Here is a 66,312-nt window from a genome sequence, read left to right on the forward strand (position 1 = left end):
AAAAATATTTTTGTTTTTGTTGGTTGATTTTAAGTTCAAAAATTGGAATTTTTAGAATGAGGAAAAGAGGCCTCAAAGGCATGAGATTGTGAAAATGTGAGGTGGAATTAGTTATTTGCAAAAGAGGTCAAGTATGATTAATTTTCATTGAAATTTGGTTAAGAAAATGAAAAGAGAAAATACAATGGGATTTTGAATCCCAAGGTTTATTTAGAAAATGATTTGGGTGATTTTGTTCATATTTTTTTGGAAAATTGATTTTTCTAAGTATAAAGCCTAAACATTCATCTAAACATACAATCCTAAACATACATCTAAACATGCATATTCTAACTATATACCTAAAGTGAGGTGTGTGCATGTGTCGGTGCTTGTGTCGGTGTACATCATTAGAGTCCATTGTCCTTATTACATCATTGGCCTAGATACATTCTATGGTCTTGCAAGAAATTTAAAAAGCATAAGAAAAATATTACAAAATTCCTAAGTATTACATACTAAGTCTTTAAAGCTATAGAAATGAAATGAGATGAGGAATGCTTATGAATGAATGAAACATGAAATGAAATGGTTAGTAGGATAAGGTACAATGGCATGAAAATTATAGGCAAAAGGAATATTAAACAAAGTGGCAAAAAAAAACTAAAAAAGGTGACTAAACTCTTAGCAAAGTATGCCTAAAATTTACCATGATAGCAAGACAAGTGTATGACCCATAATTCCCATGTCATGACAATGTTCAAAGATTCTTATCACAATCAACAAGATGAGAATTACAAGAACACATTCAAGTCAAAGAATCATGCTATATTTTAGGCATATTTGACATTTGATTTTTTTACAAACAATATTCACATAACTTGTAAGGCAAGTAAATTCACACAACATATTCATATGTATTAAAACACTTCAAACAGCAAGAAAATCCATTGCAAATTCATACTCCACAAATCAAACATCATTTATCATGATTGGGGGTCAAGAACATGTACTTTTCACAAATTTTTTTAACACAAAACAACACAAAATTATCAAGAAAATCAACACATTATTTTTACCAATTTTCAAAGTGTAAAAATTATCACAAAATACTACAAAACTATCAAGAAGCCTATATGAATTTTTTTAGAATTTTTAATGGACTTTTAGACCTAGAATGTGCAAGAAATCACTAATTTTAACAAGGATGGTAAAAAACTACACATATATTTTTATATCAATTTTCACGTGCAAAAATGTTACAAAAATATCACAAAACCACCAAGAAACGTGTATGAGTTATTTTTAGATTTTTCACAAAAGTTTTAGACACAACGGAGGTGCAAACAGCAAGGTGCAGTATAGAAAATAGCAACAAACACTAAAAAACGAATACAGGAAGAAATCTAGGCCCAAGCCCAGGGTTAATGGTGGATCTTGGACTATCCAGATGCCTCAGAGGCGTTGGATCGACCCAAGTCCATCACAAACCTAGATCTAAGGGCTGGGAATGCATGGCGCATGATAAGCTCAAAGAGACACACGAAAGGAACGAATCAGGACCACACATCTAATCAAACAGCAAGATCAACGGTTGACACAAGATCCAGGAGTGAACCAGACCGGTTCGCATGAACCAATCCGGTTCACACCTATATAAAAACAAGAATGACCGGTCCAATTCATTTCAAACCCTAATTCCTCTTTCTCTCCTCAGACTCTCTCGTTTCTCTCATGGCTTCTCTCATGGTTTTCACTCACTACGGACATGGATTCAAGCCATAAATCACAAATAAACCATGAATCAGCATAGCTTGTACACGAAACGTTTCGATTTGGATGTTTGTTGAAGGAAATCGTTCAAAACGTTTTGTTCTTGATATTTTTTCGAAGAAAATTGTTCGAAACGTTTCGATCTGGATGTTTGTTGAAGGAAATCGTTCAAAACGTTTTGTTCTACGCTGATTCGAATAGGTTTGGTTTTGAAACTTTACGGTCTTTAGGGTTTTCAACTCTTTTCCTAATTTTTTTTGAGACCAAACCCTAATTCGTCCTATTTTCTTCACTGATGATGATTCTAAACTCTGATTACGAAAATAAACGGTGAATCTTCATGTTTTTTCAATTTAGGGTTTCGTTTTGAACTTTCATCGCATCTTTTCGAAGCTTTCACTTCGATTCACCGTTTATTTCCAATTCTGAGCCTTCGATGATGATTTACAGTGAAGAGTGAGAAGGTTCTTGGAATATACCTGAAGGTTCGAGTGAGAAGACGAAGGAATCCTTCGTAGATCCTCTCTGAGCTTTCTGGTAAATGCTACGTTGTGGTTGAACTGGTGAAATTTCTCTTCCTCTTCTCTGATTCGAATCTTTCGATCTTTCTTCTTCTCACTTTCTCGTCTCTGTGATCGCTTGAGCTCGTCCTTTTGGTGTCGAATTCAAGCTTGAATTGCAGGGATATTGATTCGATGATGACGATTTCTCAAGAAATCTCTGAGAATCAACATTAATTTGTTGAATTTTTGTTCAATTGGTGCGGTTAGGGTTTGTATGTTCTTGAGTTTCTGGAGAATTCTGAATTTTGATCTATGGTTTTTGGAGAGAGAATGTGAAATGGTGTTTGTGATGTGGCGTTTATTCTGTGGCCAATTCTGACACTGCACTATTTATAATCTGCCATGTGTACTGGAGACCCACTGAGATGGTGACATGTGTCCTGGGCCTGTAACTAACTCGTCCCTTGCTGGATTTTGGACTTGAGGGCTCTTGTGCAATTTCGAAACTTTTGAGGGTAGACCTGCAATTTCTAAAAGGACCAGACTGCAAAATTTTGGACAAAAAAGGACTTAATTGCAAATTTAAAAAATGTTTAAAGGACTGAAGAAGAAAAAATGGACCAAAAAATGCAATTATTAAAAATTAAAGGACTAGAAAAAAAAGGAGTAACAAAAGGACTAGTGTGCAAATTTTAGAAATTAAAGGGCTAAAGTGCAAAAAATAATAAAAAAAAATAAAATTGAATTAAAAATTGGTAAAATTGACTAAACGTAAAGTGAAACGATTAAAATTGACAAAACGGACTAAAATGAACCAATGGCTTAAATGAGGTACTTTAAAGTAACCTCTCTCTGCCAAAATTTCGTGTGAAATGACCAAAATGCCCCTGGGGCTAAAACGACTAAAAACGACTCAGATGCAAATTTTAAAATGGTTTTTTAACAGGGAATTGAAGCAAGAACTTATACAAACAAAAAAAGACTCAGAGACAATTTTTAGAATTTAAACAGGGTTTTAACACATGAAAAGACTAAAATGCCCCTAGGGGCTAAGCTGACTCAAAATGGCTTCAAATGCAATTTTGAAATGGGTTTTGACATAGAATCGAAATGAAGACTTATTCAAACTATTTGAAAGGACTCAAACAAATTTTTAAAAGACTGAAAGAAAATTTGACATAGGAAATGACTAAAATGCCCTTTTATGTGAATTTTGCAAATAACACTGAAATAAAATGCAGAGGAAGATGTAATTGATCAGAGACAGTTCAATTGGCTTGAAATGCAAGAAAAGAAGAATTGAATTAGTATTTTTAGGTCCAAAATTAGGGTATGACAGCTGGTTATGAAACTTCCGCTATCACTCACATTGCTGGTAACCCCTTTTTACTCTCAGATCTCTTTCTTAAAGTACAAAGTTTAAGTTTTTCATTCGAATTTGTTCACCCTTTTGGTTTAATTTCACTATTATGTACTTTAAATTCTTTAATTTTTGGAAATGGTGTTGTTTCATTTTCAATTTTGCTTTAAATTTTTTTTTTTGTAACCAGATTATTTGAAACAATAGATTATTTTGACTAGTTAGATATAAGAATATTCAATTTTACATTTTTTTATTGTATTGTGAAATTTTACATTTTTATGTGTTTTTTTTATTGTTTTGAATATTACTTGTAATGCAAAGATCTGGAGATTAATGAGTTAAATACATATATATTATATGATAGAACATTATGGGATTGTTTGATTCATGTAACCATTGGTTGTTGCTACTGTTGTTTATTCTCTATATACAAATAAATCAGAAGAAACTAATGATAATTTAATTAGAAGCATAAAAAGGGAATTCTTTTAATTTATAATCCTCATGGAGAACATTTTCCATATGGTAGTTTGTTAACACAATATTATGTTTGATTAATGAATTTGTTTAGGTGCCGAGGTTATGCTGGAATGCAAGCAAAGGAACAACAACGAAGTTGTTTTCTCAAAACCAGAGAATATAAAATCTATGTGGATCAGGATCGCGCAGATGAAGTGTGTGATGTGAAGCTAATAAACAGTCCTGAGCGTAGTTGTAGCGAAAGAGCACCTGGGCGTGACCAAGCACGCGTTATTCTCGTCCGTTACAACAGCATTGCCTCCAATGACAGGTTTGCCAATGCTATGTTGTACATGGAAGAGGAGGTTGCTTCTGGCTGTGCTGAGGTCCTCAAGCAAATGCAGGAATTGGATGAAGAGAATTAATTAATTAATTCCTAGTTTATTTACTTTGGATTTGGGTTTCCTATTGTCTATTTGATTCAATCTTGATGATGGAGTGTTAACTCAACTGTTAGTTTATATATATGCTTATATATTTTTATATATATGCTTATATATGTTATTGGACCATATGCTTAATTATATTGTTTATTGAGGATCATGTGTCTTGGAGTAGAAGATTAGTCTCAGTTCTGTTGCTGTGGTATTAGTACTATGTTTTTATATCAATGAATTAGCCTAAAACGAAATTATTTACATATGGGAAATATAAACTAGCCAAATATATGGTCTGTATGACCACATTTTTACAAATACGTGACCACTATTTTTTCATAAATTAGAATTTGTCCGTCCTTAGGCGTGATAAACTTGCCGATTGTAAAACAGGTTATTTATGGTTGGAAATGCTTTTAGTGCAGTGATCAAATGAAATTATGCGTTTGATTCGCCTAAAACGAAATTATTTACATCTGCGAAATATAAACTAGCCAAATATATGGTCTGTATGACCACATTTTTACAAATACGTGACCATTATTTATTCATAAATTAGAACCTGTCCGTCCTTAGGCGTGATAAACTTGCCGATTGTAAAACAGGTTATTTATGGTTGGAAATGCTTTTAGTGCAGTGATCAAATGAAATTATGCGTTCGATTCGCCTAAAACGAAATTATTTACTTCTGGGAAATATAAACTAGCCAAATATATGGTCTGTATGACCACATTTTTACAAATACGTGACCACTATTTTTTCATAAATTAGAACTTGTCCGTCCTTAGGCGTGATAAACTTGCCGATTGTAAAACATGTTATTTATGGTTGGAAATGCTTTTAGTGCAGTGATCAAATGAGATCATGCGTTCGATTCGCCTAAAACGATATTATTTACACCTGGGAAAGAAAAACTAGCCAAATATATGGTCTGTATGACCACATTTTTACATATGCGTGACCACTATTTTTTCGTAAATTAGAATGTCTCACTGACAATTGGCTTGAATTGCTTTTTTTTTTTTTTTTTGCACGTGTAAGTTACAGATAACCAAATAAACGAACAATATAACCATAATTTGTCAAAGGCGTAACCATTTTTTCGTAAATTAGAATGTCTCACGACTAGTTTTAAACACATGAAAGAAAAAAAACATGGTTACGCCTTTGTAAAATTGTGGTTACACACTTCAAATATTTGGTTATACATAATTTTCCTGTGAAAACAATATTATTTTAAGGCGAGTTATCACTGAAATATCAAAAGTGATAAAATGTAGTGAAAACAATATCATTTTAAGGCATTTTAAAGCGATATATGTATTCGAGTTTAAACTATTTACTCATATCATTTACATGGTGGAATAAGTGCTTCAAATAATAAAACTAAATAAGTTAGCCATATCATATACATGGCCGAATTAGTACATCACATAATAAAATAAAATTCAAAAAATATTTGACACTTACATTAATGTTGGTGATATGTTTATGGAGCATTCAACAAATATTTGACACTTACATTAACTAAAACAAAGAATTACATGTCAAAGAATATTTTGAGCCTAGTATCAAAGCTTTGGTCTGAAATACAGTCCCAGAACTCCCTAAACTGGATCTTGTTAATCGAACCTCCTTGAATTCCTCTTTGCCGAGCAAGAGTATCAAAAAGCATCTCAGCATAGGCCTTTGACTCTTCATTCAATCCTACAATTGAATCCAAAGAAACACTTAGAAATTACTACAATTATAATCAAAGTTTCAATTATTAACATTATTCAATGTAATTTTTCAAAACCATTTTCAAAACACAAAATCCCTAAATTACAACCCTCAAACCCACAAATTGAAGGAAAAATTTGAGATAAGAGCTAGGGAGAGACCACATTTAGCACAAGAGATGGAGCCAAATTGTACATGCAAATAAGCCGAGACCAATCACATTTGAGACAGAAGTAAGGGTTGTAACTACAGCTTAGATAGGAGAAGCCAAACTACATCTACCGCAACTGGGACAAAATGCATCAAAGATCAGGGTCAAAACCCAACAGAGGCTATAAAAGCTAAGCAGATGACCAAAAGGAGGACAGAATAGACAGTCAGACAAATTGATCTAAAGATCAGAGACAAATTGAGGAAGCAGTCCATAGAAAAAAATCCACTAATGAAGAGAGAACTTGGGAGAAACAGTGCAACTGATTCTGACAGCCCTTACTCTAAAAACCTCAGACATACTCCAAACCAAAAATATAGTCATAAATAAATTTGCAGAACAGTGCCTTGTATGTGCTTTCATCAGAAAAAATAAATGCATGCAAATGTCGGTAGAAGTTTGTTATACCCTAATTTTGGACCTAAAAATACTAGCCCAATTCCATTTCTCTTGTATTTCAAGTCATTTGAATGTGTCTCTGATCAATTGCATATTTCTCTGCATATTATTTCAATGTTATTTGCAAAATTCATGAAAAAGGGTATTTTAGTCATTTCCTGCATTCAAACTCATTTTAGTCCTTTAAAAATTGTTTGAGTCTTTTCAATTGGTTTGAGTAAGTCTCTATTTCAATTCTATGTCAAAATCCATTTTAAGAATCACAGTTGAAGTCATTTTGAGTCAGTTCAGCCTCTAGGGGCATTTTAGTCTTTTCATATGTTAAAACCCTGTTTAAATTCTAAAATTTGTCTCTGAGTCTTTTAATTTGCTTGTATAAAGCTCTTGCTTCAATTCCCTGTTAAAAATCCATTTTTAAATTGCATCTGAGTCATTTTGAGTCGTTTTGGTCCCCAGGGGCATTTTGGTCATTTCACACGAAATTTTGGCAGAGAGAGGTTACTTTAAAGTACCTCATTTAGGTAATTGGTTCGTTTTAGTCCGTTTTGTTGCTTTTAATCGTTTCACTTTACGTTATTTTCCATTTATCCATTTTAATTCAATTTTATTTTTAAATTTTTATTGCACTTTAATCCTTCAATTTCTAACACTTGCATTTTAGTCCTTTTTGTTATTTTTCTTTTTAGTCTTTTAATTTTTAATAATTGCAGAATGGTCCCTATTTCGTACCTAGTTTGTTTTTGTCCTTTCTTATTAAGTTTTTGCAGGTCAGTCCTTTAAATTCCAGAAATTGCAAAGAGGCCCATGTCCAAGTTTCAGTCCAAGGCATCAGTCCAAGGATACGTGGCAGTCCCACATTGGTCCAGAATATCACACTTGGCCTATAAATAGAGGCCAACTCATCAATGCACAGGACAATCACCATTCAATCACTGACACATCATCAAAAGGACCTAACAAACTTTCTCTCTCTCCTCAAAACCCTAGCCACCGTAACAAACTCTCAACCACCACAAAAATCACCGTAACAGAATCAGAAACCACTCTAACCACCTCAATTCATCACAAATTCATACCAATTTCATCACAAAAAACTCAATTCAACAATTACTGCATAAGATTGATTCAAATTCATGGAAGATTCTCAGAAAAATTTTCATCACTGAATCTTCACCTTCGCAATTCAAGCAAAGCATCGTCAAAGACGAGTTTACGATCACGAAGGATTTGGTGAAGGAAGAGAAGAAGAGGATCGAAGCAAAAAACGAAGAAGATCAAACACCAGAAAAGTTCGAAAAGACGAAAAGTGAGAAGACGAAGGAGCTTCGATTTATTTTCGAAGATTGAATCAAAATATACATCAGAGACGAAGAAGAGGCTTAAAACATCTTTCTCACCTTTCTCTTGGTTCGAATCTCCAGTTTTCAACAGGTATATTCAAGAACCTTCTCGTTTTTCACTTATAATCTTCATCGAAGGCTCGAATTTGAAAATAAACGGTGAATCGAAGCTAAAACTTCGAAAAGATTCAAAAAGGTTTGAAACGAAACCCTAGGAACACCAATCCTCAAAGATCCACCGTTTATTTTCGAAAACAGAGTTTATAATCATCATCAGCGAAGAAAATATGTTAGATTAGGGTTTAGTTTCAAGAAGATTAGAAAAAAATTGAAAACCCTAGAAACCGTAAGTTCAAGGTCCGATCTACTTCGTTTTCATCACAGTTTCACAAAAATAATCGTAGATCCGTAAACTAGGGAGGAAGACGAACATTTCTGGGTAATTAATTCAAAAGTTAGCATCAGTTCGTTGGATAAGATGAAGATTCCGATGAATCTTCATCTTCCTCCGCCGTCCTCCGTCGTCCTCCCCAGTTTCAGGCGAAGTTAGGTTTCAGAGAGAAGTGGAGAGAAGAATGAGTGAAGAGAGAGAAAGTAGGGTTAAAAATGAATTGGACCGGCCTTCTCTTGTTTATAAAGGGGAGTGAACCAGACCGGTTCAGTTGAACCAGTCTGGTTCGTCCCTGAACCATGTATCTTGACCGTCTGATCTAGGGTTCAGGATCCTGGATCAATCCAACGTCCTTGATGTGTTTGGATGATCCAGGATCCATGCAGGTCTGGGTTGGGCCTAGGCTTCCTTTCTTTTTTCGTTTTTTTGTTGTTTTTTGCTATATACACTTGCTTGCTTGCTAGTTACACCCCCTGCCTTGCTTAAAACTATTGCAAAAATTCCATAAAATTTTTCAGATGTTCTTGAAATTTTTTTTGACCTTTTCGTGATATCTTTATGTGTTAAAACTTGAGGGAAATATATGTAGTATTTTTTGGTATTTTGTTTACTTCTTTTGTTAAAATTTGTGAATTTCTTGTATTTTTGAGTCTAAAAGCCCTTTAAAAATTCCTAAAACATTCCTATGTGTTCTTGATCATTTTCTTGATATTTTTGTGATGTTATTATGTGTTAAATCTTGATTAAAAAAAATATGTGACATTTTCTAGTTAATTGTTTACTATGTTTGTTAAAACTTGTGAAGTTTTATATGTTCTTGTGTCTAAAAATTCTTTAAAAATCCTAAAAATTTTCATACACATTTCTTGATAGTTTTGTGGTATTTTTGTGATGATTTTTGCATATTAAAACTTGGAAATAATAATGTGATGATTTCCTTGCTATTTTGAGATGTTTGGTATTAAAAAATTTGTGAAAATTTGCTTGATTCTAGTTCCAATTTCTTGATGAATGTTTGTGACCTATACCATATGATTTTGTGAGGATTTAGCTACTGTTTGTATGTGTTTCTTGCTGCATGTGAATATGTGTAATTAGTTTCTTGTTTTACAAGTCATGTAAATGTGTGTATGTGAAAATAAAGTGCTAAGTGTGCCTAAAAACATGTCATGATCCTTGACTTGAATATGCCCTATAATTCTCACACTTACAATACAATGAAGTCTTTGAAAATTGCTTATGATAGGAGAATTATAGGTCATGTACTTATTGAGAGGTTAGGTGAATTTTTACTACATTTTGGCACTTTATTCTTGTCATTTTTACTATTCTTTGTTTAGTATTTCCTTGCCTATCTTTCTATTATTTTATGCCTTATTTTCACTAACCACTCTACTACATGTTTCATACATCATGAGCATTTCATCCTCCATCTCACATTCTCATCCTTTTATTTCTTACACCTTAAAATTCATGCAAAAATTAGAATGTAACATTTAGGAATTCTTGTACTTTACTTTTATTCAATTTTGATTTCTTGCAAGACCATAGAATGTATCTAGGCCAATGATGTAAAGGACAATGGACTCTAATGATGTACACCGACACAAGCACCGACACATGCACACACTTCACTTTAGATGTATGGCTAGGATATGCATGTTTAGATGTATGTTTAGGATTGAATGTTTAGATGAATGCTTAGGCTTTATACTTAGAAAAATCATTTTCCAAAAAAATATGAACAATATCACTCAAATCATTTTCTAAATAAACTTTGGGATCAAAATCCCATTGATTTTCCTTTTATTTTCTTAAACAAAAAACTTTAATGAATTTTAATCATACTTTGACTTCCTTTTGCAAAATAACTAATCAAACCTCACAATTTCACAATCTCATGCCCTTGAGGCCTCTCTCTCTCTCATTCTTAAAAATTCCAATTTTCAAGCTTAAAATCAATCAACAAAAACAAAAACATTTTTTGGAAGAGAACTACGGTGGATTTGATCCCTTAAAAGGGTACGTAGGCAAGGAATCAAAATTCCTTCAATTCAAATAAAATAAAATTTCAAACGCTTTCTTCTCCCTCCAATTCTTCACTTAGAAAACTCTTAGGTGTAAATATCACTTTTCAAATAGCATTTAAAAATAAAGCGCGCGCGTAGAAAGTAAAGACGGTTCCTATAGGATACTATAGTCGTTATGGGTGCCTAACACCTTCCCGTAGCGAAAACAACTCCCGGACCTCGATTCTCAAGGGTTTTGCTTATTTTTTCCCTTCCCAAGAAAAAATGAGATATCAAAGGTTAAAAAGGTTCAAACGTAATCCATGTTTGACACCCGAAAAACCAAGATAAAACAAAGTTGAGAATCCAAATTGATGCAACGATGACACAATAATTTTACATGCAAGAATTACATATATCAACACTTAAGTTAAAAACTTTTGTTACCTGGTAGCATAATGTAGGAGCAACCATGAAGTATGCTAAACTCTTGAAGTTCACATTGTGTGGGTACTCCATATTCAAAGTATCAGGCACTGTTTCTCCCTATACCACTGGTAACATGATTGAATAAGGGGAAAAAGCATAACTTTTATCACACACTCATTTGAACAGATTATAGCATAATATCACCATCCAGCAAGAAGCCAAGAACAGAGGATTGGAAGTGGAAGCAGAATGGATTTTACTATAACAATTAGAATACTAGAACCACATACTACAGTGTAATCACGCAGGAATTTGTTGTTCAAAAACTAAAAACCACATAGAACATATAGCATAACCTCTTATATTTATCGAAATACTAATCACTACCTTGTCATTTGAAACAGCAAGCGCTCTCATATCATAGGTTGTATGTGCATATGACACCAATTTTAACCACACTATGCAAGTCAATAGCATCAACGTGGAACCAGATAAAAAAGCAGAATCGCACCTGCACAGTAAGGCCACGGATCCATAAGATATCTTCACAATACCAATGCCCATGAAATGACCAAGAAGAACCTTTTATTATAGATATTATTCATATCCATCATAAGCCAAATCAATGTTTAAAATAAATGCCACAGATGTGCTCAACTTTTATGCTCAAGAAACACAGGGATTTACTTTGATCAAATAGTCAGTTAAGAGCTTGCAAGTGTTACATGAATGTCTGTCAAAGGCCTTTATCACATGACATGAATATCTATGAAGAAGCCACAAAGTTGTTCCCAATTGTTTGTTCCCTTGAAATTACCTTCTGTGTTTCTAATTATATTAATTTTAAATATAATTTAACTTCTACTTTATACGAACCAAACACTAAAATGAGGTTCCTCAAACAGCTTTGAAACTTTTTTAATATGATGCAAAAATAATGTTCAAACATCCCTTCCTAGATATTGACATAATTTCATGACTATAACACATTCATCAAATGAAGCTTATATATTTAAATCTTCAAAATTGATATATGATACATGAATGATAACAATTGTCTGAATTAGTTTAGATAGAAGTCGAGGAGTCAACTTTTAAGTCTATACTGACCTGAGGATGACTAAAACTGGATAGATAATTGCAACAGTTGTAATTACAATATGAAGTAGAACAACAACCTGCAACATTCAAATCAACTTTTAAGTCTATTCTTAAAGAGGATCATCAAACCCATTACCAACACATGAAGAGGGGCCAATCTCTCAGCGATTTTGAACTAAACCAAAAGCCGGATCGAATCAACCATCCATACTGCAAAACATATAATTACATATAAAAATGAAAATTTTAGAAAATTAAAATTGATTAAACAGATAAAAAGCATTTTTTTTACAAGTTGGAAATTCAAATTTCGCGGATAGATAGACAAACCTTCATCAAATTTTCAATAATAAGCCTACTATTCACCGCAACAAGCACCACAATACAGAGATTGAACAGTCCTGCATGACTCTGACGGCCGACGACTGTGAGAGTGGGAGGAGAAGGCCAGGTTGAGTTTTCACTGTTTAAGGGAGAGAGTGGGAACGACTGGAAGTGAGTGAGAGGCAGAGTGAGAGGGAGAAGAAAGGGAGATCTAAGAGAGAGAAGAGGGTGAGAAAGAGAAAGTTGTGTGAAATTTCAAAAATACCCATGCCACATAAGGGGTGTATGGAAGAGTGGTATGGAGAAGGGTGTTCACCAATCTTTTTCCTTATTTTATTGGTTCATATTCAATTGTCATCATTGTATTATTTTAATACAATGGCCATTTTGAACAATGTTTCTTTAATATGCTTCATAGAATATAGTACTGTTGACATAACTTTATCAAGTCAGAAAGTTACCATATGCATGCATGTCGAAATAAACAATTAGATCAACATTAATTTACCCCCACATTGGAATGCATTTCATACAGGTCGAAGCAATTTACCTATCATCAGAAACTATACTTAAAGAATTTAAACTTTAGAAGGCATAACTCAATTCTATATGTTTAACTCAATTCATTGCATTTATGTAGCAAAGAAAATTAGCAAGTACATATACACAGATTTTAAAGTATCTCATATTTACAAATGTGACTATTGATCATGAACATTTTAATCACCTTCCCACTATTAATTCATAACAGAACTTGTACAGATACTTGTATTCAACTTACAGAGGCATACAAATGTTTCATACAAGCTGTTGTAGTTCAGCCTATTAGCATACACATAATTTTTAACTTAGATGGCATAACTCACTCCTAAACACTTACCTAAATTCATTACATTCATCAAAGAGAATTTACATGTACTTATACAATTTTTAAAGTCATTTTTCCATATCTGGTTTACATATGTATATAGTAAGCATAAAATTTTGATCACTTTAACCACTAATTAAATATAGGTATACTGAGATGTAAAAACATATTATATAGACCAGAACAGAATTTTCTATACCACATGTATACATTAATTACTGAGATAATATTTCATGATGTTCAATCATAACATACAGGATGACACAATTTCGTTTTCAGCTACACAGGGATATATCGAAAACATCATTTTTTTTTTCAGTAGCATTGATCATAAGGGATACTCATCTCACTTTTCAAAATACAAACTTCATAAGAAGCTTTTCAAAACAATATTCTTGTGTAGTGTATTATACTATCACACATCCTTATGATCTTAGACCACAAATCAAACTTGATTGTCTTATACCTTACACATTAATATAAAGGTCTTCTTCTTATGTAAATAAAAAAAAATTAGCTTCATAAGAGATATTCAAGCAAGCTGAAGACATACCTCATCTCCTTGCTCAACTAAGTAAAGGCTGCTTGCCTTTCCATGCCCACTAAATAGTATAGTAAATCTTCATCACAGTATACAAACTTCACACCATAAAGAAATAGTTATGCAGTGCATTATCTTCCAAATTAATATACTCCTATGCAAGAGAATTCATTATGTTCAGCCGTCAAAATCATTCCACCATGTGATCCTGTAAAATTCTTTGGATGTGCATTCGATAAGTGCATCTAATTTGATGCATATCCATTTTGACAATGCTAAAAGTTGAATTGTTAGAAGAATGTACCAACCTTCATAATAAAATCCATAACTTTTCCAATGTCTATCAATTTAATATATTTGAATTCAAGATGAATCAAAATAGACATTATATATTGCTTTAAGGTGCTCTTTTAATTTCTCAAATTTATTTCCAATTATAAAAAAACATCTACCCAAGTTTTCAAAATAAGAACACGCCTAAACAATTTTATAAACATTGAGTAAATTTCAATAAGATGTATTCAAATTTCTAGTAAGCTAAATTGAATACTCACTTAAAGGTTTTAATAGGCTAGATCACAAATCATATTCGCTTGAGGCAGATTAGTTAAGGAGACTTACCTGAATCTTTAGCATACAAATAGTATGTAAACCCCCACATTTGTACATACCGGTAACAGCAAAGCCTGAGCGCCCATAACTGCGGAAGAAGTGAAATCATCATACTTGTTACCATTGTCATAATCGTCTCCAGCGATAATTCCTTAGATTGTTGTATGCGGATGACCGAAGGATCACAACCTGCAAAACAAGAAAATAAAACGTAAAACCTGAGGCGTGACTATGTCACTGAACTAAGGAATTATCCGCAGAATTGCGCAACTCCCCCAGAGTACAACAGGTTCATCTCGGCGATAATCATACCGAGGCTATCAGAACACGAGAAAAATACACAGACTTAATGACTCAGGCTCTTAGTATTTTGTAACACTGAAAGAAGTAGCTTTTAAGAAAATGGTTTGTAGTAGTGTATCTTAAGTAAAAGTTGTTTTATTTATACAGTACCATATTGAGAAAACCTTAAGCACGTTTTTGTTTCACTCAAATGCAATTGGGTGCTATTATTTAGGTAAGTGGAGATTGACCAAAAGCAGTTGCTAAAATGATGGGAAGACTCTTAGTAATATCTCAGTAGCTAGTAAATAGGTAACAACAAATTTTTTTGACTGTTAAACAAATTTAATTTAAATGTGAGAAATTGTGGTCAACATGGTAACTTACCTTGAGATAAAATAGGAGTAAAAATTCAACAGTACAATCACGTTTCTTTTCCTTCTCTTTAATAGCTAATCATAATAATAATAATTATAAAAATAATAATAATAACTTTTGAAATAATTTCATATATACAACAGTCCCTAAGAATTCGGAGGCTCAGCTCTGGGAATGAAAAGAGGTCAGTGATAAAATCAAAACGTATTTTTTTTAAAAGAGCAATGTTCTATTTATATTTTTTAAAAGATAAATACAAGGTGTCGTATATATGCGGTACACCCAAAGGTGAAAATGACTACCGTATACATGAAGAACCCCCACCTAACACCAAAAGCAAGAGTACCTAATTTTAATAGACCTAAAAGGCTAAAACAAGAGGATAGAAAATGGTCGGGGGTATTAAAAAAAAATTGGAGGGCAGTAGTACTAGTGGGTATTAAAATAAAATTTGAGGCCCATGGCTGAGGGAGGCCAAGCTCTGTTGAGCTGTTTGCACCCCCTCAGGGCCGGGCCTGCCTCCGGTCGCAAATCTAAGAAACTTTTCACCTTTTAGATTCATTTAATAAATGATGTATGTGGTCTATAATACATACATCATTTATTGAATGAATCTAAAAAGTGAAAAGTTTCTTACATTTGAGACCGGATGGAGTATATTGTTAATTATTATTTTTATGGGTAGTGTTAACTTGTGCCCTTAGGGCACATGTTAAGAAATCCAAAAAAAAAAAAATATTCTCTTAAACTTTTTGCATTCAATTCATTAAAGATTAAATTTAATACATGCATTCCAATACATTATTTCTACATTTGGTTTCTAAACTTGTGCCTTAAGTGCACAAGTTAACATTTCCCTATTTTTATTTTTATTTTTATTTGTATATTGTTAATTTGTTAGTGAATGTTGCTTTTAGAATCATACATAATCGATTCATATTCTGCATGTCTTGATTGAACAGAGGCGTTCTGATTGTTGCTCTGAATTTTGAATTGGTCAATAATAACATGTTTTGGTGCATGTTAGATTTTTATCAGTTTATTGAGATATTTTTCTTTTTAGGAAACACCATTTCATTATGAGCAATGATCCTTTAATATTTACTATTCATTGTATATAATATTTATTTTTTCTTCTAGTTTTTTAGTATCACAATTCACAAGTGCAATTTCCCAACAGTTTTTCAGACTCGATCTCATCAATCAAAGGTAATTCTTCTGATACATGAGACTATGTGCTGTACAACATGGTTGGTATCTTTTTCAAAACTTTCTATCATATTATGTTAGTGAGTTCTTTCTATCATATAAGCTTTAAGAAAATCAAGCTCCCATGCCTTAAACACAATGGCCATAACATTGATTAGGTTTTGTCTTACCTTCAAAGGTTCTTCAACCATCATGGCTAAAACTCTCACAATATCCTTATAAAAGCTTACTTGAGTCCATTATTTATTTCCAAGTTGGAAAACAGAGAATAAGTCATCATCATATTTACTAAAAATAATACAAACAAAACTTACAAAAGGTTTTGCTATCGATGTGTCCAAGAATATGTTGTGTCCAAGAAATGCAGCAATCTCAATCATCTGCAAAGGATTCCGAGTAGTACCAAAACCAATGGCTCAAAAAATGATGCGGCGATTATAGAAGAATAAGAATTCCAAAAAACAAAGACATGAGCTATCAGTGAGTTTCGCTTCAAAAAAGATTCTCTAATTGATATGTTTGAAAATAACCAGTTATCGTTAAATTACAACGAAAAATAAACCAAACCTTTACATTCCCAACCTTTTTCACAATACTTCTTTTCGTGTTTGTACTTCAATACTATCTTTTTGTTTGATATGTCGCATTTCACGGTGCTTGTTACAATGCAAACACCATGAAATGTGATAAATCAAAGATGACATTACAACCATCATGAATGTCTCTTCCTCGATGTAACAAGTATCGTAAAATGCAATGAATCAAACACAAAGACAGTAGTGAAGTGAAAGTACATACACATAAAGAAGTATTGTTAGCAAGGTTGAGAATTTAAAGGTTGGTAGATTTATTGTTTAAATTTAAGGCTTAATTGCACTTTTGACCCCCTATCTTTCCAAAACTTGCGGTTACAACCCCCTAACTAATTTAAATACAAAACAGTCCCCTAAGTATTGAATCTTTGGCAGTTTTGACCCCCAACGCTAACGTGGCACCCTAAATGAGATGCCACGTGTCATTTTTTTTATTTTTTTTTGGCCTTCGGGGGCCAAAACTGCCAAAGATTCAATACTTAGGGGGCTGTTTTGTATTTAAATTAGTTAGGGGGCTGTAACCGCAAGTTTTGGAAAGATAGGGGGCCAAAAGTGCAATTAAGCCTAAATTTAATGATAACTGATTATTTTCAAACCTATCAATTCGAGAATCTGTTTTCGAAGCAAAACTCGTTGATAGCTCATGTTGGTTTTTGGGATTATCATTCTATTATAACCTCCACATCACTTTTCAATCCATTGGGTTTTGATACTACTGTGAATAATAGTTTGTAGATGATGGAGATTGCTGCATTTCATGGACACGTTAATAGCATAACCTCTTGCGTTTTCTGTATAATACAGCAAACTGATCAAATTAAATAAGAGAATAGAACCAATGTTGATATAAAATTGACATGAATTCCGCCTATGACTACCGTATCAATAATCAAATATAAGACTACATTAATAAAAGATGCTTTGAAGCAAATTGACACTACATTAATAAAAGATGTCTTTTAACATAAACAGTCTTACAACGGTTTGCTGCCAGCGGTGGTTTAAGCTCGGCGTTTCGGAGGCACTGCCGGAGATAAGGGAACTTTTTCATTGTTAAACTCATGAGAATGAGATGAAATTACTTTCAACATCAGCATCTGCTTTTGACATATTTATATGAATCTTATACTATTATATTTTACACTTGCTGTTCTGCTTATTTATTGCCTGATGCAACTCTAATTGGTAGCCGGTGAGTTTTTTCTTCTCCTTGTAATGGTTTGATGTGTTAGTATAATAACATGTTTTGTTTACGACGATCAAGAAAGCGAGTGAGGCTTCTAATTTGTTGGCAGAATGGGGCTATTTTGAGCTATTGTCTTTTTCATTATTTAATGCTTGCATTGCATTGAATTGCATACTTAGTACATTGTCTTATGTATGTATTCTTCATCTTCTGTATGTTCACCACTTAGAATAGGCTTGTTTTCTGCATAAGTTATTCAATAACCGATATTATGAAACTAAATTTCCTATGTTTTGTCTACTAACATAAGGCTTGATAATTTCCTCTTCTACTATACATTTCTGTTTTACACAATTTTCATTCGGTTTTAAATATCTATGGACAGTTATAATTAGTTTAACAATTTGCATAAGTTGTTTAAATAAATTGGTTTAACAAATATAATTGGCCCTCAAAAGAGGAACTAAGACTCATAAATCTCTTTTCCCTTTTTCAGTGTGATTATGTTGCCTAATTGGAATATATGCTTAACTGTTTTGTTTCTTGATTTCTTGTTGCATCAGTTGATCAATTATTTTCATTAAGTAATCAAAATATAAGTAGAGCTTCATATTTGATACTTATTCTTGCATGATTGTTTTGAGTGAATTAGTGTTTATGACAAACTTCCAAATGTAGTAAATTTTACAGCTAATCATTACTCTCCCTCAATTTTATCTCAGTTGTTTGGTAATTTGTCATTCAGACTGTGTTGGTGCCAGCGGAATTTTTGGCTTCTAATAATGATATGAAATATGCACTAAGCTAGAACAAGAAACTTGTATGAGGAAATAAAATATCTAAGAAGAAAGATGAACATTAAATTAATAAAACTCACTTTGTTACACTCTATTTGTTTTTGTTGTGATATCTAAAATACAAAACTTATGAACATTTTATAGTAACGTACATGCTAAAAATTGAGTGAACAATACTTCAAACAATTATAAACCTCTCATGTACTCTCCTTCCTATTATTACTCTTATTCCAGAGTAAACATTCCTTTACATTATTCTTTGCACTTTCCATCTTTAGATTATTCCATTTCTCTCAAAAAAAAAAAAAAAATCTTTAGATTATTCCATATTTAGTAAACACTAAATATTTCACTTATTCTCACACCCTCAACAAATTTAACACAACAAGCGAATTGTAAAATAAAAGAATAGAGATTTCAGTTACATTGTAGCCATTCTTACAAGTATGGATTTTTTTTTCCTATGCTTGCTGAATATTCAGTTACAGAGCATCAAATTTTATTCCATACGTGCCAACCAGAACTCAAAAGATAACTTAGACCAAAATTCTAGAGCAATAATCAAAACATAACAGTATACTTTCAAGCCAGTCAATAGTTAAATACAATAAATAGTAGCATCAGCATTAACAAAATCCTATATAGTTGCTTTCTATCAATCTTACAACAATATGAGTATAATATATCACTTTAATAGTGCCGACATGGTGCACAAGTATAAAGGTGTGTTTGATGAAAAGTTAAAAATCTGCATGACCCATTTCATCGTTCTTCTTCAACAAACATAAGAATACAGTATAACCTATTAGGGTGTGTTTGATGGACAAGATAAAAAAGCAGGATATGATTAATATATCATATCCTATTTTAATCTTTGGTTTGATGCACCAAATAGATATGATAAATTATTCCTTTTACATATCCTATCTTATCACTCCTTTGTAATTTCTATCCTAAGTTTATGTTGGGTTATAATTATCCTGTCACGATAAAGAAATCCTAATTTTACCCTCACCCTTGTCTTCTTAATAATTTGTCCATACTTTCATCTCATCTTCTTCCTCTTGTTCATGCCATCATGTATGCTATATTGATAATTTTTTTTCTTAATTCCTCTCTCTTATTATAGATTTTAATTCTTTTTTCTACAGACTGCTTTTGTTCTTGTTCTTATTCCATTTTTTCTTTATTGAATTCAATTTCTCTTCTATCGATTTTTCCTCCTTGTTTTATTGAATTCCTTTTTTTGTCTGATTTCTCTTATTTTTATGTTATTTCGATTTCTCATCCTTTTTCAGTTCTTTTTGTGTTAAATTCCTCTTTCTTGATTTCAATTGATTTCCTCTGTTTCTATCTCTCTTCCTTTGTGTGTAGATTTTTTCACAGATTTTTTCCGCATCAAACAAGATAAATGTTATCATGTCCATATCATGTCTTTATCCTATCCTAACCATCAAACGGACCCTTAAAATATAAAAAATAAAAAATAAAAATACACACAAAAACACAATGATGATGAAGTAGAAGTACCAAGTACGATGTTTGTTTTCTTCAATCAAGCACTCTGACTGAAAAGGAATAGGAAATCGATTTGGTGAAACCCTTTTCTCTGCACAAGTTGTGATAGAAGAGGAAGAGGAAATCAATTTGGGGGTTGTGAGCAGCGATCAATTATGAGAAAACAGATTGAAGGGGATTCGATTCTGAGAAAAAAGTATTTGGGGGTTGAGCAATTGAATTGATTTTAGGGAAGGAGGGATCGATTGAAGGAACTGGAGTGATTGATAGAGGATCCATTGAACGATTGCAGGTTGGGATTTTGGAAGGAAGGATGGAGTTCTGTAGTTTGGTGAGAGGAAGGAGGTGGAGTGATTTTTTATTTTATCTTTGAGCTTTTTTTGTTGTGCGAGAGAAAGAAAAAGGTGAAAAAAATTGAAAGAGACTGAAAATTTGAGTGCGTTGTTTTGGAGGCATGTGAATATTTCATGAAAATTTGTGCGCCTTTTTTTCTCTTATACCCTATAGCAACGCCAGAATGGAATTTCAGTTGCTATATTTAATCTATACCAACGCTATTTTTCTGCAGTCACTAAAGATGTTTGTTGCTATATGGCAAATTTCTTATAGTGACCTCTCGTTTTGTTACATCTCAGTAGGGTTTATACTATTGCATTCATTGGAATAATAATAATAATAATAATAATAATAATAATAATAACAACAACAACAACAACAACAACTAGATTTTTGACCCATGCTCCGCACGGGTTTATTGTAAAGGGATTGACATACGAATCATAAAATGCAATATATAATTGGTAACGTTGAAAAAAATAAGACGTGATAATTCATAGTAGACAAAATAAAACACTTCATAAAATGTATGAAATCTGAAAATATTATAAAAGAAAATTCGGTAATCCTGTCAATAATTCGGGAAAAGAAATATGAAATTTTTAGTACATTACCATGTAGTTTCATCACACATTGTGAAATACTTCCTCATATACGACGTTAGACGTTACATTGGTATCTTCACCATCTTCATCAATGATCAATATCTTTAGTCCTTATTTGTATGTGACTCTTGAAACAGCAACATACAACTGTCCGTGAGAAAATACTGGTGTTGGTAGATATACACCAACAAGTTTAAGCGACTACCCTTGACTTTTGTTAATTGTCATTGCAAATGATACAGTCAAAAGAAATTGTCTTCGTTAGGTTAAATTACTGCTAACCTAATACATCAAATGAGAGGGAAAATATTAGTTTAAGTTGTTGCAGATCTAACAAAATTAATAAATAAGGATAAGTGTAGAAAATATTATCAAAAAAAAAAGGAAAAATGATAGGAATGAAATTGGTGCGATGCATTTTTTTAGATGAAATTTGTTAGGTTAAATTACTGCTAACATAATAAAGCAAATGGAAGGAAAAATATTAGGTAAAGTTGCTGCAGACCTAACAAAATTAATAAATAAGGATGATAATAATAATAATACATCTAGAAGCAAACATGACTCTCTTATGACTGAGTTATGACTAGGTTATTCAAAAAGAAACATGTATTAATTGAGAAGATATTTTTATTGAAAATTATGACTCAATTATGATTCAGCAAGCATGACTCGGCTAGTCTTAGAAGAAACATTAAGTTATAACTATTCCGTAGGTATGAAAAATGTCTATACTAAACACTTTCGTACATGTCGTGCGACAATTATATTGCGACATATTGTCATGACATTGAGAGTTGAAAAACACAATTTTCTCAAACAATCATTTTTACGCACTATTTTGGGTCAAATGATTTGGTCATTTAAGAGGAGCATAATCCATCAATGCATACCTTCTTATTCAGAATGCTAAGAAACTTTGCAAGTCTCTTGTATGTATTTTCATGTCTACAAGGAAAAATGTGGGGACAAAAATAGGACTAATTATCCTTGTGTATTTTTACAAGATTATTATTCAAACTTCACGTATATTACAAGGTTAATTTGAACAATTGACCTTTAACTTTAAATTTTAAAAATAATAATTTTGAATGTTAAATAAATCACGCACAATTGATTTTCTCTCATCTTCATGAACTAAACATAATTTTGGAGTAATGTATTTCAATCACAAACTACATTCATGAACGACCAATATATCTTGCAAAGAATTATAGGTGTCACATTCTTCATGTATTAAATATAACTTTTGTAGTTATGGATTTCAATCACAAACAACAACACCACCACCAATTACATGCATGAGCCACCAATATATCTTTCAAAGAGTACATGTTTTATTCATTCTTCATGTATTAAATAAGACTTTCGAGTCATGCATATCTTATGAGAATAAATATTATATATGTTAGAAACATGGGCGTAACTATGTGTAAGAGAGGGGTAGCTTTGGCTACCCAAAAACTATTTTTTTTTATTATTTGTATTAGTAAGTGTATTTTATGTTTAGCTACTCAAAAAAAAAATTAGGTACCCCAAATAAGTTTATATGTGGAAAGTTAAGAGAATAAATTACTCAAAAGATTACAACTTGTTTAATAGACTTATTTTCTCTTATTTTAACATTTTCGGTATCTTAAGTAATTAAAAAGAGGGCATTGTTAGCGATGAAAATTGTAAAGATAAAACTAATAAGTAAAATTGCATAGTTGTTTGCATATATTATAATTATAGACAAATTATATTATAGATGAATTGGACCTTTTGAAGTGTTGTTGAACTCAATTTTTTTTTATTAAATTGCTATATTTATTTATTTTAGTGTTACTTTAATTTACAATTTATATAAGTAAAATTATTGTGATTTTTTTTTATTAAAAAAAATCTTCTTTTATTTGGCCACCGAGTACAAAACTGACTAGCTTCGCTGCTGGTTAGAAATACAAATAGATTATCAATTCTAACCCTTATTACATTTATGTATTATTTTTCTATCTTCTGTTCAATAACTGAACTAACTTTTTTTTTTTAAATAACCACATAAGATTTAGTAACATTTTATTATTTTATGAAAAAAATTATAAATTAAATTATTTACCACTTTGAAATTAGATGGGGAATATCAACAAAATTATTTGTAACCGTTTGATTATTTACCTCATAAATTATTCTTTTATGTTTATTTTTTTCTTGTTTTTCCACACATATGTAAGGTAAAAGACACTATTTTGAAAAAAATAAAAAGCATAAAAAATTGTTACCTTCTAATTATTTGGCATATAATATTAAAAATAATTAGTGCATATCAATTTTTTAAAGGAGGAAGTGTATATCAAAATATTTATATTATATGTATGCATTATTTAAAATTAAAAAAAAAAAATCACACCCTTTATGGATGGGTTTGGGCGGTCCCCAATTCCAACCATGATCAAGGCAACCACTAGCTATTCTTATGAATATTTACTTAAAAAAACCAACATAATTTAAAATAATATACGACGTCGAATATATATTTGCTATCAAATTTGAATAAATTACAACTTATAAATTTGAGAGCCTTTTTCTGTATGATATTATAGTAACCAGTAACAATACTTTCATATTTGCTATTAAATATTGAATTTTCTTCAAACTCTCATAAACATTTAATGGCTTTACATGCAAAAGTTGTAGTCTGGTAGTCTTGCCCTCCATTTTCTTGTACAACTTTAGACACTGTTCAATCGAACGGTTACAAATTCTCTTGAACATGTCCACGTATGAGGTAGTAAGTGCATCAGTCACTACTTTAGCAGAAATACAGTCTCTTTCATTGCATAGAGTTCTATTTCTTCTGACAGGGGTCTGTCCATCCAATCAGCTTTCTACGATAAACAGAATGTCCATAGCTAGGTTTTTAAACATATTTTACATTCTTTTCAGATTATCATGCAATAAAATATGCTATAAAGTACTAATTGTGGCCAAACCTGAAAATCCTTATTTGTTTATGTAATTTAAGACATGCATAGTAAGTATCGAACATGTTTGCTATGTAATACCAAAATCCTTTTGGATCTATTCAATGTCATTAGAATTTTCTTAAAAACCGATTTCATCTCATGTATTTTATCGTGTAATTTAAGTGTAGCCACAATATAATCTTGTGTGTTGGTGGATATATGCATCAGGAAGATTATGAATATATATATATATATATATATATATATATATATATATATATATATATATATATTCTGTTGTCGTTGCATTCCAAGTCAACTGTAAAAAATGTGACACCATAAATCCCACAATAATCTGTTTAGTATTTATAAACTTTTAAGTCACATTGGACCGTTAAAATTATAGATTTTCAAAAACTTTTTGAGACAAGGACGTTACAACTTATACATATAATTCATACTTAATTTTTGAAAAATTAATAATGAGAAAATTTGCCTTTACGGCTAACATTTGAAAATTACAAATGTTTTACAAATTTGATTAAAAAGTTTGAGCTTAAATTGAATGAATTAATCCCAACCAGATGTCACCTATCAGAGCGGACCATATTCCTAAAATGACAGACTAATACAAAACAAGTCTTCCTAAAAGACATGTATTTCACTCCAGGACTCATACCACATAGAATTATGATTAAGCAAACGCATGGTCAAGTCGGCAAACACAAACAACGAATGGGTGAGTTTCGAACACATGTTATAATATAAAACAAATGAGAAGAGCACACAAGAAATAAAATTGGAACCGTATTAGAACACAACCATAATATTCAAAACCTTGATGTAACAGCTCAATCTACATTAGTCACTAAATCACTAAAACATAACTTTCTAAATCTTCACGAATATAACGTCCATTAAGTTTATTATTGGTGTGTTTTTCACAACGAATTCAAGGACATTCAATATTTCCATGCAATTTGTTTGTTCTTCAAATTATGACTCTTAGAGATGAAATGTTATTCAAGGAAATCCAGCAATTAATTGATTGTTTTCAAAGATTTTGGGATGCTCCCTTTCAAATATATCTAAAACATGGTATTTGAGAATGTATCTAAAACATGTCCATTGAGATGGTCTCCACCGAGATTTAATAGCCTAAGAGTGCTACTCATTTTTGTCAAATGGAGCCATTGAAGATATTATGAGAAAGAAGAAGTGCTCCAAGACTTGAAGTGCTGCAAAAGGATTCATGGATTCTTCCATTAAAATCGTTGTTTGAAAGATAAAAAATATAGAAAAAGGATGCGACCACTAATTTTTGTTAAGTTAATAGAGATGAATCTATTGCTTGAGCTGTCCAAATAGATGGCATTTTTAAAAGAAGTTGGAGTATGCCCTTGTTGTTAATTTGTTGGAACGAAGGTCCAGTTCAAGCAAATTTGAGCTAAGATTCAGAAGAGGCCCTTCAAAATTTGTTAGAAAACTGTATGAAACATTTAGGATGACCATAGAATAAAAACTCCAAATCCAGTTTGGTATTGGTCCTGAATCTTGGTTTAATTAATAAGTCTAGGAATTGCAATTTCAGAAATTCAGGGAATTCTCTCAAATAGCATGAATACAACCAAAGACATTTCAAATTCGGAAAAGATGAGGATGCCTCATAGTCATGCCTAATACTTGTTGCATCAATAAACAATGTTATTCACAAGATCAAGTGTACTCAAATTTTGGAGCCTTCCAATCACATCAAGTTGTATAGTGCCATTGAACTTGTTTTTGGGAAGTTGAAGTAAAAGGAGTCTTATGAGTTTGAAGATAGAAATAAGAATAGGCCCTTCAAATTTGTTGCCACTTAAATCAACCACCTCTAATAATGACAAAGAAGCATTTGCATTTGGAATCCCTTAATGAGTAGTCACAAGAGTCTTTTAATGTATTAAAATTTTAAAGTAGTTTTTGATTATGCACTCTATTAGTTAAAATAGTCGATCATGCTAAAATAATCTCTCAATACTCACAATAACTCTTTTCATTTAGAGACTGGAGTGATAAATAGTATCTATAAGTATTGATATGACAATATTAATGAAACATTTTAATATCACAGATTATTTTGACTAATGAAGTGTACAATAAAAGACTATTTTGAAATATCGATACATTAAAGGACTATTGTGATTAGTCGTTATGTTGGAACAAAATAAGTTTAAACAATGCCTCTTATGTTTTGATAAAAACAAGGTATTAAAAGATCAATTGAATATGCTAATATTTGTTCAAGTGTGCATGACCATAGACAAAAAATTATACAAAGTCTTATTAAAGTCTTGGTTCTGAAAGAACAAATTTAGAGCAAATAATTTTCAAGAGAAGCTAAGTTGCAAGTCAGAATATGAAGAAGTCTGACTCTGATGACTACCCAGACTCTAGAAGCAATTAGACTCTGATGATTAACCAGAAGCTGGACCTCAGACTCTGGAAGCCAGACTCTGAATAGCTGAAGAACAAAGAAGAAGAAGCATTGGATGTGAAGCTATGATAGTTCTGGAGATCAAGCACACTGGTTCTGAAAGTGTCAGAAGGTCAATGGATGTCACTTTCATTGAAGGACAAAACGGGGAATTAGGTGAAATTTAGAGATTTAGGAATTTGGGGATTAAACTCGGGATTTAGGGATTTGAGATTCGATTTGGGGACATTGATTTTCAGTTCAGGACCAAAGTGACCTTTTTCTACTTTCACTTTAGTCTCTGTGACACCTCATGCACGCCACCTCATCAGTTAACAAAAGTTTTTAACATCAGGGACTGAACTGATAACAGAAGTGCACATTCAGTGACTACTTTGTATTTGATCATGAGTCATGGACCTTTGTAACAACGAGTTGCAGAGTCAGGGATTAAATTGACCATTTACTCATTTTTTTATGAAAAGATTATTTTTTCATAAATCCGCTAATTAAAAAGTTTGACTTTATTGACAAATCACTACCTTGTAAATAGTTATAATTAATTATATGTGGTGTGATCAAAGAGGTGATCTGTCGAATAGCAATCCGTCCAAATGTAAATACCTTCTTAAAAGGATACATGTTATCCGTCCAGAGGTGTTGAAATGATAAAAATTGTGTACCTTAGCTTTTTTTTTTTTTTTTTTGAGGGAGTGTACCTTAGCTTTTAAAAAACAAAAGTTATATACCTTACTATGATGGTTACTATGATGGTGGAAGGTGCCTTTTATAGGCATTTGGTAAAATGAAGGATTCCTACACCGTTTAGGTGCCATTAAAACGTTATGAGAAAATTTAGTTGTTAGCAGTTAAAACTCGACGAGATGAATGGGATTTGAGATTGCTTCTTGTGTTCGGACCAGAGTGTTGTTTGAGCCTAATATACAAAGAATTATTATCTTTTGACCGGTCAAAAACAATTAATATCAAATATTTTCAATTATTTGACGATTATATTAATTTACAATGTTAAAAAATGTAGAAAACATTTACACTTAAATTGATATATACATATAGTACTCATATCGTTTAAATTTCAATACTCTAACTAGGTTTTGTCAAAAAAAAAAAAAAAAATACTCTAACTAGGTCTAAGGCTAGTAGTATATAAATAAGAGATCAATGTCATGTTACTATCATCACGTTCACAAATGACTGCATCTAAGAACCACTATAAGAAATTTGCCATTTAACAATGGCTAAAACCGTTGGTATAGGCCTTGAAACCTATACCAACGAACACATGCTGCCTATACCATAAAATTTTGCCTAAAAATGATATTTTTTAATAATAATATTTTGACAATACTTCTTGACCAAAAAAAAAAAATATTTGGACATCCACCAATTTTATGAATTGCGCCACATCAAAGGATACAAAACGATGGCGGAGACAACACAACAGCCCCAAATCATCATCCCTGCACAAAACCTATCTAGAAAAAGCAATAAAACTACAACCAGATGCAGAAAAATATAGGCAGCCACTACAATAGTCTCAAAATGACAAAGATACAATAGCTAACAACAAAAGGACGAGAACCTGCTGAATCACTGTCCCAAAAATTGGATCATTCTGTGACTCTACAACAAAATAACCTTACATGCATCTATCCCTCTGTTGGTGCCGCAACGGAATTTTGGCTTCTAATAATGATATGAAATAAGCACTCACTAGAGTTTAACATGAAATAACGTAGCTAGAACAATAAACTTGTATGAAAAATGTCTAAGAAGAAAGATGAACTTCTAATTAATAAAACTCACTTTGTTACACTCTATTTGTTTTTGTTGTGATATCTAAAATACAAAACTTTTGAACATTTTATAGTAACATGCTAAAAATTGAGTGAACAATACTTCAAACAATTATAAACTTCTCATGTACTCTCCTTCCTATTATTACTCTTAGAGCAATGCTATATCTCTAGAAAAATAACATCAAGAATTCTTCAAGAATAAAGAGTAGCCAATCACAATGCACTATTTGCCACAATTCAAGAAGGTGTGGCTGAAAAATAGGAAGTGGACAAATAAATCATCCAATTAAAATTTGCCAACTGTGTCTTGAAAAATTCTTGAAGCTATTTTTCTTGAGAAGTAGCATTTTCCTTACCCTTATTCCATAGTAAACATTCCTTTACATTATTCTGTGCACTTTCCATCTTTAGATTATTCCATATTTAGTAAACACTAAGAGCCTGTTTGAAACACTTTCCAAAAACTCTTTTTTAGTTTTTAAAAACTTGAAAATTAAAAACTTGTTTGCTAAACTATTTTTAAAACTACAGTTTTGGAAACTGTCTTGAATTTTTTAGTTTTGGGGACTAAAAAACTAAAACATGTAAAAGGATAACCATTGTAAAAAGAAGACTTGTATATTTCAAAAACTGAAAACAAAAACTATTTCAAACAGACCCTAAATATTTCACTTATTCTCACATACTGTATATTCAACTCAATTGTAAAATGATTTAGTCTTATGTTGAGATTTTGCTCAAAATGAATCTGGGTGAGATAAGAAGCATATGTGTAACATCCTATGAAGCACCGATACAGATAAGGACACCGAACACTGACACTGCTAGTAATTTGAGAAAATCACATAATTCGTTGTAATTATATGTGGTTCGGTTTTCGGTTTTCAATTTGAAAATGATAATTTATTTTTCCAGCATTTTCTCTTCTCATTCACGGATTATAAAATCCGAAAAAATGGAAGGTTTTTTAAGGTATTTTGACGTGTTTTGGAGGGCGTTTAATGCTCTCAGATTATAAAATTAGAAACCGGTAGGACACATGAGAAAGTAGAAGGGTGAAAAAAGAAACAATATTTAAAAAGTCAATGAACTGAACTCGTAGGTTTATTAAGTTTACTAAGCCCACTTTGACTTTGCCAAAATCCAACATTTTACAACACCCTCATACCAAAATAACAAACAAACAAGTTTATCAAGTTTCTAAGATTATGTTTTTCGCATTTTTCAAGTTTATTAAGTTAACTTGTTTGTTTTTAATATATTTTTATGCTTTTGTCAAGTAAATATTTGTTTAAACAATTTTCGTAATTCTATGTAAGTCAAAAATCTAAAGGATTTCTAATGTAGTAATTATGAATTGGTTCAATCCTTAATAATATGTTGGTAAGATTGAGCGAACATTATTTTTTTTAATTGCATTTTTAGGTGAATCGATCAATGAAATTGAACCAAACCGAATTTATCAGTTTATTTTTGGTTCGATTCCACTTATGAAAAATGCCAAAAATCAATGTAGATTTAATCATTTGAATATTTCTTTTATTAGAAATCGAACCAAACCGAACCATTTCATCCATACTTGCGGCATTTGCCTGCAAAATTTCCCAGAAATATTACTTGTAGAGTTTGATGGCAAATATCCAGATAAACTTACTTAAGGGTTTCAAAATCCGCTAAAAATAATTATCTACGAAAGGAAATGAGTTTCTTGCATAATTTATACCCAAATATGCATATGATATTGCACATGAAATTAACTAACTCCCAAAAGATGTTGGTACAACAATTTTGGGATTGTATAAATGGCCGGTAGAGACCTTACTATCATAACTCACTCTCAAAAGATAAGTAAGATAGAAAAAAGAAGAAATAAAAATGAAGAAGAATTCAATGCTATTTATAGCTACAAAAACATCATAGATTATAACTACGATCAAAGAAAACATTTTAAATGACTAAAAATGCATTAAACACACATTGCTTGTAACACCACCATCCACATTTTGGATTGGTTCATATTATATAATTTAAAATCATTCCTAAATTGGTTTGAATTTCATATTTTAATCAATAGAACCGTTGTTAGATGAACTCAATCAATCAATTAATATTGAGATATAATTAGTGGAACCACTCTTGAAGTTTAATTAGAAACAAAACAGCTACCAAAATTGAAAGCAGTATCCAGCAAATATTACTTAAGGAATAAAAGTAAGTGGCAAACCTTCTACAAACGGAACTCAACTTTGTCCTTTTGTCCCATACCTTTGCTGTTATTGTCCCTTTCCTTAGCTGGCCATACCCTGTCCCCGCGTATCTTATTAACAAGTCATGCCCTATAATAATGACCACACCACACAAAAAAACTAATGAATTTGGTCAAAATTTGGCACCTAGCACCACACAACAAACCCATGAATTTAGTTATTGTAGGGAGCCAAAAATCATGATTTGAAATAACACAATACAAACGCGTAATCTAGCTGGCACCTCTCCCATAATTTGACTTCACCAGTACTCACTCCACCTCTTGTGACCTCTCTTTCTATCCACCTTCCTTTCCACTACATTCCTACTATTTAAACCAAAAACCTCTCTTACATTTGCATCAAACATTTCCCACAACATCTTATTTCTAGTTCTTTGTTCTATCTCAAAACAAAACTCAAATGGCATCTTTTAACAATAGTGCAATCTTCATTCTTTTTCTCACAATTGCAATAGTTCAATTGAGTTCAGCTAGAAAACTCACTGAATCAGATCAACAACTTAAATTTCAATACCACAAAGGCCCTCTTTTAACCGGTAAAATTTCCGTAAACATCATTTGGTATGGAAAATTCAAACCATCTCAAAGAGCAATCATAACTGATTTCATTACCTCACTTTCTTCTCCCAAAAAACCAACAACCACATCACAACCATCAGTTGCCACGTGGTGGAAATCAACCGAAAAATACTATCAACTCACTAGCAACAAGAAATCAGTTAACCTAGCTCTCTCGCTAGGTACTCAAATTCTTGACGAGAATTACTCTTTAGGAAAATCTCTCACAACGAACCAAATCGTTAAACTCGCGTCAAAAGGACAACTACAAAACGCCATCAACGTTGTCCTAACAGCAGCTGATGTGTTAGTTGATGGATTTTGTTCAAGTAGGTGTGGAACCCATGGTTCTTCTTATGGTGCACGCGTAAATGGAAAGAGAAACAAGTTTGCGTACATTTGGGTTGGAAATTCAGAGACACAATGTGCTGGTCAATGCGCGTGGCCTTTTCACCAACCAATTTATGGTCCACAAAGTGCACCATTGGTTGCACCAAATAACGATGTGGGTCTTGATGGAATGGTTATAAATGTCGCTAGTCTTTTAGCTGGAACCGTAACCAATCCTTTTGGTAATGGATATTTTCAAGGACCAAAAGAAGCTCCTTTGGAAGCTGCTTCGGCTTGTACCGGTGTTTATGCTAAAGGAGCTTATCCTGGTTATGCTGGGGACCTTCTAGTGGACAAAACAAGTGGTGCTAGCTATAACGCAAATGGTGATAATGGAAGGAAGTATTTGTTGCCTGCGATTGCTGATCCTAAAACCTCAGCTTGTTCTACATTGGTATAAAGAAAGAGTGTTTAGTTGTTAGGCAATGAGAGATTCTTTGATTTGTTCATTCAATTAGTTGTTATCACGTCGATAATTAATTTTTTATTCTTTGATTCTTTTTAATCTTAATAAATAATATCATTATGTCTTCGATCTTGTTCCCTTCATATCATTCTTTGTATTAATATACATTTACTTAAAAATAAGTTGAACTATAAATTTGTGTGTAAATATTTTTTTTGTCAAGTAGTTTGGTGGTTAGAGCTCAGACATTTTAAAATGGATAGAAGTGGAATGTCGGAGGTTCAAATCCCAACCCCGCATATATTAATTATAGAATCAAAAGTTACAAATCATAGTCTCAAGTAGAATCAATTTTAAAAACAAAATGAATTCCTGTTAAAAGCAACCAAATATGTTGGTATTAATTTTGTCAGCCAAATCAAATTTGACTTCTCTAAAGCGAAACTTCATGAAACTTACTTATATTTTTGTCATAAAGCAGTTTTCATTATTATAATTTTTAAAATAATGATGTTTTGGTTTCTTAATTTTAAAACTTGGCTTTTTGTTTCTCTAATGTATTTTGGAATTTCGGTCTCTTGTCTCATTCTTGAATAATTTTTTTATTATGTTATCTATTCATTTATGACGTGACAACGTTTATGAGACTATACTAAATATTTATGTAAAAAAAAATGAATAATAAGCGCTCCTAGACATAAATAAAAGTCTACCGGTTGGTGTGAATGTCAATGATTCTTGGTTGAATGAAGCTACCTTAGTTATGAACTGTAGAGTTGGGTGGTAGCCCTTTATGTATTTGGGTCTCCCAATAGGTGGTGACGCGCGGCGTTTAAAATTTTGGGATATGTTGCTTTTCTGAATTAAGTATAGACTGTCAGATTGGAAAAGTAGGAATCAATAATTGGGTGGTCATCTTGTTCTCCTTACGTCGGTTATGTCATTTGCCCGTGTATCCCATTTCCTTCTTTAATGCTCCCTCAGGTATCATCTCCTCTATTGAATCTCTTTTAATTTTTTTTTGTGTGTGTGGAATGAGGATCATAAGAAAGTTTCTTGGGTTCATTCGAAATCTATTTCTTTGTGAAATGAGTATGGCGGTTTGTGGATGAGTGAGTTTAACATTACTATATTAGGTAATTGGTGTTGGAGGGTAGTGGTGGATCAAGGAGGACTATGGTTTAGAGTGTTGTCGGCAAGGTATGGTGTAAAGGGGGGCCGTATGAAAGAGGGTAGTTACAAGGATGAGGAGTTTCATAATGGTGAACAGTATGTCTAGATCGTAATCTAGAATAAAATGATATGCTTAAATAACAACTATGTAAGATGTAAGTTTCAAATAGTTATTGTTTCTATTACAAAGGTTAAATATTTGATTTGTATCGATTGGCTCATAAATGAGCAAAAAAATTTGTTCCTTGCATTGTGGATTCCATTGATCCCGTCTGAGGTGAAAATGGTTTAATCTTGCGACCAATGAAAACTAGATTTTCCCAACAATTCAAATGTATAATTTGACACTTCAATTTCTTTTTGATAGAAGATTGAAAGTGGAAATTGAAAGAAGAATAATTTACCAACATAGGAAAAAGTTCCTTATCTACCAGTAGAGTATATTGCTCATAGTGTGCTTGATGCTAACACTTGACCAATACATATTGAGCTAATATTAAATTGGCTTTTAATGCTAGTGGGAGATTGTTGGAGTAAGCCCTAATGACAAATCTTTATTGATTGGAATTGACTTTGTATTATAACTTTAATATTTATTTATGAATATAGAATAAGTCATTTTTTTTATTGATTTTGTTTTGTTTCAAAATAATAATTAGAATAGTTAGTCTGTTTAATGAAACATTAAATATTAGTTAATCATGAGACCTCGTTAAACATAAGTACATTATTATTAAAATGTTTGTAGTCCAGCTTCAATATAAGTGGGATAGCATTAAAGATTATAGACTATTATGTGGGTAGACTGATGATCACATCTCACGTATCATCGATGGTAATCAAGTCTTCACATAGATATAAATATTATCAGTAATATCTATATTGGATTGACCCGCCATCAGAATACTATATAAAAAGTTATGTAAATGTCATAAATTATTCTCATAGTGATAAGTGGTGTATTTCACCCTTTGACCTGAAACCACTTTGTAGCCTAGATGTAGGAGTCAAGTACTTTGTTGTCGTACAATCGTTGTCCGTAACAGAATGATTATAAAGTCGGTTGATGGTACTCCACAAATCATGCTAAGGGACATGAGTGGCCTAAATGAAGTTTGTCCCTCCTACATACATAACAGGAGAAATGTCCAAAGACTCAATATTAAATTGAACAAAAGCGACATGATATGCCTTGTGTTCCATATAGACAAAAGGACAAAAGGATAATTATACATAATTATCTGAAGGCAAGTTCTTTTGAAATGTTATTTGAACCTTGAAACCTATCTTAACATTGATGAGCTCCCAAACTCAACACACGTAAACATGTACAAAAAAAAAAAGACACAAATAGAGAGTATATAAAGACATCAACCAAAACTAGTGAAGATAAAAATTGCACATTCTCAATAAGATAATATTAAGTGCAACTTTCTTCAATTATACTTCAAATATCCCTAAAATTATAAAAATCTGTTAAAAAAAAATTGTGTGTATGTATAAAATTTAAATACATTGATTATTTTTTTTTCTAAATATCTATTATTAATACAAACAATCTATCTTAGAATATAAAAAACATAGTAACATTGAAAGTATTTATACAACAAGATATATATTTAATAACAGTTAGAGACATTTTGAACAAATTTATTATTTCTAACAATTTTTCTTCGAACGATTTTTATAAGAGATAGAGAATAAAAGTGATGATTGATCATCAATCACGCAAAAGAAAAATTGTTACGCTCTTCAATAATGGAGAATGGACACAAAAGCTAGGGGCATGCATGCCTTGTACAAAGGATACACAGTTTTGTCGTTTTGTTTCATACATGTGCTGTTTTTTTTTTTTTTGTTGACAAATGTGCTGTTATTGTCTCAAATCTATGAATTCATGCAAACTGGAATAATAAAATAACAACGTGTAATCTAGTTGGCACATCCACCACTCACTCCGCACACCCTCCTACATAATTTGACTTCAACTATATAATATACCTTTCTGTTTTACACGTTAATTCCTTTTCAATACACTTCCACCTATATATACCTACAGCCCCATCTTACATTTCCATCACCTCACAACATTTCCACATTCCTTTTACTTCATACTTTGTTCTATCTCAATACATACCCCAAATGGCATCTTTTAAGTTAAGTGTAATCTTCACCCTTTTTCTCACAATTTCACTACTTCATTTAATCTCAGCAGCTAGAAAACTCACTGAATCGGACCAACAACTTAAATTTCAATACCACAAAGGCCCTCTTCTCACTGGTAAAATCTCAATCAACCTCATTTGGTATGGAAAATTCAAAGCATCCCAAAGAGCCATCATAACTGATTTCATAACCTCCCTTTCTTCTTCCAAAAAACCAACAGCCACAACACAACCATCAGTTGCCATGTGGTGGAAATCAACTGAAAAATATTACCAACTCACCAGCAACAAGAAATCAGTTAACCTAGCTCTCTCACTAGGTACTCAAATTCTTGATGAGAATTACTCTTTAGGAAAATCTCTCACAACTAACCAAATTCTTAAACTCGCATCAAAAGGACAACAACAAAACGCCATCAACGTTGTCCTAACAGCTGCTGATGTGTTAGTTGATGGTTTTTGTTCAAGTAGGTGTGGAACCCATGGTTCTTCTTATGGTGCACGTGTAAATGGAAAGAGAAACAAGTTCGCATACATTTGGGTTGGAAATTCTGAAACTCAATGTGCTGGTCAATGCGCGTGGCCATTTCACCAACCAGTTTATGGTCCACAAAGTGCACCATTGGTTGCACCAAATAACGATGTGGGTCTTGATGGAATGGTTATAAATGTTGCTAGTCTTTTAGCTGGAACCGTAACCAATCCCTTTGGTAATGGGTATTTTCAAGGACCAAAAGAAGCTCCTTTGGAAGCTGCTTCGGCTTGTACCGGTGTTTATGCTAAAGGAGCTTATCCTGGTTATGCCGGGGCCCTTTTGGTGGACAAAACAAGTGGTGCTAGCTACAACGCTAATGGTGATAATGGAAGGAAGTATTTGCTGCCTGCGATTGTTGATCCTAAAACTTCAGCTTGTTCTACATTGGTATAAAGAAATAGTGTTTTTTTTGTTAGGCAATGAGAGATTCTTTGATTTGTTCATTCAATTAGTTGTTATAACCTCGATAATTCTTTGATTCTTTTTAATCTTAATAAATAAATAATATCAATATTTGTTGTTTTTCGTTTTAAAATATACCGAACGAAATTACTGGGTGAGTCACGACCAGGTCGCTTTCTTTAAGACGTTTCGCGGCACTACCCTAGTTTGTGCAAGGTAGACTAACAACCACGCCGTCTCCAGGATAAAACAGCCCAGATCACTGTTACGAGTATATACTGCACAGTATATAGTCGCTCGAGAATTACACCTCAAAATATGGTTCAATCGTTTGATCGAAGCCACTCGATACGGTACGTGACCGCTCTATTCGAAACCGTATGGTTCAATCGTTCGATCGAAGCCACTCGATACGGTACGTAACCGCTCTATTCAAAACCGACGGGACAGAAAGGAGTAGAAGCAGAAGAACGATTTGTTAAAATCGAAAGGGAGAAGAGAGAAAACCGCACAGGAAGCATCAACTGTGAGATTTTGGTGTACAGAATGAATGGGGCGAGCTCTCCTTTTATAAGGAGAGTTTGTAACAAAAAACGAGTGACTTGGGGATTAAGTCTGCTTAATCCTTAAGCAAACGCGTTTTGTTCCTTAATTGGATATATCCGGAAGTTTCTGGATACGCGTTTTGGATCGGTTCGGATCGTAACAAATTTATTTGTTACGCGTAGCGCTTACGGATAATGATTAAATTAATTAATTAATTAATTTAACATTTTCAAGTAACAAAAAATATATATTATTTTTTTAACCCGCGACCCAAGCCCAAGCCCGACCCGACCCGGCCGGTCGGTCGGACGGACGGCGGCGTCGTCGTCGCGCGTGTGATATATATATTTTGTAAGCGTTCACCCGTTCACAAAATTGGGTACCCCAAGGGCACACCCTTGGAGGTCACTTTGCCCATATATAAACACTTACTAGTTGGGGTGACCCTCCAATGTGGGACATTTTTAAGTCACACCCACACACTAGTTCTTTCATAGTGTTTTTCTTTCCAATTTTCTTCACTAGAATGACTAGTGTTCCAACAATCCCCCACTTGACTTCAAAATGGTTTCGAGAAATAACGTAAAACGTTTCCATAAGATCTGCTAATATACAAAGGTGTCGCCAACAACTTGAACCTTTGCATAGTGGAAGGTATTCTGATTTAACAAGAGTTGCTTACAGCATTGAACTCTATCTCAGACATAGAATCCACACACAAACCTTTTCATAGGTGTATTCTAAAAGCCCGTGCGTTTTAAGGCCCTGCACGTGTATCCCGGTTTTAACGAATGCTCTAGGAATTCTGCCTCAAAATTCCATAGGACCGGCCTAAGTTCCACATTCGTATAGGTGAGTCTATCAAGGGTACTCCTGTAGCTGTGTACCCCACTCAACATAGAGTATAGATCTCATTAAGAGTTACTATTACCTCATCCTTCTTTCGCTGCAGGATCATGCTTTCTATATTCTTTCTCTCATAGCATGTTCTACCACTTCATGACTTGTTTTTACCCATTGAACCTAAATCTTGGGATCTCCAGTCATATAGGTCGGGTTACCATCATTCGTGGGCTATAGGCATTAGTCCCATCCTACTGGATGTTTCTTGGACTTTCTCTCTATTAAGTCCTTTCGTCAAAGGATCAGCTAAGTTTTCATTCGTACGTACAAAATCAACTCTAACCGCTCCATTTAGAGATACACTCTCTAATCGTGCTGTGTTTTCGCCTTATCTGTCGTCTCTTACCATTGTAATAACGATTCTTAATCTTTGCAATAGCCGCGGTACTATCGCAATGAACTAACACAGCTGGCAACGGTTTATCCCATAAAGGGATTTCAGCTAGCAAGGATCTTAGCCAACTTGCTTCTTCACTAGCAGTAGCTAGTGCTATCATCTCAGATTCCATTGTGGACTGAGCCAGAATGGTCTGCTTTCTTAGACTTCCAAGAAAACAGCTCCTCCAGCTATGCTAAATATATAGCCGCTGGTCGCTTTGGAATCATCCGACGAGGTGTTCCAATCTGCATCACTGTACCCTTCAAGTACAGCAGGATATTTTTGATAATGCAGTCCTAATGTCATAGTCCCTTTCAGGTATCTCATGACTCTCTCAATAGCATGCCAATGCTCCTTGCTTGGCCTACTTGTAAATCTGCATAAGAGTCCCACGACATAGGCAATGTCGGGTCTAGTACAATCAGTGGCATATCTGAGACTGCCAATGATGCTCGCATATTCAGTTTGTCTAACACCATCTCCAGTGTTCTTAAAAAGTTTTACACTTGGGTCATAGGGTGTGCTTGCAGGTTTACAATCAATGTAGTTGTATTTCCTTAATATCTTCTCAACATAATGAGACTGATCCAAGGAAATTCCTTTATCTGATCTAGTAATCTTGATGCCAAGAATTACATCAGCTTCTCCTAGGTCCTTCATATCAAAGTTGTTACTCAACAGTGATTTCACAGAATTTATGGCAGGAATGTTTGACCCAAATATGAGTATGTCGTCTACATATAGACATATGATGGTGCAAATGTTTTTATCATACTTGTAGTAGATACATTTGTCACTTTCATTCATTTTGAACTCATTCGTAATCATTAAGTCGTCAAACTTTTCATGCCATTGCTTAGGGGCTTGTTTTAGACCATACAGAGATTTGTCTAACTTACAGACTTTGCTTTCCTGTTCATGAACTACAAAACCTTCAGGTTGTTCCATATAGATTTCTTCTTCCAACTCACCATTCAAAAAGGCAGTTTTCACATCCATTTGGTGTACTATCAAGTTATAAACAACAGCCAAGGAAATTAGTACCCTTATGGATGTGATTCGAGTAACTGGTGAGTAGGAATCGAAAGAATCTATATTTTCTCTTTGTCTGAAACCTTTGGCTACAAGGCGTGCCTTGTATTTTTCAACAGTTCCATCAGGTTTCAGTTTCTTTTTCAAAATCCATTTACAACCTATTGGTTTGCAGCCTGGAGGCAGTTCAGCCAAGTGCCATGTTTCATTAGACAGTAGAGAATCCATTTCATCATTTATGGCTTCTTGCCATAAGTCTGCATCCAAGGAAGACAAAGCTTCTTTGAGATTTGATGGATCCTCTTCTAATGTATTGACCACATATTTGGGTCCATACTCTTTAGCAGTTCTTGCTCTCTTACTTCTTCGAAGTTCTGTTACATCAGTTATGATGCTCTTATCACTATCCCTAATCACTGGATTGTGATCAGGTGTAGAGTTCATATTTATGCCCCCACTATTGCCCCCACTATCTCTTGATAGAAAGGGAAATTTCGTTTCATAGAAATCGGCGTCATTTGATTCTATGATCACTTTAGCCTTTAGGTCATAAAACCTATATGCTTTACTGTTTAAGGCATACCCAATGAATACACATTCATAGGCTCTACTGGCTAGTTTTACTCTCTTGGGATTAGGAATCCTTACATAGGCTAGACAGCCCCATGTTCGAATGTAAGACAAATTTGGTTGTCTTTTCTACAAAATTTCATAAGGAGAAATTTTGTTCTTAGTTGCAGCTAACAGTCAGTAAAATTTCTTCCCACCAATGAGGCGCTGCACCAGAATTAAGCATGATAGCAACTACTAATTCGGTAAAGGTTCTATTTTTTTCTTTTTCCGCTTTACCGTTCATCTCAGGAGAGTAAGGTGCAGTTGTTTCATGAATGATTCCGTGCTCTTTATAATACTCATTGGATGTGTGTGATAAATATTTGGTGCCTCTGTCACTACGATAGCGCTTGATTCTATTATTGAATTGATTTTCAATTTCTTTTACAAAAAATTTAAACATATCAAGCGCATCACTTTTGTTTTTCATTAAATACACAAAAGTGTAATCAGAGCAATCATAAATAAAAGTTATAAAGTATCTTTGCCCGTTTTTAGTCAGATTACCATCAAGTTCACATATTTTAGAATGTACTAATTCAAATGGTTCGGTTTCTCTTATTACAAATTTATGAGATCCTTTTGTTATTTTTGCTTGACTACAAAACTGACATTTTTCAAATTCATTCAAAGAAAAACTAACATTCATTCAAAGATAACTTAGGAATTAAACCGATATTGCTCATATTAGAAATGATTCGTTTATTAACGTGACAGAGTCGTGCATGCCAAATAAGAACCAACCATCAGATTCACACACCATGTTGATCCACCAATCATCAGATCCACCCACCATGTTGACTTCAGTTGTCATTGCAGTATACGGCTGCTCCTCATTTGTTGTAAAGTGAGTCTGAGCTTGAGCCGGTCTAGTGGATGGGTTTCTACACTTTCGTGCCATATGACCTGGTTGTCCGCAATTGTAGCAATTAACCGGTTGAGCAGGGTCATTCTTTGATGGTTGAGCTCTTGGGACCTTTGGTGGGTTCCCATTCTTATTCCGATTGGAATTCTTATTTGCAGGGCGGTTCTGATTCTTAAATTGTTTGCCAGTAGGCTTCAGAACAGCACCCACAGATTTCTTTTTAGTGTTGTTGTTCGAGACAGCAAACACCTCTTCATTCAGTTTTTGTTTTCTTGCCTTTTCTTCAATACGAAGTCGAGTAAACAGACTTTCAAGAGACAACTCCTTAGTCTTATGCCTAAGGGCATTCTTGAAGTCCTTCCAAGCAGGGGGCAGTTTATCAATTATCACAGCAATCTGAAACTGCTCAGGTAATTGAATCCCTTCAACAAAAATCTCATGAGCTATATTCTGAAGCTCCTGAGATTGTATTTCGACAGATTTCTCGTCGTTCATCTTATAGTTTAGGTACCGGCTCACAGCAAATTTCTTTGAGCCAGCCTCTTCAGTGTTATATTTATTCTGAAGAGCATCCCAAACTTCCTTAGCTGTCTTATAAATCAGATGCAGATCATATAGATGATCCGCAAGACAGTTCAAAATGTAATTCTTGCACAGATAATCATCATCTTGCCAGAGGAGTATATCCTTTTCGGCCTGTTTCACCTTTTCAGCATGTTCGGCATTAAGCCTTTCCAACTCAGCATTTGTAGCAGATACAGAAGCATCTGTAGCCGCTGCTGACTTACCGTTATTAGTCGTTTCCATAGGAACTGACATCGATGGTATCACAGGTACGTTGTTCTTCAAGACGTGGGCAACCTTTTTAGTAGTTAGAAAAAACATCATCTTTGTTTGCCAACGCTTGAAGTTACTACCGTGAAACTTAAACGGTTTGTTGAAATCGACAGCTGTTCCGGATACAGTAATTTCGTTGTTGGTACTCATGGTTTTAGAAACGTCTTAAAATTGTTGTTTTTCGTTTTAAAATATACCGAACGAAATTACTGGGTGAGTCACGACCAGGTCGCTTTCTTTAAGACGTTTCGCGGCACTACCCTAGTTTGTGCAAGGTAGACTAACAACCACGCCGTCTCCAGGATAAAACAGCCCAGATCACTGTTACGAGTATATACTGCACAGTATATAGTCGCTCGAGAATTACACCTCAAAATATGGTTCAATCGTTTGATCGAAGCCACTCGATACGGTACGTGACCGCTCTATTCGAAACCGTATGGTTCAATCGTTCGATCGAAGCCACTCGATACGGTACGTAACCGCTCTATTCAAAACCGACGGGACAGAAAGGAGTAGAAGCAGAAGAACGATTTGTTAAAATCGAAAGGGAGAAGAGAGAAAACCGCACAGGAAGCATCAACTGTGAGATTTTGGTGTACAGAATGAATGGGGCGAGCTCTCCTTTTATAGGGAGAGTTTGTAACAAAAAACGAGTGACTTGGGGATTAAGTCTGCTTAATCCTTAAGCAAACGCGTTTTGTTCCTTAATTGGATATATCCGGAAGTTTCTGGATACGCGTTTTGGATCGGTTCGGATCGTAACAAATTTATTTGTTACGCGTAGCGCTTACGGATAATGATTAAATTAATTAATTAATTAATTTAACATTTTCAAGTAACAAAAAATATATATTATTTTTTTAACCCGCGACCCAAGCCCGACCCGACCGGTCGGACGGCGGCGTCGTCGTCGCGCGTGTGATATATATATTTTGTAAGCGTTCACCCGTTCACAAAATTGGGTACCCCAAGGGCACACCCTTGGAGGTCACTTTGCCCATATATAAACACTTACTAGTTGGGGTGACCCTCCAATGTGGGACATTTTTAAGTCACACCCACACACTAGTTCTTTCATAGTGTTTTTCTTTCCAATTTTCTTCACTAGAATGACTAGTGTTCCAACAATATTATTATGTCCTCCATACATGCAACACATCTACAGACTTAGCACATGGCATACTCTATCCATCTCGACGAAAGACACATTCACACAAATCAAATGTTATTGAATGAAGCAAAAATGTCATAATTTTACCATTATAGTCTTAATATATACTGATGCATTATAAATAGAAAGTGAAGAAAAAAAAATAGAACGTGAAAAATCTTGAGTCGAGAGTTATGATAAGATTTGAATCAAGCTTATAGTTTGGCAAGTTGACTATGAATGTGACTAATACACCGTTCAATTCCAAATCAAACTACTTAATATTATTATAATTTTTTCCTTTTTTTAGTATTAAATTTAATTTTAAAAGAAAGGGTTGGGAGTGTTGAAACACATAGCATAAATTAAATGGTAAAATTGAATAAGTGATAGTTAATATTATACTGAAAATTGAAGTAATACTCGATTTTAGATAAACTTCTTTGGCAAATGTCCCACTCATAATGTGACACAATGAGTATTTTGAATTATTAAATAATTCAATTTCTTGATGAAATCATTGTAAGATCGTGTAAACTAATTTCATATTTCGTAAAACAACCCTTAAAATGTTGCTAAAAAGGTAAATTTGTATGGATAATTGGCGTTAATTTCATAATTCCAGCTTCAACTAATGCATATGCAATGGTATGTTATCACGGTAAAATAATAATTTTTTGTCTATGTTTTCTCTTTTTCTTCTGTTTTTATATAACAAAGGTTGTCTTTTCTTGTCAAAAAATATAACAAAGATTGTCTTTAAATTTTTTATGTTAAGGGTTTAGTTTAAAATTATAATCTTTATCATCATTGTCAATATATATTAATTTTTTATCAAGTAGGTTAGTAGTTAGAATTTCACCTTTAAAATGAATAAGTCGTGAATCTGAAATTCACATCTGAACCCTAAATTTATAATCTAATGTCTCTATCAAATGAGTTATTCTCACGAAGACTCTTTATTGTCAATATTACTCACAAAACATTTCATCATAGTTGATCCATAATAGAATCCTCGCAATTACTGACCATATTCAATATAAAATTACTACTAAAAAGAAGTGGTGAATTCACAAACACCCTTTCATTTCGGAACCTGTAGATCAACAAACTAATGTCATGTTAGAGTCGAACTTGACGATGGATACGTCACCTATTACAACTCAATAATCTTTCGTGACAGTTCAATAAACAGATACAAATGCTACTCTTGGGCATTCTGAGGCGTCAATTGATCCGATTCTACGAAAGGAAATTGATCTTGTTCAATATTTGTTGATTCAAAGAAAAATGTTGAGGTACCATATATGCCTTATCTTACAAAAAGTCAGAAAGAAGAAAATTAGCAAGGCAACATATCACACCCGATCTTTGAGTCCCCCTATAGAACAGAAGGGTGGTTGAGCAACCTCTTTTTTCTTTAGGGCCATTTTTTTCTTACTTCGTTTTGTTTTTCTTGTTTTTTGCTTTTATTTTCTTTCGGGATTGTTTTGAGGATTTTGGTTTGGCCCCCCTCTTGTATAGTTTCTCCCTTTTTTTATTTATATTATGACGGTGTTAAGATTGTTCAAACTCTCATTGTTATTTTAACTCACTCTATCTTATAGAAAAAAAAATACATTTACACTTTGAAAGACTATATCTATGTGTTTGTGTCTTGTTAGACTTTGTAGATCTCTTGTTATTTGTTAATAACTTGATAATTTTAATTTGTTTGTATATTTATGTTATTTTTGGAGTAAATTTAATTTGAAAATTTTAATTTATGTTGTTTGATAATTTTAATTTGTCTGTAAATTTGTTTGTCCCTTAATACAAGATTATCTATAAATTTTGGAGTAATAGTCATTTTGGTCTCTGAATGTGTTATGAATAGTCACAATAGTCCCTAAATGTATAAAAGTTTCAAAATAGTCCTTCATGTTAAAATACTTCATTAATATTGTCATATTACTCTGGCAATATACTTACTTATTGTCATCTCAGTCCTTATAAGTACTTAATTATTGTCATTTTAATCCTTATGTGAAAAGAGTTATCGTGAACATTGGGAGATTATTTTAGCGCCAGAGACCATTTTGAGTAACAAAGTGCACAATCAGAGACTATTTTAAAATTTTGATACATTAAAGGATTATGACTATTCATTACACATTCAAGAACCAAAGTGATTATTATCCCATATATTTTTAAATACATTGATTATTTTTTTCAAGGACCAAAGTGATTATTATCCCATATATTTTTAAATACATTGATTATTTTTTTCTAAATATCTATTATTAATACTACCAATTTATCATAGAATATAAAAAATATAGTAACATTGAAAATATTTATACAAAAAGATATTTAATAATAGTTAAGAGACATTTGGAACAAATTTATTATTTCTTACAACTTTTCTTTGCTTGATTTTCATAAGACATGGATAGAATAAAAGTGATTGATCATCAATCACGCATAAGAAAAGTTGTTACGCTCTTCGGTGGACAATGGACCCAAAAGCTAGGGGCATGCCTTGTACAACAAAAAGGATACACAACTTTGTCGTTATGGTTAATAGCTTTTTTTTTTTTGAGGGAAACGTTATGGTTAATAGCTGTGATGTTATTGTCCGAAATCTATGAATTCATGCAAACTGGAATAATAAAATAACAACGCGTAATCTAGCTGGCACATCGACACCACTCACCCTCCTACATAATTTGACTTCAACTATATAATATACCTTTCTATTTTACACGTTAATTCCTTTTCAATACACTTCCAACTATATATACCTACAACCCCATCTTATATTTCCATCACCTCACAACATTTCCACATTCCTTCTACTTCATACTTTGTTCTATCTCAAATATCCCAAAATGGCATCTTTTAAGTTAAGTGTAATCTTCACTCTTTTTCTCACAATTTCACTGCTTCATTTAATCTCAGCTGCTAGAAAACTCACCGAATCGGACCAACAACTTAAATTTCAATACCACAAAGGCCCTCTTCTCACTGGCAAAATCTCAGTCAACCTCATTTGGTATGGAAAATTCAAACCATCCCAAAGAGCTATCATAACTGATTTCATAACCTCCCTCTCTTCTCCTAAACGAGGAACAACCACGTCACAACCATCAGTTGCCACGTGGTGGAAATCAACTGAAAAATATTACCAGCTCACCAACAATAAAAAGTCAGCTAAACTAGCTCTCTCACTAGGTGCTCAAATTCTCGATGAGGATTACTCTTTAGGAAAATCTCTCACAACTAACCAAATCCTTAAACTCGCATCAAAAGGACAACAGAAAAACGCCATCAACGTTGTTCTAACAGCTGCTGATGTGTTAGTTGACGGTTTTTGTTCAAGTAGGTGTGGAACCCACGGTTCTTCTTATGGTGCACGCGTGAATGGAAAGCAACATAAATTCGCATACATTTGGGTTGGAAATTCAGAGACACAATGTGCTGGTCAATGCGCATGGCCATTTCACCAACCAATTTATGGTCCACAAAGTGCACCTTTGGTTGCACCAAATAACGATGTGGGTCTTGACGGAATGGTTATAAATGTTGCTAGTCTTTTAGCTGGGACTGTAACCAATCCTTTTGGTGATGGTTATTTTCAAGGACCAAAAGAAGCTCCTTTGGAAGCTGCTTCGGCTTGTACTGGTGTTTATGCTAAAGGAGCTTATCCTGGATATGTTGGGGACCTTTTGGTGGACAAAACAAGTGGTGCTAGCTACAATGCAAATGGTGATAATGGAAGGAAGTATTTGTTGCCTGCGATTGTTGATCCAAAAACCTCAGTTTGTTCTACGTTGGTATGATGAAACTAAACAAAAGAATGTGACGTCTCTTCGTGGTTCCACATGAGATAAAATCTTGAAATGTGTTTAGTTAGTTGGTAGACAAAAAGATATTCTTTTATTTGATTTGTTCATTCAATTAATTTGTTATATAATAATTTGTCAAACTTATAGAACTATGGAATTATGGAATTGGTTATATAGGAGTATTCATTAATATCTCTCTCTCTCTCTCTCTCTCTCTCTCTCTCTCTCTCTCTCTCTCTCTCTCTCTCTCTCTCTCTCTCTCTCACTTATCATCATGACCTTATTCGTCTGTGACATTCCACGCTTTTTCTTTTCTCCAAACTCTTCACATCTTTGTTTCAATATCTTATGTAGATGAGTTGGATTATTAGTATTTTCAATATTTTTTTTTGGCTTGGTTATGCATGTCATAAATCATATATGTTTGTTGCAATTATTAACATCTATAGAAAACATAAGAAGTCATTCTAGGGGAAATTAGATGATAAAGTTGAAAAAAAAATGTATCACTGTAGTCTATACTCTATAGTAGGAAATGCATTATATTCAAAGGGGTCATGTTTGTGGTGAAATCCCATTCGAAGGTCATTGCATTTGATTAGGAAAGCTATTTTTCTTACTTTCATTTTTTTTCTCTTGAAAGACCGTGAAAATACTAAAATACCTCGCGCAGCAATTAATTGTTGCTCGCTATACAATAGCATTAGCCAAGCGGCACTTTGTCTAATAATTGATTGATTTGCAGCACTAATTTTATGTTACCAATATCAATATTTTTAAAAACAATGATGTTTTTGTTTGCCTATTTTAAAAATTGACTTTTTGTTTCTCTAATTTATTATTTTGAAATTTTGGTCTCTCGTTTCATTTTCAAATAATTTTTTATAATGTTGTCTATTCATTTATGATATGACAATGCTTATTAGACCATACTAAATAGAGCATTCCTTCACAAAAAAAAATAGAGCATATTATCAAAAACTAGAAGATGGACCAAAATTTGTTGAATAGAAAATTAGTAAATTGATTTTTAAAATAGTAGAATCAAGACTTTTTTTTTTATTGAAAATAAGGGATCAAAAGTGTGTTTAAGCCTATATTCTATTACAAAATATTTTGACACAAAATCAAATTTAAAATATTCTCATATTTGGTTATGAAATATAGTTTGATGCAAAATTATATTTAAAATCTTCTTATATTTTGTTAAAAAATATTTTAATACAAAAAATATAAACAATAATATTGATAACATTAAAAAAATATTGATAACAACTTTTTATGCAATAAATACAAACCCATAATAGTCTAAATATTGATAACATTTTTTATGCAATAAATAAAAAACTATATGCGTCTAAAAAATTATAATTTTAGAGTGATGTTTCAATTTGACCCTTCACAAAATTTCTTATGACCAAATTTAGTCTCCGACTCATTATAACATAGAGATTAATTTATCCCTAATATAAAAATATAAAGGAGTAATTACCTCATGTACATTGTGAAGGATCAAATTGGATATTGATTCATAATTTGAAAAGCAGTCAATTGTTTGCTTTGTGACAGCTTTTTTCCAAACAAATCAATTATTAGGAGGACAGAGGGAGTATTCATAGACTAAATAAGTGAATATAGTCTCTTTTAAAAAAAGGGTTAAATATGTTTTTGGTCCCTATAAAAGGGCGACCTTCTAAGTTTAGTCATTACTTAATTTTAATAGCTTTTTTAATCCCTACAAAAAAAAATACTTATAATTTTAGTCCCTGCTAAAATAAATTTTGTTTAATTATCCTTAAACTCTTAAATTTTTTAACAATTCTTTTTATACAAGTTTAGAACACTATGAAAGGTTCATTTACTAAAACCTATAATTTTTTAACATGAAATAAATTAAATATGAATTTTTTAAAACGACAAAAGTTTAAGATATAAGTAACAAAAATATGGACGTAGAAATCAAATTTTTGCGATATTTTTTTCAAAAGACCTTTTAATAAAGTTCTTAACACGCCTATAAAAAATTGTTGAAAAACTTAAGAGTTTAAGCATAAATTAAACAAATTTGGATTGTGTAAGGACTAATATTGAGTGCAGAAATTTTTTGTAGGGATTAAAAATGCTATTAAAATTAAGTAAGGACTAAACTTACAAGGTCGCAATTTTGTAGGGACCAAAAACATAATTAACCCTAAAAAAAAAAAATATTCAATCCTTGCTGGTAGAATTACAAAGTTGAATTTGGTGTTGGAGGAATGATATTTGTAGAAGTAATTTTAAACAAATTTTGTGATTATTTTTTTTCCGATTTCTGCTCTCCCCCTGCACTTTTCGCTCGCAACCTGCAGCCTTGCCGAAAATGCCCCTGCGTTAGTTAACTAACTCCGTGTGACTTAAGTCACGCAAGTGAAAAACACCGCGTGAGTCACGCTGGTTTTTAGTGCAATTTTCCTTCTCTTCTTCTTCTTATTTCTTCAACGATCAAAGCTTCTTTTCCCTAGATTCTCTATATCTTCTTTCGTTTCCTTTCCACAATAATTTACCCTTCTCTCTATTATAGATTCAATTTCACTACAACAACACTAAAGCTTTACAGTAACATAAACATATATTAATCAATGCACTAAAATAAAATTAAATTGAATTAATGCTCATTCACGTTAATTAGAACCTTAATTTGAGATTTTATGATTCTGAATTCTTTTTAAGGTAACATAAACATCTGGCTTTCGATTCTGGATTTGGCAATATTATTGTTTACGGCGGCTATGTAAACTCGGAAGGGAAGAAATGATTCTAGAAAGTGTTAAATGGTTTTCGATTGCGACGGCGTAATGAACTGGTAGTGAAAATGGTATATGAGGAAGAAGAGAATCCGAGTGTTGAAGGAAGAAGAAGAAGAGAAGGAAAATTGCAGTGAAAATCCAGTGTGAGTTTTAACACCTGCATGACTTAACTCACACAGGGATAAGTAAAATTGTCAATTCAGCTGGGCGCGAGCGAAAAGTGCAAATGGAAGAGAAGAAATCTTTTTTTCTCATTTTTTATTGAACAATAACAATAGAGAGAGAAAGAAAGAGAGAAAATAAAATACAATAAAAAATATAAGAGTTATCACAAAAATTATTTAAAAAAGATTGTTCAAATATTATTTCTCTTTGATTTTGCGCAATGACAACCCATCCTTGTCACAATTAACCTTCCATGTTTGATTTGAACGACAACACAGTTACACAAACTCCTAACATTGCTTCATATTAATTCGTTTTTCACCGACCATCGATCCATGTGAGTAATTATCATACTTTTCCTGCCTCCTGTTTTGTTTCGGTGTACCGACTTTGCCAACCTATGTCCACTACTAGACACTAACCATTAAGTCTGCATTTACCAACCACACTCTCAATGCCCTAACACTTACGCTGGACAAAGCACAAACTTTGAGTTTTTATGGCTAAATCTAAAATCAACAAGGATGATTCTATTTGATTACTACCTCTGTCCCGACGCTTTTGAGATTTTTTCCTCATCCCTTTTCACAAGAGATTTTGAATACAAAATAAATGTACAAATTACTCACGGAAGCAAATAAAATATTGAGCATGATCGAATTTACAACATATTTGATCCATCAAGGATATAAATAATTAGGTATTAGAAATGCTGGATGAAGCATTGATGACATCCTTGTCAACAACAACGATATAAAACAGATAGAGAATGTAATCTGAATGAAACACACAATAAAGATTAGCGGCGACTGTCATACCCCAATTTTTGACCTAACATCCTACATTCATACATTGTCTGACCCTGAATAGTCTTTGACTTTTCAAAGGAAATTTCAGCATAAAGGTATCTTAAAATACCTCATGTTTGGTTCCGAGTCGGGCCCTCTTCGCTCTTTATATTTTTATAATTTTAGTTTTGTTTATTTTTTTTATTATTTGTTATTTACTCTTTAATTTCCATCTTTTATTTAATTTTATAATTTTAGTTTTTATTTCCAATTTTTATTTTAGCTTTTAATTAGTCATTTTTCATATTTTATTTTAGTCACTTTTATTTTATTGTCCAAGTAAAAAAAACCAAAGTGTCAATGAGTCCAAAATTAAGTGTCCAGGGGTCCAAAATATTTTTCCTCCAAGTCATGCCATAATCAGTGTAAAGTCAAAACTTTCTTCCCATTTTTTATCAGGAACGTGTTTCATCATCAATACCTCTTCTCACTTTTTTAATTTATTAGTCATTTTTTTTAAACTTTTAGTTTTTATTTTTATCTTTCATTTTTATTCAGTCTTGATTTTTATATTTTTTTATTTTCCATTTTACCATTTTGTTTTTATTTTTTTCGTTTAATTACTTCTTTAGGTTTTTATTAACTTTTTTTAATGAGTCCAAAAATTGTCAAAAAATATAGTGTCAAGGTCCAATTTTTTTTTCTTCTCAAGTGTGCCACCAATCATGCCATTTTTACATGTCAACTCTCCCATTTGAAAAATCATTCAAATCACATTCCAAAACCATCAATCTCATTCAAATCCCCATCAAAGTGCATTAAACCAATTTTCCATTTTTCATCAACCTTAGAACCTATAAATAGAGCTCTCATCCTTCACAATTTCACACACCAAAAAGTTCTCTTGAGTTGTCAAAGAACTTTTCTCTCTTCTCCCTCATTTAGCTTGTGTTGACGAGCTATTCTTTTCTTCTCTCTCTTTTTTCTGTCCCTTCGGAATAAGTCCCTTCGGAATTTTGTCCCTTCGGAAATTTTTGTCCCTTCGGTTGTCCCTTTCTTTTATTTTCTTGCATTTTATTTCTTTTTAGCATTTTATTTTATTTTTATTTAGCATTTTAATTATTGTCATTTATTTTCCAGCAATTAGAATGTATTTAGGTCCAATGTAAATATAAACGAGAAAAGTAAGTGTGTGTGTGTGTGTGTGTGTGTGTGTGTGTGTCTTTTATTTCTTTACTGCTTTATATATATCAAAAAAATACAAAAAAAATAGATTAGGGATTTTGTGGTGACCCAACGTCACTACAAAAATCCACACGCTTTTATTTTTATTGCTCCGTTAGTTTAATTTTCATTTATTATTCTAAAACAACAAAAACATTCAAATAACAAAAATCATAAAAATATTTTCATAATAAACCTTGATTTTCAATCAAGTGATCGTTCTTTTTTATTTTATTTCTTAATCAAACTTCAATCAATTTAATCATACCTTGAGTCCATTTTTCTTTCAATATAAAAAATACAAACCAATTCTCATTTGCCACTTGGCTTTTTCATTTTAAAACCTTTTTCAAAACCAATAAAAAACACAAAACCAATCAAACGTCAATTTCAACCCCGAACTACGAGTTTTTGATCCTTCACGGGTACGTAGGCAAAGGACACTCGTCCTCTCAAATCAATAAAATGTAGATAATTAGGTCTTCCTTTTTTAATCATTTCAAAATTTCATTTTTTTAAAAAAATGCAAGCAAATTTATAGCACAAGAAGTTAAATAAAATCAAGAGGTTCTCGTAGAGTACTACGAATATTTAGGGTGCTAATATCTTCCCTAAATATAACCAACCTCCGGACCCCCCAATTTAAATAAATTTTTTCAAAGTCGTGAAACAAAAAGTGAGTCAAACGCTAACCAAATAGCCTTGATCTCCGAAAAATGACGCGACAGCGACGTATTTGTTTCTTCCTTAACTAATATATTTATGCCTCAAATTCTTTTTAAATAGAGCACGGTGTTAAAACGAATATCTACTCAGACCTAGTGTTGTTACATGTGGACCATATAGATTTTTGAGGGTATATGAAAAAGAACACGTTATGCTTGTTATAATGGGCTCTGTCTACCGTGAGAGACCTTTGTAGGTCTCCTACCCGTGCGCAAGATAGATAAAAAACACTGGCCGTTGGATGATGAAGTTCTAAAGATCTTATTATATGCTATCGGTACCTCTCCATCTCCCTTTCCATATTCTCTCTCCTCTCAACCCAGATCCGAAGCTATCAGATGCACAATACCGAACCACAACAAAATTATCATGATCTAGGCAATGAATACTACTATCCATTGTTACAATGTTTTGATTCTTTAATCTTCATCTCTTCAGATTTGCTCCTTTAAAAGAAAGTATTGTTACAAGTTTAGATTTTAAAAAAATCAGAGAGAAAATTCTCTAACCTCTTCCATTTTCATCCAATATTCTCTAATTAGATTCAATGCCTCTATTCAATATCTGAGCATTACTTTTTTGAGAGAAACGTAAACAATTAATTAAGAGTAGAATGGTGAAGGAAAAAATGGATGTTTACATGACTGGAAAAACTGCATCAAATTTGTTGTTGACTGTTGTTATATGTTACTGTAAATGGATGAAGAATTCATGTTATGTGAATCAAAAATGGATTTAGCTTCTTATTAATTATGTCATGTGTTCTTCTCTGCTATGAATTCAATTTCTTGTTGGGAGTCTGCTAATCTGCCATGAACTTATGTTCTGGGTTCCTTTTTTTTCAATGGAATGAATAGAAAATTAATTGAAAATGGGTTTAGCTTTGTTATAGGAATCGAAAATTGAAATTTAAACCACAGTGTTGCAGGTTTGCGTTGTAATTGAAACCATGTTGTTGTAGATTTGGATGATTGAAATTGGTAAATTGCTGATTTTATGAGGAATAAGAAAACGGTGAAATAGCCAGAAGAAGAATGAATAGAGAGGGGTTTGAGAAGTCTTGTGTGCTGGGTGTTTGTTAAAGTTGATGAGAGGGAGACAAGAAAAATAATCAAGTGTATTTAGTTTAAGGTGTGCTTGATCAATCCAACGGTTTTGAAAGGTCATGCACGGTAGGAGACCTATCAAGGTCTCTCACCGTAGACAGAGCCGTTATAATGTTACAAAATTGTTTTATATGATAAATATATGTTTTAGATTTATATTAATTTAAATATATTTCATAAAAATTTACTTATCTTATAAATTTTCTCCATTGCTCATTGTGTGTGTGTATGTATATGTGTGTGTGTGTGTGTGTGTATATATATATATATATATATATGAAATTCTAGCGTACTTGTTTTATTAGGTTCTGTCAGATGTTTAAACGTTTGTGATGTTCCGATTAATGTTTCAACATCATGCGATAAACAGAAAATAAAACAAGAAATTAAAGTGCAGAACAATAAAGAACACAGGAAGTTTGTTGACCCAGTTCAGCACAACACGCTTACATCTGGGGGCTACCAAGCCAGGAAGGAAATCCACTAGTGTAGTCCTTATTCAATAGCTCTCAGCAAACTCCTCGTTTACACTATATGACCTAGGACCTACCCGTCTAGACTTCAACCTAGGAACTCCTAGATCTGAGATCCCATCTCACTATCCTAATGGTCAGTCACTGCCCCAGTGACCTATCAGACCTCAAACACAATAAAATAGAAGTTACCTTCCAACACAAACAACCAAACCTTGTTTCACAACTTCGGTTTGATGCACAAGAGTATCAATACTCACAAAACTAGTCCTAAACAAGTATCTAAACACGACACTAGCAAGAACACAGTAAAGATCCTAAACCTGCATCACAATCGATACAAGAGTAGAATACATGAAGACTCAAACCCTAAAAATCTAAACTTTTTAGCATGACGGCTTGAATAATCAATTAGGTCTTGAAGTCTTCCTTTTATACTGAAGCAGCTTGGGCTAAATAAATCATTGGGCTTCAGTAAACTTGCAGATCGGTTCAGCAAACCTGCAAAACAAAATCAGAGACAAATCTGGAAAGTCCTAATATGTCGGAACCTATTTAGAAACATTCCAAATCATAACAAATATTTCCTAAAATAAAATATCTATTTTAGAAATATTCCACAACTGATTCTCATAAGATATGCGCGTTACTTGGTCAGTAAGTAAAAGGAAATACGATTTCCTTAATGGATAAACTACGCGCGTACAGATAAGGCAGAACCCAGGCACACTGAACCATGCCAGGATGTTGGAACATTGTATCCAACATCTCATAGAGCTGCCTAACCACATGCTGGAACATTGGTTCCAACTTACAGAACAAGGATATTTGTTTTAGCAATAATGCAGCCAATACAAATACCCAACAATCTCCCCCTTTGGCAAATTTTTGGCTAAAACAAATTAAGCCCAATTCTTATGAAACTGAGGGATACATAAATACCATTCCTCCAAGAGCATGAGCAGGGCGGTTCTGATTCTTAAATTGTTTGCCAGTAGGCTTCAGAACAGCACCCACAGATTTCTTTTTAGTGTTGTTGTTCGAGACAGCAAACACCTCTTCATTCAGTTTTTGTTTTCTTGCCTTTTCTTCAATACGAAGTCGAGTAAACAGACTTTCAAGAGACAACTCCTTAGTCTTATGCCTAAGGGCATTCTTGAAGTCCTTCCAAGCAGGGGGCAGTTTATCAATTATCACAGCAATCTGAAACTGCTCAGGTAATTGAATCCCTTCAACAAAAATCTCATGAGCTATATTCTGAAGCTCCTGAGATTGTATTTCGACAGATTTCTCGTCGTTCATCTTATAGTTTAGGTACCGGCTCACAGCAAATTTCTTTGAGCCAGCCTCTTCAGTGTTATATTTATTCTGAAGAGCATCCCAAACTTCCTTAGCTGTCTTATAAATCAGATGCAGATCATATAGATGATCCGCAAGACAGTTCAAAATGTAATTCTTGCACAGATAATCATCATCTTGCCAGAGGAGTATATCCTTTTCGGCCTGTTTCACCTTTTCAGCATGTTCGGCATTAAGCCTTTCCAACTCAGCATTTGTAGCAGATACAGAAGCATCTGTAGCCGCTGCTGACTTACCGTTATTAGTCGTTTCCATAGGAACTGACATCGATGGTATCACAGGTACGTTGTTCTTCAAGACGTGGGCAACCTTTTTAGTAGTTAGAAAAAACATCATCTTTGTTTGCCAACGCTTGAAGTTACTACCGTGAAACTTAAACGGTTTGTTGAAATCGACAGCTGTTCCGGATACAGTAATTTCGTTGTTGGTACTCATGGTTTTAGAAACGTCTTAAAATTGTTGTTTTTCGTTTTAAAATATACCGAACGAAATTACTGGGTGAGTCACGACCAGGTCGCTTTCTTTAAGACGTTTCGCGGCACTACCCTAGTTTGTGCAAGGTAGACTAACAACCACGCCGTCTCCAGGATAAAACAGCCCAGATCACTGTTACGAGTATATACTGCACAGTATATAGTCGCTCGAGAATTACACCTCAAAATATGGTTCAATCGTTTGATCGAAGCCACTCGATACGGTACGTGACCGCTCTATTCGAAACCGTATGGTTCAATCGTTCGATCGAAGCCACTCGATACGGTACGTAACCGCTCTATTCAAAACCGACGGGACAGAAAGGAGTAGAAGCAGAAGAACGATTTGTTAAAATCGAAAGGGAGAAGAGAGAAAACCGCACAGGAAGCATCAACTGTGAGATTTTGGTGTACAGAATGAATGGGGCGAGCTCTCCTTTTATAGGGAGAGTTTGTAACAAAAAACGAGTGACTTGGGGATTAAGTCTGCTTAATCCTTAAGCAAACGCGTTTTGTTCCTTAATTGGATATATCCGGAAGTTTCTGGATACGCATTTTGGATCGTAACAAATTTATTTGTTACGCGTAGCGCTTACGGATAATGATTAAATTAATTAATTAATTAATTTAACATTTTCAAGTAACAAAAAATATATATTATTTTTTTAACCCGCGACCCAAGCCCGACCCGACCGGTCGGACGGCGGCGTCGTCGTCGCGCGTGTGATATATATATTTTGTAAGCGTTCACCCGTTCACAAAATTGGGTACCCCAAGGGCACACCCTTGGAGGTCACTTTGCCCATATATAAACACTTACTAGTTGGGGTGACCCTCCAATGTGGGACATTTTTAAGTCACACCCACACACTAGTTCTTTCATAGTGTTTTTCTTTCCAATTTTCTTCACTAGAATGACTAGTGTTCCAACAATATTATTATGTCCTCCATACATGCAACACATCTACAGACTTAGCACATGGCATACTCTATCCATCTCGACGAAAGACACATTCACACAAATCAAATGTTATTGAATGAAGCAAAAATGTCATAATTTTACCATTATAGTCTTAATATATACTGATGCATTATAAATAGAAAGTGAAGAAAAAAAAATAGAACGTGAAAAATCTTGAGTCGAGAGTTATGATAAGATTTGAATCAAGCTTATAGTTTGGCAAGTTGACTATGAATGTGACTAATACACCGTTCAATTCCAAATCAAACTACTTAATATTATTATAATTTTTTCCTTTTTTTAGTATTAAATTTAATTTTAAAAGAAAGGGTTGGGAGTGTTGAAACACATAGCATAAATTAAATGGTAAAATTGAATAAGTGATAGTTAATATTATACTGAAAATTGAAGTAATACTCGATTTTAGATAAACTTCTTTGGCAAATGTCCCACTCATAATGTGACACAATGAGTATTTTGAATTATTAAATAATTCAATTTCTTGATGAAATCATTGTAAGATCGTGTAAACTAATTTCATATTTCGTAAAACAACCCTTAAAATGTTGCTAAAAAGGTAAATTTGTATGGATAATTGGCGTTAATTTCATAATTCCAGCTTCAACTAATGCATATGCAATGGTATGTTATCACGGTAAAATAATAATTTTTTGTCTATGTTTTCTCTTTTTCTTCTGTTTTTATATAACAAAGGTTGTCTTTTCTTGTCAAAAAATATAACAAAGATTGTCTTTAAATTTTTTATGTTAAGGGTTTAGTTTAAAATTATAATCTTTATCATCATTGTCAATATATATTAATTTTTTATCAAGTAGGTTAGTAGTTAGAATTTCACCTTTAAAATGAATAAGTCGTGAATCTGAAATTCACATCTGAACCCTAAATTTATAATCTAATGTCTCTATCAAATGAGTTATTCTCACGAAGACTCTTTATTGTCAATATTACTCACAAAACATTTCATCATAGTTGATCCATAATAGAATCCTCGCAATTACTGACCATATTCAATATAAAATTACTACTAAAAAGAAGTGGTGAATTCACAAACACCCTTTCATTTCGGAACCTGTAGATCAACAAACTAATGTCATGTTAGAGTCGAACTTGACGATGGATACGTCACCTATTACAACTCAATAATCTTTCGTGACAGTTCAATAAACAGATACAAATGCTACTCTTGGGCATTCTGAGGCGTCAATTGATCCGATTCTACGAAAGGAAATTGATCTTGTTCAATATTTGTTGATTCAAAGAAAAATGTTGAGGTACCATATATGCCTTATCTTACAAAAAGTCAGAAAGAAGAAAATTAGCAAGGCAACATATCACACCCGATCTTTGAGTCCCCCTATAGAACAGAAGGGTGGTTGAGCAACCTCTTTTTTCTTTAGGGCCATTTTTTTCTTACTTCGTTTTGTTTTTCTTGTTTTTTGCTTTTATTTTCTTTCGGGATTGTTTTGAGGATTTTGGTTTGGCCCCCCTCTTGTATAGTTTCTCCCTTTTTTTATTTATATTATGACGGTGTTAAGATTGTTCAAACTCTCATTGTTATTTTAACTCACTCTATCTTATAGAAAAAAAAATACATTTACACTTTGAAAGACTATATCTATGTGTTTGTGTCTTGTTAGACTTTGTAGATCTCTTGTTATTTGTTAATAACTTGATAATTTTAATTTGTTTGTATATTTATGTTATTTTTGGAGTAAATTTAATTTGAAAATTTTAATTTATGTTGTTTGATAATTTTAATTTGTCTGTAAATTTGTTTGTCCCTTAATACAAGATTATCTATAAATTTTGGAGTAATAGTCATTTTGGTCTCTGAATGTGTTATGAATAGTCACAATAGTCCCTAAATGTATAAAAGTTTCAAAATAGTCCTTCATGTTAAAATACTTCATTAATATTGTCATATTACTCTGGCAATATACTTACTTATTGTCATCTCAGTCCTTATAAGTACTTAATTATTGTCATTTTAATCCTTATGTGAAAAGAGTTATCGTGAACATTGGGAGATTATTTTAGCGCCAGAGACCATTTTGAGTAACAAAGTGCACAATCAGAGACTATTTTAAAATTTTGATACATTAAAGGATTATGACTATTCATTACACATTCAAGAACCAAAGTGATTATTATCCCATATATTTTTAAATACATTGATTATTTTTTTCAAGGACCAAAGTGATTATTATCCCATATATTTTTAAATACATTGATTATTTTTTTCTAAATATCTATTATTAATACTACCAATTTATCATAGAATATAAAAAATATAGTAACATTGAAAATATTTATACAAAAAGATATTTAATAATAGTTAAGAGACATTTGGAACAAATTTATTATTTCTTACAACTTTTCTTTGCTTGATTTTCATAAGACATGGATAGAATAAAAGTGATTGATCATCAATCACGCATAAGAAAAGTTGTTACGCTCTTCGGTGGACAATGGACCCAAAAGCTAGGGGCATGCCTTGTACAACAAAAAGGATACACAACTTTGTCGTTATGGTTAATAGCTTTTTTTTTTTTGAGGGAAACGTTATGGTTAATAGCTGTGATGTTATTGTCCGAAATCTATGAATTCATGCAAACTGGAATAATAAAATAACAACGCGTAATCTAGCTGGCACATCGACACCACTCACCCTCCTACATAATTTGACTTCAACTATATAATATACCTTTCTATTTTACACGTTAATTCCTTTTCAATACACTTCCAACTATATATACCTACAACCCCATCTTATATTTCCATCACCTCACAACATTTCCACATTCCTTCTACTTCATACTTTGTTCTATCTCAAATATCCCAAAATGGCATCTTTTAAGTTAAGTGTAATCTTCACTCTTTTTCTCACAATTTCACTGCTTCATTTAATCTCAGCTGCTAGAAAACTCACCGAATCGGACCAACAACTTAAATTTCAATACCACAAAGGCCCTCTTCTCACTGGCAAAATCTCAGTCAACCTCATTTGGTATGGAAAATTCAAACCATCCCAAAGAGCTATCATAACTGATTTCATAACCTCCCTCTCTTCTCCTAAACGAGGAACAACCACGTCACAACCATCAGTTGCCACGTGGTGGAAATCAACTGAAAAATATTACCAGCTCACCAACAATAAAAAGTCAGCTAAACTAGCTCTCTCACTAGGTGCTCAAATTCTCGATGAGGATTACTCTTTAGGAAAATCTCTCACAACTAACCAAATCCTTAAACTCGCATCAAAAGGACAACAGAAAAACGCCATCAACGTTGTTCTAACAGCTGCTGATGTGTTAGTTGACGGTTTTTGTTCAAGTAGGTGTGGAACCCACGGTTCTTCTTATGGTGCACGCGTGAATGGAAAGCAACATAAATTCGCATACATTTGGGTTGGAAATTCAGAGACACAATGTGCTGGTCAATGCGCATGGCCATTTCACCAACCAATTTATGGTCCACAAAGTGCACCTTTGGTTGCACCAAATAACGATGTGGGTCTTGACGGAATGGTTATAAATGTTGCTAGTCTTTTAGCTGGGACTGTAACCAATCCTTTTGGTGATGGTTATTTTCAAGGACCAAAAGAAGCTCCTTTGGAAGCTGCTTCGGCTTGTACTGGTGTTTATGCTAAAGGAGCTTATCCTGGATATGTTGGGGACCTTTTGGTGGACAAAACAAGTGGTGCTAGCTACAATGCAAATGGTGATAATGGAAGGAAGTATTTGTTGCCTGCGATTGTTGATCCAAAAACCTCAGTTTGTTCTACGTTGGTATGATGAAACTAAACAAAAGAATGTGACGTCTCTTCGTGGTTCCACATGAGATAAAATCTTGAAATGTGTTTAGTTAGTTGGTAGACAAAAAGATATTCTTTTATTTGATTTGTTCATTCAATTAATTTGTTATATAATAATTTGTCAAACTTATAGAACTATGGAATTATGGAATTGGTTATATAGGAGTATTCATTAATACTCTCTCTCTCTCTCTCTCTCTCTCTCTCTCTCTCTCTCTCTCTCTCTCTCTCTCTCTCTCTCTCTCTCTCTCTCTCTCTCACTTATCATCATGACCTTATTCGTCTGTGACATTCCACGCTTTTTCTTTTCTCCAAACTCTTCACATCTTTGTTTCAATATCTTATGTAGATGAGTTGGATTATTAGTATTTTCAATATTTTTTTTTGGCTTGGTTATGCATGTCATAAATCATATATGTTTGTTGCAATTATTAACATCTATAGAAAACATAAGAAGTCATTCTAGGGGAAATTAGATGATAAAGTTGAAAAAAAAATGTATCACTGTAGTCTATACTCTATAGTAGGAAATGCATTATATTCAAAGGGGTCATGTTTGTGGTGAAATCCCATTCGAAGGTCATTGCATTTGATTAGGAAAGCTATTTTTCTTACTTTCATTTTTTTTCTCTTGAAAGACCGTGAAAATACTAAAATACCTCGCGCAGCAATTAATTGTTGCTCGCTATACAATAGCATTAGCCAAGCGGCACTTTGTCTAATAATTGATTGATTTGCAGCACTAATTTTATGTTACCAATATCAATATTTTTAAAAACAATGATGTTTTTGTTTGCCTATTTTAAAAATTGACTTTTTGTTTCTCTAATTTATTATTTTGAAATTTTGGTCTCTCGTTTCATTTTCAAATAATTTTTTATAATGTTGTCTATTCATTTATGATATGACAATGCTTATTAGACCATACTAAATAGAGCATTCCTTCACAAAAAAAAATAGAGCATATTATCAAAAACTAGAAGATGGACCAAAATTTGTTGAATAGAAAATTAGTAAATTGATTTTTAAAATAGTAGAATCAAGACTTTTTTTTTTATTGAAAATAAGGGATCAAAAGTGTGTTTAAGCCTATATTCTATTACAAAATATTTTGACACAAAATCAAATTTAAAATATTCTCATATTTGGTTATGAAATATAGTTTGATGCAAAATTATATTTAAAATCTTCTTATATTTTGTTAAAAAATATTTTAATACAAAAAATATAAACAATAATATTGATAACATTAAAAAAATATTGATAACAACTTTTTATGCAATAAATACAAACCCATAATAGTCTAAATATTGATAACATTTTTTATGCAATAAATAAAAAACTATATGCGTCTAAAAAATTATAATTTTAGAGTGATGTTTCAATTTGACCCTTCACAAAATTTCTTATGACCAAATTTAGTCTCCGACTCATTATAACATAGAGATTAATTTATCCCTAATATAAAAATATAAAGGAGTAATTACCTCATGTACATTGTGAAGGATCAAATTGGATATTGATTCATAATTTGAAAAGCAGTCAATTGTTTGCTTTGTGACAGCTTTTTTCCAAACAAATCAATTATTAGGAGGACAGAGGGAGTATTCATAGACTAAATAAGTGAATATAGTCTCTTTTAAAAAAAGGGTTAAATATGTTTTTGGTCCCTATAAAAGGGCGACCTTCTAAGTTTAGTCCTTACTTAATTTTAATAGCTTTTTTAATCCCTACAAAAAAAAATACTTATAATTTTAGTCCCTGCTAAAATAAATTTTGTTTAATTATCCTTAAACTCTTAAATTTTTTAACAATTCTTTTTATACAAGTTTAGAACACTATGAAAGGTTCATTTACTAAAACCTATAATTTTTTAACATGAAATAAATTAAATATGAATTTTTTAAAACGACAAAAGTTTAAGATATAAGTAACAAAAATATGGACGTAGAAATCAAATTTTTGCGATATTTTTTTCAAAAGACCTTTTAATAAAGTTCTTAACACGCCTATAAAAAATTGTTGAAAAACTTAAGAGTTTAAGCATAAATTAAACAAATTTGGATTGTGTAAGGACTAATATTGAGTGCAGAAATTTTTTGTAGGGATTAAAAATGCTATTAAAATTAAGTAAGGACTAAACTTACAAGGTCGCAATTTTGTAGGGACCAAAAACATAATTAACCCTAAAAAAAAAAAAATATTCAATCCTTGCTGGTAGAATTACAAAGTTGAATTTGGTGTTGGAGGAATGATATTTGTAGAAGTAATTTTAAACAAATTTTGTGATTATTTTTTTTCCGATTTCTGCTCTCCCCCTGCACTTTTCGCTCGCAACCTGCAGCCTTGCCGAAAATGCCCCTGCGTTAGTTAACTAACTCCGTGTGACTTAAGTCACGCAAGTGAAAAACACCGCGTGAGTCACGCTGGTTTTTAGTGCAATTTTCCTTCTCTTCTTCTTCTTATTTCTTCAACGATCAAAGCTTCTTTTCCCTAGATTCTCTATATCTTCTTTCGTTTCCTTTCCACAATAATTTACCCTTCTCTCTATTATAGATTCAATTTCACTACAACAACACTAAAGCTTTACAGTAACATAAACATATATTAATCAATGCACTAAAATAAAATTAAATTGAATTAATGCTCATTCACGTTAATTAGAACCTTAATTTGAGATTTTATGATTCTGAATTCTTTTTAAGGTAACATAAACATCTGGCTTTCGATTCTGGATTTGGCAATATTATTGTTTACGGCGGCTATGTAAACTCGGAAGGGAAGAAATGATTCTAGAAAGTGTTAAATGGTTTTCGATTGCGACGGCGTAATGAACTGGTAGTGAAAATGGTATATGAGGAAGAAGAGAATCCGAGTGTTGAAGGAAGAAGAAGAAGAGAAGGAAAATTGCAGTGAAAATCCAGTGTGAGTTTTAACACCTGCATGACTTAACTCACACAGGGATAAGTAAAATTGTCAATTCAGCTGGGCGCGAGCGAAAAGTGCAAATGGAAGAGAAGAAATCTTTTTTTCTCATTTTTTATTGAACAATAACAATAGAGAGAGAAAGAAAGAGAGAAAATAAAATACAATAAAAAATATAAGAGTTATCACAAAAATTATTTAAAAAAGATTGTTCAAATATTATTTCTCTTTGATTTTGCGCAATGACAACCCATCCTTGTCACAATTAACCTTCCATGTTTGATTTGAACGACAACACAGTTACACAAACTCCTAACATTGCTTCATATTAATTCGTTTTTCACCGACCATCGATCCATGTGAGTAATTATCATACTTTTCCTGCCTCCTGTTTTGTTTCGGTGTACCGACTTTGCCAACCTATGTCCACTACTAGACACTAACCATTAAGTCTGCATTTACCAACCACACTCTCAATGCCCTAACACTTACGCTGGACAAAGCACAAACTTTGAGTTTTTATGGCTAAATCTAAAATCAACAAGGATGATTCTATTTGATTACTACCTCTGTCCCGACGCTTTTGAGATTTTTTCCTCATCCCTTTTCACAAGAGATTTTGAATACAAAATAAATGTACAAATTACTCACGGAAGCAAATAAAATATTGAGCATGATCGAATTTACAACATATTTGATCCATCAAGGATATAAATAATTAGGTATTAGAAATGCTGGATGAAGCATTGATGACATCCTTGTCAACAACAACGATATAAAACAGATAGAGAATGTAATCTGAATGAAACACACAATAAAGATTAGCGGCGACTGTCATACCCCAATTTTTGACCTAACATCCTACATTCATACATTGTCTGACCCTGAATAGTCTTTGACTTTTCAAAGGAAATTTCAGCATAAAGGTATCTTAAAATACCTCATGTTTGGTTCCGAGTCGGGCCCTCTTCGCTCTTTATATTTTTATAATTTTAGTTTTGTTTATTTTTTTTATTATTTGTTATTTACTCTTTAATTTCCATCTTTTATTTAATTTTATAATTTTAGTTTTTATTTCCAATTTTTATTTTAGCTTTTAATTAGTCATTTTTCATATTTTATTTTAGTCACTTTTATTTTATTGTCCAAGTAAAAAAAACCAAAGTGTCAATGAGTCCAAAATTAAGTGTCCAGGGGTCCAAAATATTTTTCCTCCAAGTCATGCCATAATCAGTGTAAAGTCAAAACTTTCTTCCCATTTTTTATCAGGAACGTGTTTCATCATCAATACCTCTTCTCACTTTTTTAATTTATTAGTCATTTTTTTTAAACTTTTAGTTTTTATTTTTATCTTTCATTTTTATTCAGTCTTGATTTTTATATTTTTTTATTTTCCATTTTACCATTTTGTTTTTATTTTTTTCGTTTAATTACTTCTTTAGGTTTTTATTAACTTTTTTTAATGAGTCCAAAAATTGTCAAAAAATATAGTGTCAAGGTCCAATTTTTTTTTCTTCTCAAGTGTGCCACCAATCATGCCATTTTTACATGTCAACTCTCCCATTTGAAAAATCATTCAAATCACATTCCAAAACCATCAATCTCATTCAAATCCCCATCAAAGTGCATTAAACCAATTTTCCATTTTTCATCAACCTTAGAACCTATAAATAGAGCTCTCATCCTTCACAATTTCACACACCAAAAAGTTCTCTTGAGTTGTCAAAGAACTTTTCTCTCTTCTCCCTCATTTAGCTTGTGTTGACGAGCTATTCTTTTCTTCTCCCTCTTTTTTCTGTCCCTTCGGAATAAGTCCCTTCGGAATTTTGTCCCTTCGGAAATTTTTGTCCCTTCGGTTGTCCCTTTCTTTTATTTTCTTGCATTTTATTTCTTTTTAGCATTTTATTTTATTTTTATTTAGCATTTTAATTATTGTCATTTATTTTCCAGCAATTAGAATGTATTTAGGTCCAATGTAAATATAAACGAGAAAAGTAAGTGTGTGTGTGTGTGTGTGTGTGTGTGTGTGTGTGTGTGTGTGTGTGTGTGTGTGTGTGTGTGTGTGTGTGTGTGTGTGTCTTTTATTTCTTTACTGCTTTATATATATCAAAAAAATACAAAAAAAATAGATTAGGGATTTTGTGGTGACCCAACGTCACTACAAAAATCCACACGCTTTTATTTTTATTGCTCCGTTAGTTTAATTTTCATTTATTATTCTAAAACAACAAAAACATTCAAATAACAAAAATCATAAAAATATTTTCATAATAAACCTTGATTTTCAATCAAGTGATCGTTCTTTTTTATTTTATTTCTTAATCAAACTTCAATCAATTTAATCATACCTTGAGTCCATTTTTCTTTCAATATAAAAAATACAAACCAATTCTCATTTGCCACTTGGCTTTTTCATTTTAAAACCTTTTTCAAAACCAATAAAAAACACAAAACCAATCAAACGTCAATTTCAACCCCGAACTACGAGTTTTTGATCCTTCACGGGTACGTAGGCAAAGGACACTCGTCCTCTCAAATCAATAAAATGTAGATAATTAGGTCTTCCTTTTTTAATCATTTCAAAATTTCATTTTTTTAAAAAAATGCAAGCAAATTTATAGCACAAGAAGTTAAATAAAATCAAGAGGTTCTCGTAGAGTACTACGAATATTTAGGGTGCTAATATCTTCCCTAAATATAACCAACCTCCGGACCCCCCAATTTAAATAAATTTTTTCAAAGTCGTGAAACAAAAAGTGAGTCAAACGCTAACCAAATAGCCTTGATCTCCGAAAAATGACGCGACAGCGACGTATTTGTTTCTTCCTTAACTAATATATTTATGCCTCAAATT

General features: G+C 32.6%; 5 protein-coding genes and 1 pseudogene across 6 annotated transcripts in view; 5 read left to right on the forward strand and 1 right to left on the reverse strand.

Moving 5' to 3' along the window:
- LOC146922727 (protein DOWNSTREAM OF FLC-like) overlaps nt 1–4,680 on the forward strand; it is a 5,242-nt pseudogene extending 562 nt beyond the window's left edge. The window contains exons 2-3 of the transcript XR_015012569.1: nt 3,594–3,630; nt 4,190–4,680. The product of XR_015012569.1 is annotated as a protein DOWNSTREAM OF FLC-like (transcript). The remainder of the gene's footprint in view (nt 1–3,593; nt 3,631–4,189) is intronic.
- A 1,155-nt stretch (nt 4,681–5,835) lies between these two features.
- LOC146922728 (diacylglycerol O-acyltransferase 1C-like) lies at nt 5,836–12,793 on the reverse strand. The gene is made up of 5 exons (XM_085715520.1): nt 12,447–12,793; nt 12,126–12,326; nt 11,403–11,526; nt 11,034–11,132; nt 5,836–6,221 (listed from the first exon to the last, which is right to left on the reverse strand). The coding sequence occupies exons 2-5, from the start codon at nt 12,200–12,202 to the stop codon at nt 6,216–6,218; spliced, it is 306 nt and encodes a 101-aa protein (XP_085571646.1). The 5' UTR covers nt 12,203–12,326; nt 12,447–12,793; the 3' UTR covers nt 5,836–6,215.
- Nucleotides 12,794–31,192: 18,399 nt separating this feature from the next.
- LOC146922729 (protein PHOSPHATE-INDUCED 1-like) lies at nt 31,193–32,335 on the forward strand. Its single transcript, XM_085715521.1, has one exon. The coding sequence runs from the start codon at nt 31,255–31,257 to the stop codon at nt 32,200–32,202; it is 948 nt and encodes a 315-aa protein (XP_085571647.1). The 5' UTR covers nt 31,193–31,254; the 3' UTR covers nt 32,203–32,335.
- Nucleotides 32,336–35,440: 3,105 nt separating this feature from the next.
- On the forward strand, nt 35,441–36,596 carry LOC146922730 (protein PHOSPHATE-INDUCED 1-like). The gene has a single exon (XM_085715522.1). It carries the CDS (start codon nt 35,524–35,526, stop codon nt 36,472–36,474), a length of 951 nt encoding a protein of 316 aa, XP_085571648.1. The 5' UTR covers nt 35,441–35,523; the 3' UTR covers nt 36,475–36,596.
- An 8,979-nt stretch (nt 36,597–45,575) lies between these two features.
- On the forward strand, nt 45,576–46,827 carry LOC146922731 (protein PHOSPHATE-INDUCED 1-like). The gene has a single exon (XM_085715523.1). It carries the CDS (start codon nt 45,681–45,683, stop codon nt 46,629–46,631), a length of 951 nt encoding a protein of 316 aa, XP_085571649.1. The 5' UTR covers nt 45,576–45,680; the 3' UTR covers nt 46,632–46,827.
- Nucleotides 46,828–59,457: 12,630 nt separating this feature from the next.
- LOC146922732 (protein PHOSPHATE-INDUCED 1-like) lies at nt 59,458–60,709 on the forward strand. Its single transcript, XM_085715525.1, has one exon. The coding sequence runs from the start codon at nt 59,563–59,565 to the stop codon at nt 60,511–60,513; it is 951 nt and encodes a 316-aa protein (XP_085571651.1). The 5' UTR covers nt 59,458–59,562; the 3' UTR covers nt 60,514–60,709.
- Nucleotides 60,710–66,312: the final 5,603 nt, after the last annotated feature.

Source organism: Medicago sativa, chromosome 5 (assembly GCF_051527215.1).
Source record: "Medicago sativa cultivar Bolivia chromosome 5, Bolivia_mono, whole genome shotgun sequence".
NCBI lineage: Eukaryota > Viridiplantae > Streptophyta > Magnoliopsida > Fabales > Fabaceae > Medicago > Medicago sativa.

Excerpts from the sequence above, each read along its gene's own strand:
- LOC146922728 (XM_085715520.1), bottom strand. The coding sequence starts at position 12,202 with ATGTTGCAGGTTGTTGTTCTACTTCATATTGTAATTACAACTGTTGCA. Across the intron at positions 11,527-12,125 it reads CCAGTTTTAGTCATCCTCAG|GTGCGATTCTGCTTTTTTAT; the intron begins GTCAGTATAGAC and ends CTTACTGTGCAG. Across the intron at positions 11,133-11,402 it reads TTGCTGTTTCAAATGACAAG|GGAGAAACAGTGCCTGATAC; the intron begins GTAGTGATTAGT and ends CCAGTGGTATAG.
- LOC146922729 (XM_085715521.1), top strand. The coding sequence starts at position 31,255 with ATGGCATCTTTTAACAATAGTGCAATCTTCATTCTTTTTCTCACAATT.
- LOC146922730 (XM_085715522.1), top strand. The coding sequence starts at position 35,524 with ATGGCATCTTTTAAGTTAAGTGTAATCTTCACCCTTTTTCTCACAATT.
- LOC146922731 (XM_085715523.1), top strand. The coding sequence starts at position 45,681 with ATGGCATCTTTTAAGTTAAGTGTAATCTTCACTCTTTTTCTCACAATT.
- LOC146922732 (XM_085715525.1), top strand. The coding sequence starts at position 59,563 with ATGGCATCTTTTAAGTTAAGTGTAATCTTCACTCTTTTTCTCACAATT.